The sequence below is a fragment of the Ruditapes philippinarum genome, unplaced genomic scaffold (assembly GCF_026571515.1).
Source record: "Ruditapes philippinarum isolate M1 unplaced genomic scaffold, ASM2657151v2 ctg1348_1_1_1_1, whole genome shotgun sequence".
In the NCBI taxonomy this organism is placed as follows: Eukaryota; Metazoa; Mollusca; class Bivalvia; order Venerida; family Veneridae; genus Ruditapes; species Ruditapes philippinarum.
Genome location: NW_026863537.1, coordinates 1,563 through 73,651, shown reverse-complemented (window position 1 = coordinate 73,651; position 72,089 = coordinate 1,563). Strand labels below are relative to the sequence as shown.

The 72,089-nt window shown below is 31.5% G+C and overlaps 2 protein-coding genes across 2 annotated transcripts; both read left to right on the top strand.

Moving 5' to 3' along the window:
• Window positions 1-45,307: 45,307 nt before the first annotated feature.
• LOC132722384 (piggyBac transposable element-derived protein 4-like) lies at window positions 45,308-48,237 on the top strand. Its single transcript, XM_060706881.1, has one exon. The coding sequence runs from the start codon at window positions 46,787-46,789 to the stop codon at window positions 47,981-47,983; it is 1,197 nt and encodes a 398-aa protein (XP_060562864.1). The 5' UTR covers window positions 45,308-46,786; the 3' UTR covers window positions 47,984-48,237.
• A 5,711-nt stretch (window positions 48,238-53,948) lies between these two features.
• LOC132722382 (sodium-coupled monocarboxylate transporter 1-like) lies at window positions 53,949-55,364 on the top strand. Its single transcript, XM_060706879.1, has one exon. It carries the CDS (start codon window positions 53,949-53,951, stop codon window positions 55,362-55,364), a length of 1,416 nt encoding a protein of 471 aa, XP_060562862.1.
• Window positions 55,365-72,089: the final 16,725 nt, after the last annotated feature.

Genomic DNA, 72,089 nt, shown 5'->3' with positions numbered 1-72,089 from the left:
TTCAATCATCTGCAGGGGCTGATATTGATGTTTCCTAGAAAAATATATCTACATAAATCATAATGTACTTTAATAAAATCATTTGATATACTTTAGAAATTATTAAAATAGTGAAAAGAGTTTAAACATATTTATTCTCCGAAGATATTCAAAACCAACATAAAACAATTATAATATAAGTCAAATAATATATTTCAAGGAAAGGATAAGAGCGAAAGAAAAGTCTTGTCAAATACTGGTTTCAAAGAGTCAACATTCAAAAAAGTAATGACAGATTCTGTTTGTGTACACTCACAAAACAGTGTTGAAGAAATATTTTCTAGAAAAAGAGGATAATTATATTTGTTATACAAAAATAAATACATGCGTTTATGGTCTGTTACCTCGTGTATAGTTTGATTTAGCATTTGAAAAGATTAATGAAAGCTGTTTTGTTTTCTATAAACAATAAATGATTTAAGATGTATTAAAAGTTACCAGTCATTTGCCTGCCCTTATATTACTTGGATATCTGATTGTTATTGTTGACCTGCAACTTGTGGTTTCAATAACAAGGTAGATACTTGTATCATCAGCAAAATGACACAACAAGCTGACGTCTACAACTTCAATAGTCCTGTTACCAGACACAAAGTTTGCTAAATACAATATCGTTATTTAGTTTACAAAGACTGCTTTTGTGACTTCATCGAACGCCTTGCTAATTAGAAAAAAAATACTCGAGTTTCAAGGCCATTATCCAGTGCTTTACAAAGAATATCATAGATGTGAACAAGTGAGTTTATACAAATTTATTTCAGTTTGATTGTATTTGAGGCTATAGGCTTATTGAAACACTCTCAAATCCGTTCCTGAAACCAACCATTACTTAGCAATGAATGTAACTTGTCTTGCTAAAGAAAACAACGGCTTGCCCCTGACAGGGTTTAAACCCACGCGGTCAGCAATCCTTAAATTACTAGTCCGACACTGTAACCACTCGACCACGCCGCCACATAATATATACAAGTTATTAACAGATTGTACTGGGGCTAGTCAAGTGACTAAAAACGTCCTTTAAGATCAATAGTTCAAAGACTTTCTCTATAATGTTAAATAAAGAAATAGGTCTATAATTGCTTGCAAGAGATGCATTACCTGTATTAAAAATGGCTATAACATAGGCCTCTGTCCAAGAGGATTGCCCTTTCAAGTAGATTAAGAGGCATTGAAAAAAATGGTTGTAAATTGGTTGTTGCTCATGGCATTTTTAATTTTGAGTTCATTCATTTAAATTATATTTGAAGATGATAACTGAGCAATTTCTGAATATATATGTGCCAAAATCATTTGAATCTATGGGTAATTTGTTAAATGTTTGCATTGTCATGTCAACTTAAACAACTGTAAGAAAAGTGTTGTTGCTGTTGTCAATTTGCCTTTGTTTTATGAAACTGATCTCACTTAATCATCCAAGAACATATTTCCTTTTTATCCTTTGTCACTTAAATTAATCAATTTGCCTGACAACATACTGGTTTTAGAAATGATAAGCATTTTCCAAGACCAACTCTTCTGACATGTACGAATAATACGAAAACTGCAAAATGAAAAAAAGGTTCCATGTAGGTTCCATGTGATATCAATCATCAATTCTTACAGAATTACAGAAAGCATTTAGCGATTGTTGTTTAGCGTTTAAGAGGTATTACATTTGAAAGGTATCTTTAATAAAGAAATCACTAAGAATTATCTTTTATATGATCTGCTACCGGAAATAATGCCCGGCAAGCAGGTATGTATTCAACCACTGACATGGATATTTATGTGGCTTCTTGGAGAGCATAGTTACTCATTTAGCAAATGTATTATTTATCTATCTTCTGAACTGTATGCCTTTTAGTCTTGACATCGAGTCAAAACGGAAATGCATTTATTAGACTTCTTAATGCTTTTATCAGATTTAATCGAAACAGATGTTTGTTTATCGAGCGGTTAGCTTCGTTAATGATATATAATTGACTTTGATCACTTTAACTAATCTAGACGTTGAATCATCTGTTAATTTGAAACCAAAAGTAAAAAATAATATTTCTATTGCTTGTGCAACCACATAAACATTATTTCCAGATAAACAAAAAGTTGATATAGAAATGTTTTGCACCTCAACATTAAAATATTGTTATTACTAAAAAATGACATGAGTATATTTTTTTCTAATTCAAATACTTCTAAGAATAACAACAAACAATACATAGGTTAAGGTAGTTGTATTTGACAAAATTATTAAAGTTCATTACACTACTCTTAAGAAAACTGCTATCAAATCAGGGATGTCTCGAACTTTAGATCATTTACTTTATCGACTGGAAATATCTAGACCTTTGTATGAAAACTGTAAAGAAACAGAACTAGGTGGGTAAAGGGTATTATGTCATTATCAAAGTTTATTCTGTCAATAACAGACCTCGGGTGACGCTTTAAAACAGACATTTACCTTTTATAGATCAAGTATACATGAATGTAGCGAGACCGAAAGTCGAACGAAAAGATTCAAGTAGCAAAACACATTGCCTCAGAAAACAACTACAACCTATTGTTTCTTTTATCATATACATATAAATTCCAAGACAAATCGATACTTAATATACTGGTATCAGTTATTTCACAAAATAACTGTAGCTGTTAAGAAATACTATTCATGAAGGACGTATATATACATCATTTTTGAAAAATATGTCATCCTCTCAGCAGTATCATTTTTATAACCAAATGCACAGCTAAGACAGGGACCAACGTAGAAATAAAAGTCCGGATTTTCCATATATGGTATCGTATTAACATTACATGGATTTTTCTATCCATTAAGTGCTTTAAGATTTGCTTGTGTTTTAGGACAATATATTAAGTTTAAAATAATACGTTTAAACAACAGAAGTAAACATGTCTTGCATGTAATTGGTTTTACAAGTCAGAGTATTGTTCAAAAGTCCCAGGGTTTTCTTATTCGCAATTGAAGATCTTTATATTCTGTTAGTTGTACTGAAATTTGCCTCTGATATTATTAATTAATGTTATTTTTATTGACAAAATGTCAAGTAAGAGAGAAAACTATAGTAACTCATTATTTCATAATATCATCGTAAATATATGTTTCTTTGTCGTCATGAAGTTCTGTGGCATATTTATGAATTACTATTGTATTTTATATCAGTAATTGCTTCTGCTGTCAAATCATTTTGTTTCAGATTTATTGCAGAAGAATATATGAAAATAGATGTTTTCTATCCTTGAAAAATCTAATTAATGAAACTTTATATACGACATGTATGCTAAATATCATATTACATACACATAAATCACCGTAAAAAGTATCGTATCAAAACATTACGTAATTTTAAAACAATCGATAATCATAACTGCATCGAAATACTTGTGATAAAAAAAGAATTACGCGTTTTGAAAATAAAAACATACCATACAAAATTTACGCGGCATATATTATGTTACAATAATTGTGAATTCTACGAGGTGATTCATGACGTTTCTTGTGTTGATATCTAATTGCTTACAATAAAAATTAAAGAACAAAAAAACATATTAATTTAGTATAGAAAAGTTTAATGAGGTATTTTCAGTAAAGCTTATTAGATCAATTGAAAGTACCAATTCGTTACAATTAAAAAAAATCATACAATTGTTTGGTATATGGATCAATATTTTTCGAAATCATATGATCTTCTTGCACTTAACTGCAAAGTTTTGCAACGAAACAGTCAGCATTTTGATTTTTCGTTCAAATAACGCAATCCCGGAACATTCGATAGCCAATCAATAAGCTTGTTAAGTTTGTCTCGATTATTTATTTAAATAAAGAGTTCCTATTAAGAATATGTTACCAGCGCAGTTATTTTCATGTAATGAACAATGCTCTTCCTGTTTACCAACGCGTTGGAATGCATGGTGCATTATATTAATAACAGCATTTGGACCGTGTGACAGCTTTCCGTCTACGCCGATGCACTGGCTCCCATCAAAGATAGATTAATTGGCGTGGATTTACATCAGTACGGAAGCCAAATACTTGTACCTAAACAAATATTCAATTTAAAGTTTATTTCTTACAAAGTTGTCAAGTGAATTATACGTGGGTTGTTCAAAAAGTAATAGGGCTGATAGCCTTGCATATATTTATATTTCATCCAATTTAGAACAATTTCGTATGTATAGGGATCTTAAAATGTTTTCTACATATTATGCATAAGTTTTTATTTTATTATGATGAACACGCGATTTCTGTTATATTGAATAACCATGGTAACACGCACCAGGCGCAGCACGTAAACATAGTTATTGAAACTAAGTTGTACTTCTAATTAATTCATAATTTATACTCTATTTGTCCATATATTCCACCAACGTATTTATTTATATTTAAGTGATATAATATCTCAATTTGACGTCATTCGGGCATTAAACGGCATAATTATTTAGTTTTGAACAGCTCTGGTCATGGCGGTAAATGTAGAAATACGGCACTCGGTAACAAACAGAAATCAGTGCGATCCTTGATTGTGCCAACAAATTGGCAATATTCTTTCAGATACATACAAAATGATAAAATTAAGAAAGGAAAATTATCCTGCCATTAGGACACTCGTTTTCAGCTGGTACAATTAATTTAAAAACGGCGAATACAAAATCTCTAACAAGAAAGTGTGAGGATGAAAGCGGAAAATTGATGGGAGGTTAGTGACGTCAATTGCAAAAGTGCTGTAAATGGATCGACGGTAAACGGTACGCGGGCTGTCCGCACTTTTTATGTCTGCTTCGGGTATACTTATTCAGTTCTCACCAAGGATTGTATATAAGACGTCTCTTTTTTATTGTATCTCATTAGATATACTTGGTTTAAATAAATTAATATAATTATGAATAACTGTAATGATGAGTAGTATTTTCCCCAAATTTTGTGTAATAAATGATACTTTTCAATTAATAAATACTGTTATTTTAATTTATATAATCACATTTTTAAAAACGTACGATGACATACATGTGAAAATTTATAAAATAAAATGTTCCGATATTTGTTTCTTGTAAAATTATGTACGGAAATTAAAAAATGTGATCAGTAGTTCTGCAGTCCTATTACTTTCTGAACAACCCTCGTATATGTATAAAACAAACATGTTAATTTCTTAGAACATAATGGGTATTTTTCTTGTTCATTAAAATCTCCAGTATGCATGTTTTTAGTTTTGATAAATAAATAAAAAAATGCTGGCACAAAATTTGATAAAATTATGATGGTATAATTTGTACATGCGTACATTTTTAGAATGTGTAGAACGTTTATTTTAATGAAGTCTTTGGACGAGAGTCTACTTCCGTTACTTATTTTTTATAAAGCGTTGTTTTTTTATAATTTGCAGTATGATAATATCATTTAAATGTTTTGTTTTTTATTACTGGTCAGCCGGTGTCCGTGGTTTTATTCATGCGTAATTGAAATCCAACCGTAAATTACTTAAAGGACGCGTTAAAAGGTGGTGGATATTTGATAAGTTATAGTACGCATTCTATAAATAACGCATTGTAAATACAAAAATGAGATGGGAAACAAAGAAATGGTAAAAAAATGTAACTTTTTTTAAGACAAGAAGTAAAGAGGTCCCATCTGACGAGCATGATGCGGAAGCGTGACGTTGTGGGCGGAATCAGATGTATAGTGCATTGTACTAGGTATATTGCAGAGCAATACAGCTGTCTCTAAGGCTGTCTTACTTTGACGAATCAATGTCAGGTAAAGATTTCTGTGAACGTAAACTCTCAATATAAATAGAATGAAGGGCTTTCTTTGTCAAAGATGAATGTAGGTATGTGGGTGGGACATCACCATGCCCTCTCGGAGCAACTGGCTGTGGCAAGCCATTCTATTCACGACCGCAAAAATGTCGCTATTTTCATTACATCGTCAAAATGGAGAGCATGAATATGCTTTCGTCCAGTATTGCCATGATTCCTTGGAGATACGCCATGATCGGTTACATGTGTGCATAAATCTCTCAGAGTAAAGTCTGTTATGTCATATAATGTCATGAAAGCTTGACGTCATATTTTCTCTCCTTCAAAATGATGCAAGTAAGTGGGACGCTTCCTCGGGCCTCTCTTGGTGTCAGCGTCAGATAGGTTTTTCTGTGTTTAAAATAGTCATAATTAATTGTTCTTTTACTTCCTTTAACATATCTCTTATAGATAAATGAAAGTACAATGTTTTTAAAGAACATAACTATCCCAATCAATAAATGGATTTTCATTTTCGTTATCTTTTTAAATATTGTGCGACCATAATTTCATTTCCTACCTCTATTTCGCCGTTTTCGGACTTTGTTATACAAATATCATGGTCAGGTAATGGTGTCTCATTTGTATTTGATAAACCAAAATGATCAATGAACAAATTGTTGATCTCCTAAAATGAAAATAAAAAAGACGTCAAACAATAATTTTAATTATTAATGATTTTAGACCATTACGGCTAAAATGGAGTTTAGGCATTCACGTGTTCCTACTGTGAGTGATACAAGTAATATCTAACACATTACTTATGGTTCCATTCTAATACAAAGTTCATCCTAAATTGGTTCATGTAACATTGAAACATTTCAGTGATCAAGGAAAGAGTATTGAACAAGGAACAAAGACAATCAGTATCAGATAGTATCTGTACAATATCAAAGTAAATGAAGTACTACAAATTGTGCTTTGGTGATTCAAATCAAGTCGTAGAAAAGAAAGAATCAATTAATATTTAATGAAATGGAAGAATATTTGAGGAAATGAAAGGGCATTGAAGTATTCAAACCATACGAAGAAAACGGAAGTTTTTTCTTGCTAATTTCTAATTTGTAATTTTTACTCAGTCTGTTGAATACCGATATGGAAGGGGCATATTTCGTTAAGCATATTGTTTGTTTAATCAAAAACATATATTAGTCAAATGTGGAATCTCTAAGTAAATGCCAAAGTCTAGATAATAATACAATATTACAGTAATAACATAGATTTCATCAATCAGCTCGACACATATAATGCACAAAAGTCACTGATTTCAAGGATCATAAAACACAGCGGTAGCCGAAAGAAAGTCATCAAATAAATTATTATTTTATGTGTTAAATATACGAAATATATGCTTTATTTTAAAAGAGGCGACGAATCGAAGTCCTTACTGAACATAACATTTCAGTTTTGTGCCACGCACATTCAGAGTCAAAGCGAATAAATTTCTATAGACTTTCAGAGTTGGAAATGCCTGAATAATGTTGTTATGTGTCTAGACCATATTTGCTGTCTTATTGTATGCACTTCTATAAATGTCTTCGAAAACAGTCATAATTATAAACTTAAATGCGCTTACGTATATCGTGTACTGCGTGTATAATCTTATATATACGATCAAAACTTGATTTTTATATATCGCATTCATATCGAATATAAAAATTGTGTACTACATGTAAAAAATCATATATGTTCATATTCAGTTAAAACTTGATTTTTATGCTCCCCGAAGGCAAAGCATATAGTCGCCGCTTTGTCCGTCCGTCTGTCCGCTTTCTTTGTCCGGGACATAACTCTGAAACAACAAAAGAAATTATGTAGGTATAGTATTTTGATGAGAGATTATACCATTTTCAATAATAAAAGTTATCTTCTAGGTAAAATTGTATACATTTCAGGTACACAATGTATGAGAAATTTTCATTGGTTAAATATTAATTGATACTATAATAATAATTGTATTTACTTGCACAAGAAAACAACTTCCGGATAGTTATATTTGTGATGATTTCACATATTTTTTATCTGTAAGCATTCATATGTTTTATCATATTAAACGATATAAATAAGATGTGTTTAAGTCGATAAATCTATATTTGTCATTGGAGAGTCATGTATTACACAATTAATCATACAAAAATGTTCTTGCAATAAATTGTACCCAGATATGAAAAACAATGAAAAAGTAAAACATTTTACAATGAAAACAAAATTGCATTACATTTTTGTTACAGCATTATCGCTGGTCATTGTTAGAATCTTATAGATGGCAAATACCGTAAAACACTTTGCTCATATACGAGTCGTATATCTAATTCTCATTACGTGTATGCTATGAAATTGTTTCCGATCCAGATTTTAATTACATGTAACTGCTGAGAATGTTCACCTTTGACAACGTTATGACTGGTCATGTCAGTAGTCACACAATGTTTCAGTTAATGACAATAAAACTTGAATTTGCCCTGTAAAATGTCATATAATAACAAAACAGTCAATTCTTACCGGTTTTAGTGCTATAAGCATTTTGTAATAATTAGGTAGTCAAAACTCATAATAAACAATGATAACAATGATACTGAGCCTGATCATTTCTCACTACTATGTTATTAATATTACTCAGGAACCTATACTGTTGTGACAACATCAAATAAATAGAAATTCATTTATAAAATTTGGGAGCTTAAGTTTCATTAAAAGTTCATATATTTGTTACGGAAAAAATCTTTTGCTAAATTCATTTAATCATAAACTAACTTTCTCTCTATTACAGATAGCAAAACAAATAAGATACAAACGAGCTGTTTACGCACCGAAAGAATGGAGATCTGTAGATGCACACCGCACAAAATGCTAAGTAGACGAATGTCTAGATCTGCGCAGTTGTTCCACGAAATTAAATCTCGGTAAACTTCAGACAGTTGCACGATCCATTCTTTGTATACGAAGATACAAAAACACTGCCTTTCCATTTGAGGAAAATGTAAATAAAAGTGTTTTGCAACAAAGCAAGAAATTTTAAATTGGTCATGAAGTGTAAAGCTGATGAATGTGAATGTTTTTACGTACTTGTTTTTATGACGACTCGCAAAGTAAATCGTGTCAGTCTTATTCAAAATTCTATAAGATTCGGCTGTTATATATGCTAAGTTTAATTATGTGCTGTTTATATTGAAGATAAAGTTTAAAATCGACCATTATCGTGAAGACTAATATGAACTTCGTATATGTACAAATAGATTATGTGAAAATATTTTACATGGAATAAAGTAACTTAAAGGTGTACGTGTGCGAATTGTTTCCAGCGAACATTTTTATCTTAACAGACGTTGAAATGTGAGTGTTTGGTTGTTGTTTGATTTTTCAATACAGCGTATATTAAGTTTTATTGACATATACATGTTAAGTTTATGTGCTGAGACTGCCAAATGAAATTTTATTTGGATTTTAAGCCCTTAAAGTGTCTGTAGTTATCCGATTCATATGATTAAACGTTTCATTTCTAAATAGTTTATAATTTAATTAAATTAGCGAAATAAGTTTTTTACAAAAAATAACGCTTCCATGAGAGGATTGATAATCTTTAAACTCCTTTTTGAGTTTATGATCATATTCTTTTTGTCGTAAATGTGGCTTTTTATTGTTGCATAGATGTCGAGACACGGGACTGACAAAAGAACAAATCTTTATATTTTGATTTATTTATTAATTTTGTTGTCATTCCCTTGATTAGAAAGTATGTGTTTAAGTGTCCGTTCTATTGGATTTTCATTCCTAAGAAGTCTTGAAAGTGCTACTCGATAAACTTATACAGAAATGAATGGAAATCTCTAACTATAATACTTATTAATAATTCACATAGGCTTTAAGCCAATCTGAAATTTACACACTCAGTGGAATGAATTTAAATTGTTTATTTAATTAAGCCAAGTATTGGAACCTTGGGACTGGCAAAATGTTAATAAATGCCTGTATAGAATAATGTAATTTTTTTACCAGCCCGCATAGCTCAATCGGTTGGAGCGCGAGATTTGTAATCTCGAGATTGTGGGTTCGTGGATTCCCGGGCTGGCCAACTAAAATTACTAATCAGTCTTTCGGATGAGACTTTAAATCGAGGTCCCGTATATGAGTGCTTAAACACTTGGCACGTTAAAGAACCAGGAGAAGCTTCTGGAATTGTGGCATCTTTCTGTATCTGACTCTTGCACTATCCTCCAAAAATTTAAAATGACTTATACTCTTCTGGAGGACTCGCCCATATGGGCAACGGGTGGCGAGTATAAATAAACTCAAAAACACACACTAAATGTAAATTTAATAATATGTTTCTAGTAATTAGATAATTTTTAATATTACGGCAACGTTTTCTGTTGCGTATTGAGTTTGTTTAATAATTTTTATGATTTATATCATGGTTAAAAGATAAGTATTAAAATTTTATGGTAGCAACATAAAGTTGAACAGCCGTCATAGAATATAACTGACGAGCGTTAAGTACATTGCATTTGAGCATCATGTAGTAAGTGCTGTCAATGTCAATGCTAGAGGACGACGTTTTGTTTGCGAAGTCTCGACACTTAGTTAGTAAAAGCTGTTCTAGAAAACCAATTTGCATCCAAGATATATCAATGTCGCATGAAGTTCCACTTCAAACAAATTCGTTTTCTGTCAACATTTGTTTTATTGTCGCGTAGTCCTTTTCAGTGGACAAATAAATTAATCATCATATCACATTTATGTTGTGTCTATTCTAATATAAATCCTACGTCTTCGTAGTTATTGCAATAACAGGCTAAATTAGCATATCACGTAGGAGAGATATCTAATATAAGCAGCGATATTGCGGTTAATATTCCAGGAGACTAGTGTAATGAATATGTTTTTTCTCACCGTCGCTAACAACAGCGACAGAAACAGCAATATGTCATCCACGAGGGTTCTGTCACACGAATATACAATCTCAAAAAATGCAATTTGGTCATGCATGCGTTCCTAATCTCGTATAATTGAAATATTTTAGCTGTTGGTAATATTTTACAGACATATACCTAAATATAAACACTTGTTATCAACTTGACAAAGCCTTTTTTAGTAATTTTAACATTGGTGTGCTTTCAGATGAGCTAGATTTAATTGATAAAAAAGAAACGCAATACGGACGGAATTCAGACAAGCGCATGAGATTACTGCTTCCTAATTGTAACTAAGTTTATTGTTTAAAAGAACTTTAATACCTGTTACTTAATATACTAAATCACATGTGAACAATTTGCTATAATGTTATGTTTGAAGTTCAAGAATAGTCCAAATATTATATTAAATACAAAAACAATCTAAAATAAAGGCTGGACATTTCTATAATTTTAAAAATGGAAATGATGGCTTGTTAAATGTTGATTTCTGCTTAAGCCGGTGCTATGGGGCGTGGACGGTAGTTTACATTTGACAGTACCGTTCATGTACAGGCTCAATCAAACCGAGCTTGCAACAATTTCAATTTTGCAGTGTTGGGATTTCTTTAGAAATCCTTATTTTCTCTATTTGGAAATTACATTTTAAAGAACCTAACTTCATGTGAGACTATGAAATTTGCTAATCAAAAATAAATTGGCATGTTCCATCACATTATGTTACATATGGTTAAGTGATACATGACGTCAGATTAAAATGGCTATCTGGAAAGTTTTCAGTTACTTAGTAGTACATGTAAATGTGGGTATTTTTAATCATTAATTCAAAATAAATGTATAATTACAATTAAGTGACTAAGTTATATCTACGTTGTAACAGAAATTTAAAAAATACCCGTTTGACATGAGTAAAATTAGCGACCTATCAATATGTAACAGATTATGTAGTTTAAAATATATTCTTTGATGTCCTGAAAATCATTCTGTAACCAACCAGGTTTAGTAGGAGTATACATGTAAACTGTTTGCCTTTCAAATTAAGGATCAATTAATTTGTCGTCATGTCTTTGTATTTTCCTTTTGTGAAATATGAGAAAATTATGAAGCCGAATCTCTGGAATATGAAAGTGTACGTCAAATCAACAAGTATAGCGAAGGTTTTCGTTTTGTTTTTGTGGCTTCATTGCCTCAAATTTATACATTCCTGGTTCAAGGGTTTTATGTGCTGATGGTCAAGAACGTATGAAGTGTCTCTGTAAGGAAACTGAGTTTTAAAAGCAATTACTGTAATAAGTTTTATAGCAATTAACAATTTGGCAAAATGTTGTTTTAAGTCTTGCTCTCTATACTTTTGTTCAATAAGGGTAATACATTTATATACAATTTAACTATAAACAAACTGATGAAAGCACAGACGCGAACTACATGTAGTAGCAGATAATAACGGTTCCACTGTTTAAGTAGCGTACAACATGTATCGGATGCTGTTTTACAAATTCAAGAGCTTAAATCGTGTGTAATGACTGACGGGTTTCCGTAACAATGCCGACATCGATATTAGATTTAATCATTAGATTGATTTAAATTCTGATAAGATGATAAGATGATCACTATATGTCTCAGACAATTTCATGGACGATGACCTCACATGTCATAATTTCGATGCCTTTCAATATCAGATACATATTAGAACTATATAATTACCTTTCGTTTTTATTTTTATTTTTTAAACTTAAGTTATATTTATTTGCAAGGAGTTCAATTTCACACGGAGTACTTAAATGAGTAACATTTCTTTGGCATTTGCGTTTAAGAAAAACAAAACGAATATGACTTTGCTACCAGGTTCATGAAAAATGATCAGAATATTGTATATTAATAGATAACAAGAAAATAAAGATATACATACATTTGTGTAACATCGCCAGATACATATTGCACGCTTTTGATACTTTAAAGTGTCTGGACTTCCGCATTGTTTTTTTTTTCTAATTGGACATCAGGTTCTTAGAATAACATTGACACGTTTTTTTTACGTTTGAATGTGAGCGTATGTGGTGAATAATTTGCGGATATTAAAATGCCACTTGTTTTGTGCTTTTCAGTAACTAAATACAGAAATGTAATATTGATATTAATTTTAATTGCATAGTCCAGCAAAAGTAGATAAATATTAAAATTTCTTTGCAACATAGAGTAATTTTATTCAAAATATTTATATTTTTAAGAAATTTCCCTCGTGTTAATTTGAGAATCTGAAATATACATTTTGTAATTCATATTGTCATTCACATTCGATTAATATCCCAACATATACATATATACATGTAGAACAGATGGGTAGGAAGCACATTATGTTCTTTATTCGTATTCATTATCTTGAAGCTTTCATTGCTTATTGCTTTGTGCAATTTAACAACATGTAAATGATATTGCCAATAAAGTAGGATTGATATGACATTTTAGATAGAGCACTTTATTACATGCTTTTCGGTGGTTTATAGAAATATATCAGTGAGTTAAAAACTGGTAATTTCACTGTTTCAAACAGTGAAATTATCAATTTGATAATTTCACTGTTTTGAATATTTGAGCCCAGTACGTTGTTTCAGTGAAATGCAAGCGTTCACAGTACTGGAAACCAACTTAATGACGTGACGTCGTAAATGACGTCACGTTGTATTATTATTTGGCGCCCTTTTCATTAAGTACTAACTTAAAATGTCTTTTTAAACGTTTCTTTGCATATAATAAAAAGAAAATTTGTTAAGTTTAATGTAAGATCGAAACATATTTCACCTCGTGAACACCAAAAGTTCATATTTCACTCGTGGCTGCGCCACTCGTGAAATATACCTTTTGGTGCTCACTCGGTGAAATATATTCCGATCTTACACTGAACTAAACAAATATCCTCTATGTCATCATTTTATAATGCTGGTGGGATTAAACAGCTTTGATTCACAAAGCATCTACAGGATATTTACGTGGTGTTAAAAGTAATTGATCATCCAACTCTCATAGAGCGAGCATTCAGGTCATTCAAAGGTATTTAAAGATAAAATGCAACGGAAAAGGCAAAATGTTACAAATCAAGGGTTATGTTTCTTTTCTTTTGTTCCTGTGTATATGATTAATATATAATTTGACATAAATATAAAATTTTGTTTTGATTTGTTTGTGTGCTCTATGTTTATTTGTTCATTTGTAGTGCATACTATTTAGATCACTGATATTGTATTCATTACCATACGCCACCTATTACAGAAAAAACACGAACGTACCACAAGTTGGAATCATAGAACGCTATATTATTAGATATACAAAATACAGTAACATGAATGTCAGGCGCAATTTGATCATATGGTATCGTTAATTACCATGTTATGTAACCGTTAAAGATTACTTTTAGTCGCATGTTGGATAAGTATGTAAATAGAGGATATAATTTTATAATTCTCCATGATTGTAGGCTTTAAATATCATGTACAAAATGGAATGAAAATATGCTGTCATAATATATAAACTAACAGTAGGCTCGGCTTTACTTTGTTGTAAGAGATAATCAAGAAAAGTTCTGATCAAAATCACTGCTGTCACTTAAATTATATATAACATATAAGCAAATTTTCATTTATTGAGGGCTCTAGATAATGTTATTTCAATTGATATTGTTTAATGTGTGTTTATTTATTACAGTAACTGTGTATCATTGAATACTAAAACAAATAGTGCAAAAAAAGTAATGTACATAAAATCTAAATGTTTTTTAATATTAGAACAATAGAGACTATAAACCTGTAATGTTTGATTCAATGTAAACAACAACAAGCCTGTCAATAATGCCGAAGATAATATTAAACTAGAAAGAATCCGTTTTTCAGAATGGCTTTACTATTTAAGAGATTCAGCTGAAGATGCAATGAAAAGAATTACCTTTTAAACCTCTTTCAATTAATACCGTTGCAGCTTTGTCAATGTTTTATATTATTCGTTGAGATTATGGTTAAGTTCATATTTGATAAAGTCATAGACAAAACAACGAATATAAAGCAGTTAAACACCTACATTATTTATATATGATTTTTTTTCTGCTGTTTTTACTAAAATTATTAAACGTTTTATTAAAAGAGGTTATGACCCTACTATTTTAAGACATACTGCATGTTTAGTGTTCAACCCTTTTACAGTTGGACACTACGCTTTCCTCTTTTGATTGCATCTGACGGACCAAGTGGGAGACTCTATGATGGATAGTTCGTAAAGCCCTTTGGGACTGAATTGTCTTAATGTTCGTCTTCTGCCTTGCTTCGTCGGGCCCTTGTAGGTGATTTTCTTGTTGCTCTGTCTTCCTTTAGGACATTGAGTACTTTTGTTATGGTCATTGGGTTTACTTTTATATGTTTCTACATGATCATTTTAGTGTTTTACTTATTTAACCTTTTGTAACCATGACAACTGTTAGAATTTCACTTGGCGGGGATTCATTTTATTTACACTGTCTTGTTTATAGGAACATGGTGGGGCTAAGAGCGAGGTTTGGTGCACCATTAACCGGTTTAAACTCCCCAGCAGTCATTATTATGCTGCTGACCGTTCCAAGGCGGCGCCCCACTGTGTTCCTCAGATGTATGTCTTATGTTGTTTCATACTGTTTTGGTGACACTTTTGCTTGTGTCCCTTGTTGTTTTCTCGTCTACGGTAAGTATCTTCCCCATTGCCTCTAGTTTTTATTTCTTTGATTACTCCCCACCCCCTCCCCCCGGTCTCCTGTCCCCTCCCCTTTGTGGGCCTATTTTTATTTTCTTTAAATTCCTAATCAGTTACAAATTAATTATCATTTAATGATTAACCTGTCCGTGTTCTGTCTTTGCCCTGTCCTGTTTTTGTTCGGGGTCCCCCTGGGCTCCTTGCCATTGGTTCTTGTTGCTGGGTCATGTGGGGGTTGCGTTCATTGAACGCCGCCTTTCCTTGTTGATCTTGTTTATCATATTACATAGTTTAATACTTGGTTGCTACAATCTAGCCTTATATGTTTAGATTTTCAGCTGATATTTTAATGCTGTGAAAAGTCAAAATTTGATAAATTCTTTTAATTAAAATAATTATTCTTTACAAAGTGATTTGTTTAAAGAGCGGAATATCGATCAACGTAAATTCAATCAAGTGCAAGGACAATAACATTGGATTATTTCATTATAAATGCAGATATTAAAATGATGATTATTAGTTCCAGTTTCGTACATAATGCTAATAAAGTCGAGTGTACTGTAAGTTTATGTATTATGAAATCAAATGTTCATTCTTTTTTTTTCACATGATATTTAAAGCCAACAATCATAGAAGATTATAAAATATATCCTCTATTTACATAGTATTCATGGTATTAAACGTGCGTAAAAAGTAATGTATAACAGTTACATTACATTGTTATTAACGCCACCAAGTGATTCGAATTGCATTCGTTAGTTGCAAGAATGCAATTCGAATCACTTGGTGGCGTTAATAACAATGTAATGTAACTGTTATACATTACTTTTTACGCACGTTTAATACCATGAATACTATGTAAATAGAGGATATATTTTATAATCTTCTATGATTGTTGGCTTTAAATATCATGTGAAAAAAAAAGAATGAACATTTGATTTCATAATACATAAACTAACAGTACACTCGACTCTATTTCGTTGTTAGAGATAATCAAGAAATTTCTTCTGATCAGAATTCACAGCTGTCACTTTATAATCAAAATGCAATGATAGCACAATCTTATTTCCCTGTTTAATAGGTTTAAAATGATTTACTCTTTTTCAATATGAATCACACTGAATCCGCTTAAGTTATATGCACATGAACAAAACTTCATTCATTCAGGGCTCTCTTCAATGTTGTTACAATTGTTAAACAAACCTTTTTGTGATTGTATAATGCGTGTTTTTTCGTTACTGTGTATCATTCAAATACTGAAACAAGTACACCAGAGTTATGTTAATAAAATCTAAATGTTTTGTAACATTAGAACAATAGAGACCATAAACTTGTTATGTTTGAAACAATGTAAACAACAACGAGCCGAAAATAATATTTATCTTGCAAGAAACCGTTTTTTAGATTGGCTTTAATATTTAACGGATTCAGCTGAAGATGCAATAAAAAGAATTATCTTTTAATACTCTTTTAATCAATGCCGTAGCAGATTTGGCAATGTTCTATATTCTACGCACGTTTAATTACAATAAATCTGCAGTAACTGTTATGAACCTTTGCAATTTAAACCTTCTCCTCTTTGTGACATGAATTTTACTTATATAAGCTTATACTGATGCTAAATGTTTTCAAATTTATCAGGCCAGACTCCCCCCAAAAAACAAAACTCTTGAATCTGTTTTATATCAGTATCTCTTATAGCTTCCTGCAACCTTCGATTACAAACAGTATGATCAATCTACCCTCTTTATTTATTTCTATTACTTCATCAAAGATACTCTTCATGGCAAGTTCGATTTTTTTTTGTATCTGATAGAAGCGGTATGCAAGATACATGTGCTACAAAATAGCTTTGAAAAGACTCAATTTAACAAGAGCAATTAGTGATAACAATGCAGAATAAATATTTGAAATAAGACAGACTAGATATTTATTTGCTGGAGAACAACAATTAACAATACGCTTGCCATAGTCACGATAATACAACGTTGTTATTTGAACAATCATGATAAAAGAAGTCACAGAAATTTAACATTTACAATGTGGTTATGATCAATACTTAATATCATATATCTTGTACTAATAAAACTTAAAAACTTTGTAAATACTTTATGTAAAAGGAGTTATACGGTATGTATGATAGGATGTGTTTCAGATTCAAAGTTGATATCAAAATATCAAATAGAAAAAAAGTTTGCTTTTCTTTCTTATCAACATATCCATATTACTAGGAAACTCAATTCGATAAAAGACAATGTGTCAGCATGTTTAACTACTGCACTTTCTAATGAAATTTACTTCGTGTTACATTTTAATTCAATTTAGGAAGATATACATACAAAATCATCATCTGTTACTGTATGTTTAATTATATCAACTCTCTTTACTTATTACACTAGATAAACAAAACTAAATTAATGCTCTGTAAGAGTCAAAATTTCTTTATTGTAATACATGTGAAACTGATGTATAAATGAACAATAGCATCTTAAATAAAAAAAATTGTCTTTTATCAAAAACTATTTATTTAAGCAACCTGAACCTTTAGCTGTTGCACTCTTAACTTATCATAGTCAAGGTCTAAGACAATTTACTATCTCATATGCATAATGTACGTCTGTCAACTCATCCTTGTGTTTACTGTCAATATCTTTATTCACTCCATCGCACGAGTTATTATTATTCAATAGGGCATATCAACAAAATACACTTATAATGCAATATAATAACACAATAATGCTCTCAAATATTTAGATTACCAATTCAAATTTCGATGACAAGGTTGTGAACTGTCTGTTAGAAAAATATTTTTACCCTGCGTTAAAGACATTGTAATCAGGATTTGTCGTCAATAATCTATTAAGCTTAAATACCTTGTTTCTTTTTCTGCTTCATTCAGTCAGACACTCAGACAAGGGTTTATCTTGAGAGAGTTTTAAGTGGCTTAGAAGAGACTATTTATACAGGTCAGTGAAAATGTATAACTTCTAAATTCTACGTATCTACATTTATACAAAACTTTCTCTCCATCTTCATAATACCCAAGCGTTAATGTCGTTGCTTTCTTGTTATTTTATTATTGATGAAGAAATTATAATAATGACAATAGCTTTAAAAGTCAAAATATATTTTCATGAGAGTTATACCTGTAATATGCGGAATGTTTATCCAATACAAAATATAATGAAAATAAAGATAAGGATAATTATTTTATACAGAATTAATTTTAGTTCGATTGTGCAGAAAGCTATTAGCTTATACAGTGTGGCCATACCACGTGACTTTGACGTCATTTTCGGCATCATTTCCAAGACAAATGTTGCTCGATTCGGAAAAGAAAATAGCTGTAAATATTTTATTTCTGTACCAATTTCTTTGGGATATGCACCAGTCTACGGGGAAAAATATAAGCTTTCCACAGAATATTGGATTTTCGTCAGTTTATCAGCCGTTTTATCAAACACTTTGCATAACCTTGGAAGTTGCTTGTATTAGAGCGGGCTTCAGTTGCAAGCTATTTCGTTTTCTGGCGTTATCTGGTCTACGTCATGATTAAAAAGTCAGGTTTACATCAACCGGGAGTACGGAAGGCAAAACTCTACCTAAATATGTTCATATTTTTATTATAAATGACGTAAATCTTAAATTTTTCTTCAATTGTCAATTCTGGCACCAGTTCCAAGTCGAAAAAAAGGACTACAGTTTAAAGCAGATTTTAGAATCCGTTGCAAATGCAAAGCAACATGCCTACCGTTCTCTTTCTATAATTATGTTAACCATGAAAAACAATTTATTTACTATACGATTTACATAAACACAAATGAATGTTTAAATGATTTTTACTCGCAGTGCTATTAGTGATTTTAAAAGTCGTAAACTTGTTGTCTGTATTTGTAAAGAAATTGATTTGCTCTTTAATCATTGTTTTTTCACGGAAATAATTATGAAAAATCTATTTGTGTCATGTAGCAATACTAAACGTGGAATTGAAAACAGAAACCCTAAATATTGCCCAAAACGGCAAAATTGAAAATTTTGCAGGCTCGGATTAACTTAGCTAGCCTATCCAATGAACGTGCACATTCAGGATCACTTCGATTTGTATGCTGTGAAAAGGGTTACGCCTCAACGCGGCAATTTTAAAGTCAAAGGTTTTTCTTTTGTAAAGAGTTATTTATACGTATAACCACATAGATATATATATATATATAAAGAACCTGTAGCAATGTTTTGGTATGATAGATTTAGCTTTTTAACACAGTGGCACTCGTTGATAAAAAATATTTTTACATCCTGTTTTCATACCCACGGTAACCGTTTTTCGTGAACTGGATATAACTTCGTTCACTTAAGAACACTATTAAACAAACTTTTAAACACTATCTATTATGTAATTGCATTTATTTCTGTTGATAAACTGCATATCTGACAAATTTAGTTAAGTATATCAGTCAACTCAGCTTTATCAGAGAGCTCACCAATATACATTGTAAAGAGAGGAAGGGAACGGAATATTTATGGTTTGAAAACATTTAAATCGAGTAGAACTTTTTAATAATAATGTCTCTTTCAACCGAATAAAAACGATAGGGCTATTTGGGACTATTTCTTATCGATGTAGTCATTGGCTTTAAATGCATGGATTATTGCACACGGCATGACCTGCAGATGTCCTCAACAGGCTTTTTGTAGCATTTTAAGATTTAAAAAAGAACCACACATTAAAATCTAAAACATGATAAACATGACGCATATACTTTATAAGTGAATTATCTGATATGTAAATAAAGATGTAAGTCATTTGACAGTTGAAGGATAAAAATTGAATATACTCTTCAAATGTAATCGTAATTTTACTAAGCTTATGTTAGCTATCAATTATTCAATGGACGCATCAGTGGCATATGGACCCCAGTCATAGATCTTGCCGATGTTGCTATTACAGATGTTAATGTAAATATTTGTATAATTATTGATAATCATTGTTATTTACGTCTTTTTGAATGTTTTGTTTCAAGAAATTTGACTGTGATCGATGGCTGTTGGTTTGTAAAATCATTTATCTGTTTACTATTTTCTACTTTATTTATTCCACATGGCGTCCATTCTCGTTCTTATTCATGGCTATTTTAGGTCTTTTTTATGAATAGAGAATCACAAGTAATGCAACTAAGTAACAATACTATCAGATTTACACGGCAAAATTCCAAGTTCAAGTTGTGATTTCGTTTATCAAACTCTAGAAATTTATTATACAACAATTCCAGAAAAATATATACCTTTTAAAAGTCTCTCTTTTGAAGACAGAAGAACCTATTCGTCACATTCACGAGTGTCAGTGTTTGTCAGTTACTCTTTACAAAAATAAACTGAAAAATACCTTTAGCTTTACAACACTCGCGTTAAAGTGTAACCCTTTCCACAGCATACACAAGTGTTTTTGTTTTTTATTTTAACTCTTCCTCTCACTGAGAGCACATATATTTCTTATCAATTTCGCCATTGTGAAATAGAATAAAGCACATTTTTCTACATAGGATAAAATGAGCAATACTTTTAACATCTTCAAAACGAAACCAAAATATTATTTTCCGACAGGACTAAATCTACGTGACTTGACGTGCACTTTTGCGATACAAGTAAGTGTTATTGCTTTTAGGAACAATCAGTTTTTTCACCATGTGAAAGATCAACAATGAAAAACTAAATTGTAGAAAGAGAACGGTAGGCATGTTGCTTTGCATTTGCAACGGATTCTAAAATCTGCTTTAAACTGTAGTCCTTTTTTCGACTTGGAACTGGTGCCAGAATTGACAATTGAAGAAAAATTTAAGATTTATGTCATTCATAATAAAAATATGAACATATTTAGGTAGAGTTTTGCCTTCCGTACTCCCGGTTGATGTAAACCTGACTTTTTAATCATGACGTAGACCAGATAAAGCCAGAAAACGAAATAGCTTGCAACTGAAGCCCGCTCTAATACAAGTAACTTCCAAGGTTATGCAAAGTGTTTGATAAAACGGCTTATAAACTGACAAAGATCCAATATTCTGTGGAAAGCTTATATTTTCCCCCGTAGACTGGTGCATATCCTAAAGAAATTGGTACAGAAATAAAATATTTACGGCTATTTTCTTTTTCGAATCGAGCAACATTTTTCTTGGAAATGATGTCGAAAATGACGTCAATGTCACGTGGTATGGCCACACTGTTATAGACACACTCTCGAATCCGTTTATGGAGCTAAACCAGTACTGAGCATTGCCTGCTCAAGGCAAAACAATGGCTTTGATGTCGTTTGAATCAACCCACTTGGCGAGTGATTGAAAATCGTATCTATTGTATCTAATATCAAAATACTCAGGCTAATTTGTTAAGCATCGCAATTTAAAACAACAGATGAATAACGCTCTGACTAGTAAATCAAATGTAGTTTATCCGCCGCCTACTGCTTTTGTGGTTTCGTTTGTCTCTTAAATGGATAACCTTTAGCACCATAAATAAAACACATGACTGTTACACAATTCAGATTTAAAAAAAGAAAGAAGAAAAAACATAATATCAAATGTAACAAAGCTATTGTATTAAATGATAATGTTCATTCAGAGTACTGAAGGACTAGAATAGAACTTTGTAAGACAAATGATGTTTGGCAACTGTCTCAGATTTTCCTGTCTGATCCCTTTGATAACTTTGCCCATCACAGTTTTGATTAACATTCCCGCAGCAAAATTAGATCGATCATATTAGTAGAATTTATAAAACCAAAGTTGTGTCTGTAACGTAATCTGAGGCTGGAGTTATTTGTCTATCCCTTTTAACATCAATCAATCATGTCCAAACACGGACTTATATGACTTCGTATGATCTACTGACTTGTTTGTCGATGTCAAATGCAAATATGTATCTTAATTTGTTTACATTTTGTGCTTACAGGAAATCAATCCTCTAATGTCAAAGTCATAGCAGTCATAACAGACGATCCCTTTAAACAAAGTCGTTAGCAGTTTTAACTGACGCGCTTGACGTAATCGGGGATGTGTTCTTAAAATATATTAGCTTGACTAACGCCAAGTTTGTTCGAAAATCAGCAGGGTCAAAATATGATAAACAAGATCAACAAGGAAAGGCGGCGTTCAATGAACGGAACACTGAACGCGTCAAGTCGACCTTCCGAGGAAAAATCTTGCTGTTTCCTAGAAAAAGATATTTCTAGATATCATAATGAACTTCAATAAAATCATATATTTAAATGAGAGGAATAGAATGGAAAGAATAGTCTCATAAAAATTTTCTCCATTAGTCTATTTGTCAAGTGTATCGAGTTTTCATTATTTTGAAAAAAACGGAAATATAAATATGAAATAAGATGTGAAAAGAAGAAACAAAATAACAGTCAATAAGGATTTTATTTATTTCCGCCCATTGTTTTCTCGTTTAGGCCAAAAGCGTTCTTTTACTTGGGGACCATACGCCGCTTTTCATGGAATGGCACTACTGTGTCACATTGTAGAGTTCCATGATAGCCGCCGTAGGAACACATCTGCGGATGTTTCTAAATTCAAATTTTCACCATTTTCGTGTCAAATGTTGAATTCTGCTTAAGCCGGTGCTAGAGGGTGTTGACGGTAACTTGCACTTTCCAGTCCCGTCCATGAACATGTTCAATCAAACCTAGCCTGCAGCATTTTCAATTTTGTCGTGTTGAACTTTCTAAAGGGATTCTGTTTCACTCTATTTTTAGTAAAAAACAAAGTAAAAAAATAAGCAAACCAGATAGTAGGATATAAATAGATAAAAAAGATAAATTGTCTCAACACTTGTCAGAGAAATCGTCTTGTTTTTAGGATGTATGTATGAACGTGCTTGAATATAAAAGCATTATCAATGTCTGAGATGTTTGGGTTGCCAAATAGTAGAATGTTAAGTGTAACGTTGAAGTTATTTTGACTTAGTATAAAAGCGTCGACTATAAAAAAGTAATGGAAGTTAGATTATATTTGTCCGCATTCACAAAACAGTGTTGAAGAAATATTTTTAAGAAAAAGAGGATATATTTGTAATACAAAAAAAATACATGTGTTTATGATCAGTTACCTCAGGTATTGTTTGGTTTAGCAGTTGAAGAGGTTAATGATAGCTGTTTCGTTTTCTAGAAACAAAAAAAAAATTTAAATGTATTAAAGTTTACGAGTATTTGTCTGCCCTTATATTACTTGGATATCTGATTGTAATTGTTTGGCTGCAATTGGTGGTTTCAGTAACAAGGTAGAGACTTGTATCATCAGCAAAAAATTGTTAAATGAAACACATGACTGTTACAAAATAAGACTAAAACATAATTTGACATGTAACAAAGCTATTGTATTAAATGATAATATTCTTTCAGAGTACTAAAGGACTAGAATAGAACTTTGTAAGGCAAATGATGTTTGGCAACTGTCTCAGATTTTCCTTTCTGATCCCTTTGATAATAATTGCCAATGACAGTATCTTGGAATGTATCATTTATAACACTTAAAAAGCAGAGGGCCTTTAGAAACACTGACTAAAATGACTCCAAAAGAAGACAAGAATAAAGATCAACAAGGCAAATACAACGTTCACAGGACGCAGATTTGCGATTAGTTAAAACAACATGCTGACGTCAACAATTTAAATATTCCTGTTACAAATACACCATAGTAATTAGGTTTACAAAAAATGCTTTTGTGACTTTATCGCACGCCTTGCTAATTAGAAAAAAAAACTATTACTCGAGTTTCAAGGGCATTACCGAGAGCTTAACAAAGAGTATCATAGATATATACAAGTGAGTTTATACAAAATTTCAGTTTGATTGTATTTGAAGCTATAGGCTTATTGAAACACTCTCAAATCCGTTCCTGGAATCAACCATTACTAAGCAATGAATGTAACGTTTCCTGCTCAAGAAAACAACGGCTTGCCCCTGACAGGGTTTACACCCACGCGTTCAGCAATCCTTAAATTACTTATCCGACGCTTTCACCACTCGGCCACGCCGCAACATAATATATACAAGTTGATTAACAGATTGCGCTGGGGTGAGAAGTTCTATTTATGTTAAAGTGTTAAAAAAACGTCCTTAAAGATCAGCCGTTCTATATTGTTTAATAAAGAAATAGGTTTATAATTACTGGCAAGAGATGCATCACCTGTGTTGAAAATGGCTGTAATATAGGCTTCTTTCCAAGAGGATGGCCCTATCAAATAGATAAGAGGCATTGAAAAGATTGATTATAAAAAATTTTCTCATGGCATTTTCTATATTGAGTTTATTCGTTCATCTATTTTTAAAAATAGGATCGTTTAACTGAGCACTTTCTGAATATACATGTACCAAAATCATTTGAATCTATTGGTAATTTGTTATATGTTTGCATTATCATGTCCACTTAAATTACTGTAAGACAAGTGTTGTTGATGTTGTCAATTTGCCTCTGTTATATAAAACAGATCTACCTTAATCATCCAAGAATATATTTCCTTTTTAACCTTGGTCACTGAAATAAACCAATTTGCATGACAACATACTGGTTGGTTTCAGAAATGATAAGCATTTTTCAAGACCAGCTCTTCTGACATGTATGAATAATATAGTTACGATAACTGCAAAATGAAAATAAAGATCTACTATATACATGTAGCTGTTAAATGTGATATCAAGAATCAGTTCTTACAGTTGGATGTAAATTACTAAAAGCATTCAGCGATTGTTGTTTAGCGTTGAAGAGGTATGCCACTTGCCATTTGAAAGTTATCTTTAATTAGAACATCATTAAGAATTATCTTTTATATGATCTGCCACGGGAAACTATGCCTGACAAGTAGGTAGGTTTTCAACCACTGACACGGATATTTATGTGGCTTCTAGGAATGCATACTCATTTAGCAGGCGTATTTTATCTAACTTCTAAACTGAGTGCCTTTTGTCTTGACATCTTGTCAAAACGGAAATCTATTAGTTAGACTTCTTAATGATTTTGTCAGATTCAATTGAAACAGATGTTTAACTAGCGGTGAGTTTCGTTAATGATATGAAGTAGACTTTGATCACACTAAGTCAGCTAGACATTGGATCATCTGTAAATGTGAAACAAAAATTAAAATTAATATTCCCACATGCTGGTGCAATCACATACATTATTTCCAGATAAACAAAAGTTTGATATAAACATATTTTGCATCTCAACATTAAGATATTGTAATTACTTAATAGTGACATAAGTATATCAATTGTTTTTAATTCAAATACTTCTAAGACTATCAATAAACAATATGTAGGTGTTTGTACTATAAAAGAGGTTGTACTTGACAAAATTATTATTGTTCATTAAACAACTCTTAAGAAGACTGCTTTGAAATCAGGGCTGTCTCGAAATATAGAAAATTTACTTAATCGACTGAAATATCTGGAGCTGTGCTAGAACTGTAAAAAAATTGTAAGAAAACAGAACTAGGTGGGTAGAAAAGGTTTAACGTTTCTTTATTCTGTCATTATCTAAGTTTATTTTGTCCATTACAAACCTCGAGTGACGCTTTAAAACAGGCATTTTTTGCTAGGATCAGCGAGACCGAAGGTCGTACGAAATATTAATTTTCACACGATTTAAGTAGCAAATTGCATTGCCTAAAACGGCAACTACAACATACTGTTTCTTTTATCATATACCTATAAATCCTGCGACAAATTTTGGTTTGTTTGTTTGATTTTACGCCTTTTCTCAACAGTATTTCATTCATATAGGCTGGTAGTTTCCTAACCATCGTTCCTGCACAGTTACACCAGTACCAGACTACCTTCCTCCGCGCTTAACTACCAAAGCATCTCCCGGGGATCGAACCCACGCCAATGGATAACTGGATTAGAAGTTATCGACTCTAACCCCTCTACCACGGAGACGGTCCTAAGACAAATAGATACTTAATATACTAGTCTTGTATTAGTTATTTCACAAAAAATATAGCTATTAAGAAACAATATTAATGAAGAACGTGTAAATACATCATTTTTGAAAAATATATCATCCCCTCAGCATTATTATTTTTCATTTCAAGATTTGCTTGAGTTTGAGGGAAATGTTATTAATATATTTAGTTTGAAATAATACGTTTTAACAAAAGAAGTAAACATTACTTGCATGTAATTGGTTTTACATGTCAGAGTATTGATTAAACGTTCCAGGGGTTTTCTAAGTCGCAATTGATGATCTTTATATTCTGTTTGTTGTACTGGAATGCCTCTGATATTATTAATAAATGTTATTTTTATTGACAAATTGTCAAGTTAGAGATAAATCTATGGTAACTCATTATTTCATGATATCATTGTAGACATATAATATTTCTTTGTCGTCATTTGGATCATTGTCATATTTATGAATTACTATTTTTATATCAGTAATTGCTTCTGCTGTCAAATCATATTTGCTCTTCTTTCAGATTTATGGCAGAAGAATATATAAAAATAGATATTTTGTATCCTTGATAAATCTAACTAATGGAACTTTATAAATACTAGTAAATATAATAGCACATTATTTTCCCAAAAACATAAAATACTGTGGAAAATATCAAAACATTGCTTTCTTTTTTAAAACAGAGTCGATATTTATAACGGTAGAAAATACATGAGTTTAAAACCATCACGCCTTTTGAAACTTAAAACATATCATACAAAGTATATACGTGACATATATTATGTAACAATATTTTTGAATTCTAAAAGGTGATTTATGACCGTGATTTGTCTTCAAATTGACATATGCTTACATTCCAAATTAAAGAACAGAAAAAAAACATATTTATTTCGTATAATAATGTTTAATGCGGTCTTCTTGGTAACGTTTATCAGATCTATTTTGATTACCGATTAGGTACAATTTAAAAAAAAAATCAAACGATTGTTTGGTTTAAAGATCGATATTTTTAGAAATCTCTTGATCTTCTTGTACAGTTATTTTTAAATTGACTGCAAAGTTTTGCAATTATATCTGCAACGAAATAATCAGTATTTTATTGTTTAATTTACTCAATCCCGGAACATTCGATAGTTATTTTAAAAAGAAAGATTATTTATATGAGCAATTGTACAGTAACAGTTAACGAAGTAAATAATTTAAAGGTACATATATTTTAAAGAGCAAAATGACATTTGTACAACTTTGAATATAAGTCTATTTAGTATTTCAGAATTTGTCATTATTTCCTTTATTTTTCATACCTTAAACAGGTATATTTTAGCTTAGGAAGCAAAATGGAACCTAAAATGTTTAATTGAATGAAATCAAATCGGGCATATTGAATTTTAAAAAGCTTTAATGAATTGAATATGGACATTTTCGTATTGATTCTTTCTTGAAATCTTTAATATTTTGGGTAGGGGTAACGCTTCTTTTCCATAATTTTATTTTTCCCTTCTACACCTTTTGATCTTTTTTTTGTTACTTTTTTTATTTCATCTCAAAATTTCTTGACCGTTTATTATTTATCCAGCAAGACGTGTATTTTCTACGACAACCATCATTAAAATCTATCATTTCTTTACTTTGAGTAATTCAATTGTCTTAGTCCAAGATAGCTATTTTAAGAATATATTGTCCCTAATTTGAGTACTTTGTCAAGTTGATGTGACTTCCCGCCATCAATTTAGATTACGTTTTCCGTTTCTTTTAGCAAAGACAATCGATCACCCATTTAGACGGGGACATCTCTTGAGATGACATCCATTGCTTTATACGAACGAGTTATTTTGGAAATAATTGCAGGTCAAAGTGTAATGATTAGTAAAAATATATGGGATAAAGTTATAAATGAGGTCCATACTGGACATTAAGGAAAAAATGATATGTCATAAAAAATCTGACCCTAAATTTGCATTTATTTATCTAAAAAATATTGGTTATCTAGTTTCCTTATCTTTTTCTCTCAATCAATCACTGACAATATTACTTCATCAAATGACATAACATTTTAAAATACTTTATCCATCCTTAAAACAGTCTACGGATTAATGAAATTAGTTGAACTTGTCCTTATGGAATAGTATTACTTCCATCATTCGATGCATTCATATGCCTGTAAATGTGGTCATTCTTTTTAATAGTTGTTTTTATCTCATGATCCTATAAGTTCAGTTGTCTGCAAAGTGTGATACGCCTTTGGCTAAAGAGTTTGTTGTCGCCATATATCATATATAACAATCTGCTTATGATTTATTATACTTATTTAATTTTCTATTATCTGTTGAAACATAAAGGACAGAAAAAAAACATTGGCTAAAACATCGAAGAATGCTATGAAATATTGTTTGTATTTGTGCAGCTTTAAATCTATCGTTAATGCTGCCAATGTCTTTTTGTTTTGTTACATATCCATTATATCAAAGACTGTATTGACTTGCATCCCAAAGGCAACTCTATGTTAATTTCAGATGTAAAATTTATTAATATAAAGCCGTGTCTACATCAATCTGAAAATAGGACTTGATTATTATCTTATTAATTGATTATTTCCTTCAATATTTACGCATCAATGTCGTGTCAAATAAGTATTCCTGAAATTGGACTTAATCTATATAAGGGAATTTGATATTACTGAGCTTGTGTGACGATAGTTATCATCAAAACCAATCACAACATTATTAATCCACATTTGCAAACAATAAGAAGTTGTATGGTTAAACAAGAAAGGCTTTTATTGTATGTTTAAGTGTTCGTGACAAAACTGTACGGTACAGAAAGCAATTTCAAAGGACAATACATAACATTTAGCACTAATCTATTTCGCCACATATTGCTTTATGACTATATGACTGTATGAAACAAAGCAGCGACTGAAAAAGTACAATATAATATAAACAAGCAATTATCATAGTATTGCAAGCAATCCATAAGTCCCCTACCGGTAAGAGCCCAAGCAACGTTCTGAAGGGCCATTGGCCATTCACTAAGGTTCCTATTTTAAGTAAATTTGTTGAAAAAGTTCTTTAAAGGTGATCACAGGAAACAGTTTTTATGTACAGACAGACAGACTGAAGGACACTCTAAAGTTATTTTTTAAACATCCCTGTTATCAAAATATAACATTTTTAAAATCCTATCATGATTGAAGAAGATGGAGTAAAAATTAACAATTTCTCAAAAAAAAGTCTAAGTTCAAAAGGGGCTGGAAATAGTTTTGCTAGAGTATTGAACACTCACAAATGTTGAGTGACATTATAAGAAACATTTATATGAAGTTTGAAGTAGATACATTCAGAAAAAGAAGTTATTAAAAAAAACAATGTTTTTTTCATGAAAATTTTAAGTTCAAGGGAGGTAATTCTGATAAATTTTGTGCTAGAGTTGTAAACCTTGTCACGTATGATGTGGTTGCTGACAAGCAACTTATATTTAAAGCTTGAAGAAAATACCTGAAGAAATAAAGAACTTATAGTGAAAAAACTTAAAAACTAGAATCAGAAATCTTGAAATTCAGTCTATTTGTTGCCATAGCAACCAGAATTTTCAACATAGGAAGATAAAAAAGGATGTGCATAATTTCCATACTGCCATCTACCCATATGTCAAGTTTCATAAAAATATTTTCAGTAATTTTTGCATGATCACTGGATCCAGGTTATGTGTAAAATTTGCCATATTTTCAGTCTATTTGTTGCCATAGCAACCAGAATTTTCAACATAGGAAGAAAAGAAAAAGACGTGCATAATCTCCATACTGCCATCTATCCATATATCAAGTTTCATTAAAATATTTTCAGTACTTTTTGCGTTATCGCGGGATCCAGTTTTGTGGACGGACGGACTGACGGACGGACAGACGGACGGACGGACTGACGGACGGACAGACAGACGGACAGACGGACGGAGGGTAAACCTAAAGTCCCCTCCGGTAAACCGGTAGGGGACTAAAAAAAATATGTTTATCTTTAAAAAAATACTTTCCTTTAAAACTGTTAATGAGAGAAATCAGTACGCATTCAGGAATGGAAATTGGCACGAAACAGATCTCCTAGGAATTATGTACATTTTGTCTGGACTTTAACAAGAAATGGATTATCTTATTTGAATCATTCATGCAGAAGCCTTGAAAAGGATGACGTTTGTTTCTATTAGTAAAATCACTGAGAAAGGACGCATAATACCCTACAGGCTGCATAAATTTATGCAATATAAATCGAATAGAATTATAGCAAATAGCGGCAGCCACAGTATTACGTATTTTTCAATCATTTAAATATTTTCTTTTCAAATTTTTCAACAGAGTCTTGTGATCCTTTAAATGAAAAATGTAACATTTTGTTTTTTAGTCCCACCGGCAAAGTGACTATCAAGCTTTACTGCTGAAGTTTCCCTTCGGACATTATTTCAGACACGAATCGTGACGGGATTGTAAAGCACAGCGGTGTTGGCAAGTGGGTTTGAAGCCAGCATTTTACATGAAAACATATAACTGACTTTCGCATAAAACATTTTAACATTCTTGCAAAACGAAGAGTCATTTATAACGGAATGGAGTGACCAAAACGATATATAAGATTTCGCATTGAAATCCGAATGGAGGGATGAAAAAGCTTTTGAAAAGTTTTAGATTTATTGTAAGATTGATATTTTATGTTAAGACATAACAAGTATTACGATTGTTAATCACCCCGCAAGTTTTAACCCATTACGCGATATACACGCCTTTTAACGCCTTTTCACCCCCCCCCCTTTTGTTGTCTCTAATGGTGAAAAAATGCCTTAATTAGTCCCCCAACGCTTGTTTTTGTTTGAGAAATGGCGCGGCCCCCCAACCAAAAGATACATCAGGGGGTTGCCAGAAGGGGGATGTGCCCCCTTCTGTTTGGGGGGTTTGAAGGGGGGTGGAGTCCCCGAGTCCCCCTCATCGCCAAAAAAAATTTGGACTTGTGAGAGGCTACAATAGACCCAAGATTGCTCATAAGATAACGTGTAACCAATGCTGAAAAGCATTTGACTCTATCTCAATCCATTGGTAAGTTGCAGCACTTTGAAATCAATTTTGATTGAAAAAATCAACGCAAAATAGTGATTTTTGGCAATTTTGAGATGTCCCCTCGTTGCCATGGTAACAGAAAATTTAAGCCTGAGCATGTTGTTTCAAGGGCAATGGTCCAGTCAACAGTTGTACCAAGTTGATTAGTGTTGAAGCAGTTTTTATAGTATTATAGTAATTTGAACCTGTAACGGGAGACTTTTCAATGAAAACAGCCATTTTTCACAAAATGCTTATGAAGTAATGGGTTAATGAATAAATTCCAAAAAATCTACAAAACAACAATTTTTTTTCAAATGTATATGACTGGCTATGTTTAAACATGGAAAAACTCGATTTTGGGTAATTTCAAGTATTTTCATCATTTTCTGTTAACCCATTACGCGATATACACGCCTTTTAACGCCTTTTTAACCCCCCTTTTTTGTTGTCTCTAATGGTGAAAAAATGCCTTATTTAGGCCCCCAACGCTTGTTTTTGTTTGAGAAATGTTGTTAAAAAGTCACCACATTTTCGGCGCGGCCCACCAACCAAAAGATACATCAGTGGGTTGCCAGAAGGGGGATGCGCCAAGAAAATTTTGGACTTGTGAGAGGCTATAAATGACCCCAGATTGATCATAAGGTAACGTGTAACCAACGCTGAAAAGCATTTAACTCTATCTCAATCCATTGAGAAGTTGCAGCACTTTGAAATCAATTTTGATTGAAAAAATCAACGCAAAATAGTGATTTTTGGCAATTTTGTGATGTCCCCTTGTTGCCAAGGTAACAGAAAATTTAAGCCTGAGCATGTTGTTTCAAGGGCAATGGTCCAGTCAACATTTGTGCCAAGTTTGATTAGTGTTGAAGCAGTTTTTATAGTATTATAGCAATTTGAACTTGTAACGGGAGACTTTTCAATGAAACAGCCATTTTTCACAAAATGCTCATGAAGTAATGGGTTAATCAATATTTTCAATTTTACTAAGTTAATAAAATAATCAGCTAACAAAAACTTTAATTTCCAAAAAAAAAAATATTGTATATATTTTGTAAATGATAAAGTATTCTCTTCAATGCCAAATTTAGTTATAATAGTTGACTGTATAATAATTTATCATTTTTCAGTTATGGGAAAAACATTATGCACAATTTTTTAAGATTTACACAACCACGATTGTTTTATAGAAGAACTTTATATGATTGTAAACTAAAGAATATTTCCCTATGACAAAAAAACAAGTGGGCAAGTTAATTGGTTTGTGGGTTTTTTTCAAACACTATGTACTGATTTTGCTAAATGTGTTAATAAATAAATTAAATTTTAAAAAAATCGAAACATTTTCTCATCCTTTGCATTCTGTCTAATGTACTAAATATTGGTGGAGAAAAACGTTAGAAACAAATTATTCTTGCTGATTGAATAGTGCATTTGTGGTTACACATTGGTCTCTGTTCAACAGCGGAGAATATATTACCGTTTCTTTATTCTGCTACAATCGATCAAATTTCATGACAAGAATGGGAGAATGAGGAATGACAATCTGAAAAGCGCAGTTATATTTTTAGAAACCTGTCGATTTGTGATTTTCTTATTAATTCAAATGAATTCCAGTTCATAAGTATCTTAAAAGCAAAATAAACAGGCATGTAATCAATTTTAAATAAAAACTTGAATTTCATTGATTAAAATCTAATCGTTATTTTGAATCCTTTGAATAATTAAGTGTAATTTTGATGTTAACATGAAGTTAACACAAGTTTTAAGCTTAAGTTATGTTTTCACTGATGTATATAAGTAAAGAAATTAATTTTGTGAACGTCGAATTGGGTAGAAATATCAGAAATCATGAAAATAAATCAACTAACAGTTTTCAAATGTTTAAAACACAAAGTAATAGTGAATGCATTTGCAATTTAAATAATTATGCTTTAATCATTATGGAAACCTATGACACATGGCAAGTCATTTTGTAATTATCCACACATTCTTTCTTAAAGAATCACTTACTATAAAATGTTTTCTTTTTGCAAAGGATATTCACAACATTTTTGTCATTCGCATATTATAAAAGTTGTTATCTAATAGAGTCATTTGTTTTAACTTCTTTGTTTTACGGATATACATGTCAAAAACACTCCTAAAAACATATGGTTCTTTCTAAAAACAAAATTTTTTTCACCTCAAAATTTGGTTCATGTAATTTTGAAACATTTTCAGTGATAAAGGAAAGAGTTTTTAAACCCAAGAAAAAGAAAATCTTTATAGTTAGTTTTTACAATATCAAATTTAATTTAAAATTTTACAAACAAATTTTTTGTTTTTGGTGATTTTAATAAAGTCATAAAAAAGAAAGAATCAATAAATTTTTTTTTTGAAATGGAAGAACATTTGGGGAAAAATTTTAAAAGGGGCAGGGGGAATTTTGAAATTTTAAACCTTTACCGAAAAAACGGAATTTTTCTACTAATTTCAAATTTTTTCCCCATCTTTTAAAAAACAAAATTAAATTTTTTAAAAGGGCATTTTTTTTTAAGCTTTTGGTTTTTTTTAATCAAACCCATCCCTTAGCCCAAATTTGGAATCTCTAAGAAATGTAAAATTCTAGATAATAATAAAATTTTTTTTAAACAGTATAAAATAGTTTCCCATAAAATACCCTCGGCACATAAAAAGGGCAAAAAAAGTCACAAATTTCCCAAAGGATCATAAAAACAGGGTAGCCGGAAAGAAAATCATCAACAAATTAAAATTTTTAGGCGAAAAAGTATATAGAAATATAGTCTTTTAAAGCAAGTTTAACTTATTTAAAAGAGTCGGACGGAATTTCTTATGTAAACATAACATTTTCAAGTTTTTTATGCCTCGCACCATTCCTAGAGTCATAGGCGAATAAATTTCTATAGACGTTTAAGAGTTGGAACATGCCTAGATTATATGTGTGCTATGTGTATAGAACCCTAATTGTAATCGCACCCCTTTTATCTAAAAATTGTCTTCGAAAACGACTCAATAATTAAATCAGACTGAAAAGGCGCTTACTATTATCGCCAAATAAATTGTGTACTGCGTGTATAATTTTTAGTATGTATGCAAGTACCGATCAACAAACTTGAATTCTTTTGTTATCAGATTATTTTCGAATATGAAAAACGTGTGTAATAAGTGTAAAAAATTATATACAATATTTTATTTTCACATCGGGTTAAAAAACTTGAATTTTTACTGCAAACCCGAAGGCTGAGCAATATAGTCGCCGCTTTGTCCGTCCTTCGTCTGCCGCTTCTCTTGTCCGGGAAAATAACTGTAAACAACAAAAACAAATTCCTGTAGATAATTTAAAATTGATGGGAAATAGTGTGAAAGTGCAAAAAATAACAGTAATTTTCCCCTTGCCAAAATTCGGATTTATTGCCCTTTGTTTTTTTTTAAATTTTGAATTTCCCCCGGGGAAACATAATCTGAAAGTTTAAAAAATTTAAAACATGAACCTTTATAGGTGATGACCTCATTAGTTGAAGTACATGAAAAAAACCGAAACTCTCATAGCCGATTATGAAGTATTCCCCTTTTTTCATTTTTGCTTTGAATTTGGACATAATTTTTAAAATATAAATATATCAACATGAAACTTTGTATGTTGATATATCTCAATAAATAAAAGTGCAGAGTGAAATAACCGTAACTCTACCTTCCTTGCTTTTGGAGTTTTTGCCCTTTGTTCATTTTCACACTTTGAACTTTGTCCGGGACATAACCCTGAAACGATAAGAGATATAAACATGAAACTTTGTAATACTAAATCACATAGAACGTATCAAAAATATATTTATACGACTATCCAAATGATACATTTCCATTGTTGTATCAATTTTTGAAATACTTCTAGAAATATTTTCATTGTAGGCCAATCCGCTTTAAATGGCAACGATATTATAATATATTTTACTTGTTGCCGGTATATACCAGAGATGAAGACCTAGGAAGGCGACTTCGCCTTCCAAAAATGTTCGGTAATTAACACTTACTTCTATTATGGTAAGAGATTACACCATTTTCAAAAATGAAAGTTATCTTTTAGGTAAACTTGTATATATTTAAGGTACACAATGTACGAGAATAAGAAGTTTCATTACTTAATTATTAACTTATAATATTTATTTACTTGCACAGGAAAACAGCTTCCAAACAGTTATATTTGTGAAGATTTCACACATTTTTTTTTTGTAAACGTTTATATGTGTTATCATTAAAGTTACATTTAATAAATTTCATAAAAAACTAAATAGCGACATTTCATTAATAAATTGGGTTTTATATCGACTCCAGGTCTTATTTCGGTGTCCAAACAACCAAAATGAGTTTTATTAGCATGAAAATAGGTAACCTGATATGGCGAAATGGGAAGTACAATTTCTGTTTGCATGAAAAACTCCGCCTTCGGATCATCCGTACATCAATATTAAATCAACAAACATGACTATTAGTGGCAGTCCTAATTTAACGGTATATTTCCGCATTGTAACGGATGTTTTCATACAAATTTAATCTTTTTACGAGATGATTACTTTTACTGAACCCCAGGTTTAGTGCACCGTGAAGCTTAAACGGTAAAACTGTGTTTGCACAAGAAAATATCACATTTGTTGTGTTCCGGATAGCAACTATAAAACTGTGACGTAGCGCATACACGAGCTCATTATAGTCTTCATTTGCATGTTAAAATTCGTATACGAACTTTAGTGTTACCGTGGGGTTTCCTGTTTAAAATCCTAATTTATGAACAATATTGGATGGGATTTACAACAATACTATTAAACAGGTTAATGAAACTGTAGAATGTTTGATTTTTAGGCCGACGGCAAAATATTTTTACATATTTATTTAATGTAACTTTAAACGATATTAAAAAATTTTGTTTAACTCGATAGTTGTATACTTGTCACTTGAAGGTCATGTATTACACAATTCAACACACACAAATGCTCTTGCAATAAGATGTTACAGTATCAAGATATGAAAAACAATAAAAAAAAATAAAAAATTTACAATGGTAACAAACTTGCATTACATTTTTGTTACAGCATTATTGCTATCGATAGTCATTGTTACAGTTTTATGTCAAATGTCGTAAACCACTTTGCTCATATACATGCATATCTAATTCTCATTACTTGCATGCTACGAAATGTCACATAACAAAACAGTCAATTCAAACCGATTACAGTGCTTTAAGTATTCTGTAATAATTATGTAGTCAAAACTCTTATAATCAATGCTTACATTGAAACCGAGCCTGATCATTTCACATCACTATGTTATTAATACTACTCAGGAACCTATATTGCTGTAACAACGTCAAATTAATAGAAATTCACTAATAAAATCAGGGAGCTCAAGTTCCATTAAAAGTTCATATATTCGTAATGGTAAAAATCATTTGCTGAATTTTATTTTATAATATCCTAACTTTTTCTCTATTACAGGTAGCAAAACAAATAAGATACAAGCGAGGTTTTAACGTACCCGTAAAAAGGCTGCGAAGAAAAGAACATCTGTGCACACACCCAAAAATGCTAGGACGACGAATGTCTGTTTAGATCTGCGCAATTGTTCCAAGATATTAAATCTCGGTAAACTACAGACAGTTGTACAGTCCATTATTTGTATACGGAGATAAGAAAACATTGTCTTTTCATTCCAGGAAAATGTAAATAAAATGTTTTGCAACAAAGCAAGAAATTTAAAATTGGTCATGAAATGTAGAGCTGATGATTGTGAATGTTTTTATGTACTTGTTTTTATGAGGACTCGCAAAGTAAATCGTGTCAGTCTTATTCAAAATCATATAAGATCTTTATTTATTTTTTTATTTATTTTGCTGTTGCGATTCTCTTGATAAGAAAAAAAATCTGGAAACAAAGTCATCCCTCGGAAGCATTAATCACAACATAATAACATAAGAATTGCAGACTCGGTTTGATTGAGTCTGTACATGAGGGATAATGAATAAGTGCAACATCCCTCACGCCCCCTAGCACCGGCTTGAGCGGTACTCAATTCTCAACACTTTATAGTGTTGGCATCAATGATCCCGAAGGACCAGAAAATATAACAACACTGAAGTGAAGTACGGGGCAACTTTTTACGGCTGCCACACGGCACTTGACACCTGCTGTTGTGAAGTACAAAATTCTGGAAACAAATTGATCCCTCGGAAGCATTAATCACAACATAATAACATAAGAATTGCAGACTCGGTTTGATTGAGTCTGTACATGAGGGATAATGAATAAGTGCAACATCCCTCATGGCCCCTAGCACCGGCTTGAGCGGTACTCAATTCTCAACACATTTATGTATATGTTTAATTGTCCGTTCTATTAGATTTGTTATTTCTAACAAATCTGGAAATTGCTACTAGATAAACAATTACAGAAATGAATGAAAATCTCAAGCTATATTACTTATTAACTATTCACATAGGCTTTAAGCCAATCTAAAATTAACACACTCAATGGAATGAATTTACATCCTTGATTTAATTAAGCCAAGTATTGAAACCTATGGAAGGGCAAGATGTTGATAAATGCCTGTGTAGGATGATACAAATTGAATAAAATGTTACTAGATATTTAATAATTTATATTATCACGCCAAAGTTTTTATTGCGCATTGAGTTTGTTTAAATTTGTTTATGATTAATGTCATATTTAAATAATTAAATATTGAAATTTATATGGAGGCAATAGAAATATGAAAACTGTCATAGAAGATAACTTAGCTGTGATAATAAACTTGTAATCGCCAAGCGTTCTGTACTTTTCAGTCACGCATCTTAAAATAAGAGCTGTCAATGTCAATGCAATTGGTAAAGGTTTTGTTGTAAGTAGAAAAGCAACTTACATCCAAGATGTATCAATGTCACATAAAGTTCCACTTAAAACAAACTCGTTTTCTGTCAACATTTGTTTTTGTCGCGCAGTCATTTTCAGTGGACAAATAAATTAATCACCATATCGCATTATTGTTGTCTCTATTCTAATATAAGTCCCACGACTTCGTAGTTACTGCAATAACAGGCTAAATTAGCATATCACGTAGGAGTGATATGTGGTATAAGCAACGATATTGCGGTTAATATTCCAGCAGACTAGTGTAATGAATATGTTTTACTCACCGCAGCGAATAACAGCGACAAAACTCAATAATATGTCACCTACGAGGTGTCGCACAAATATACAGATTCAAAAAAATGCATTTTAGTCATGCATACATGTACGTTCCTAATCTTTTATTATATTCTAGGTATTGGTAAAATACAGACATATACCTAAATACAAATATTTGTAATCATTAAACAGTTTTTCGGGATAATAATATACTCTATGCAACTTATCAAAAACATTTTTTTACTTATTTTAACATTGGTGTGCTTTCAGATGAGCATGACTGTAAGAACACGAAATATGGACAAAATTCGCACAGAAACTTCCTTCTAGTAACTAAGTTTATTGTTTTAAAGTTATCAAAGCTTTCAAACGTTTTACTTTTACAAAATCGCATGTGACATGGGTTGTTGAACGATTTGCTATAACGTACATTATTTTTGAAGTTCAATGATAGTATAAATAGCATATTAAATGCGAGACGAATTTAAGAAAATGGCCGGAAAATTTCTATAGTTTTAATAATTGAAATGGTGGCAAGTTAGCTACCATAAAGTAACTTCATTTATTGTTCTTTATTGAGGCTGTAGAATTTTCAAGTCGTAAATCAAGTGACATGTTCTGTCACATAATGTCTCAAATGGTTGAGTACTACATGACGCAACATTAAAATGACAACCATGTAAATTTTTTAGTTACTTTTTTTAGTAAATATGGGTATTTTCAATCATTCATTAAAAATAAATGTATAATCCAAATTTTAGGATTGAGTAATATCCACGTTGTAACAGAAATATAAAAATACTCGTTTGACATGTTGTATATACAGTTGTGTATATTGTTGAGTAAATAAGCGACCGATTTTCATGTATCATGGCATAAAAGGAGGAAAACAAAATTGTTTTGCCTGATTAATTTATTTTACAAGAAGGTCAGAGAGGATATAAGATACAACAAAGATACATTTTATCTATTTTTGTCTCAAGTTTATGAACTCTTACTAATAAAGAATAACAAATATGTAATCTGATATGTTGCAGAAGATGTTTTTTTTTTCATTTGCTTCTCTTTTTTTTTTTGGGGGGGGGGGGGGTGTAAATATATAAAGAGTGTACATAAGAGCACATTTACCCAAGTACAGTTATAAATTTCATGTTTATGAAACTAAATATATTATTCAAGATCCACACTTTTCATAATCTATAAAATAAAAAAATCACCATGTGTTCTAATATCTTACTGAAGATCAATTGATGTACACAAATAATTCTTGTATTACAATGTAATGTTTTATTACAAAAGTAGTGAATCTGTTAAGTAACAAGAGGGCCAAGATGGCCCTAGATCGCTCACCTGACCAATCAAACCTATACGAACAATTACCTATACAAGCATTCTGACCAAGTTTCATGACAGGTGAGTCAAAAATGTGACCACTAGAATGTTAAAAAGGATTATCAATATTTGAGCAGTGTGACCAAGTTTTGGCCATGATAGGTAACCTATATTCGAACATGATCTAGAAATCATCAAAACAAACTTTCAGACCAATTTCCGGGATATTTTGATTCAAACAGTAGCCACTAGAGTTTTAAAAAAATGTTTCTATTTTTAGCTCCTGTGACCTAGTTTTTCATCCGAGGTAACCAATGTTGAAACTCATCCATACAATTACCTAGACAAGCATCCTGGTGATAAGTGTGTCAAAAATGTGACCACTAGAGTGTTAACAAGGTTTATCCATATTTAGGCGGTGTGACCTAGTTTTTTTTATCCTAACAAATGTTCGAACTTGACCTAGAAATCATCAAAACAAACTTTCAGACCAATTTACATGATATTTGGATCAAAGTAGCCAATAGAGTGCTAACAAGATTTTATATTTTTAGCTCCTGTGACCTTGTTTTTCATCCGAGATAACCCATGTTCGAAAATATCTAAGCAATTACCTGGACAAGCATACTGACCAAGTTTGATGAAAATTGAGTCAAAAATGTGACAACTAGAGTGTTAACAATGTTTTTTCATATTTTGGCGGTGTGACCTAAATTTTGACCCAAGGTGACCCATATTCAAACTTGACCAAGAAAACATCAAAACAAGAGTGTTAACAAGGTTTATCCATATTTAGGCGGTGTGACCTAGTTTTTTTATCCGGACACGTGTTCGAACTTGACATAGAAATCATCAAAACAAACTTTCAGACCACTTTTTAGGATAATTGGATCAAAACAGTAGCCACTAGGGTGTTAGAAAGATGTTTCTATTTTTAGCTTCAGTAACCTAGTTTTTCATTCCAGATGACCCATGTTCAAACTCATCTAAGCAATTACCTAGACAAGCATCCAGACCAAGTTTGATGATAATTGAGTCAAAAATGTGACCTAGATAAACATTCTGACAAAGTTTGATGATGATGATTAATCAAAAATGTGACCGCTTGAGTGTTAACGAAAAAATGTGGACGGACGACAGACGACGGACATTCAACGATCCTAAAAGCTTAACCTGAGCTAGCTCAGGTGAGCTAAAAATATTCAATATGATAACGTCTTGATTGATTCTCAATTGTTTACAATGATAAACAAAAAATTAAATTACGCTGTATCATCTTTGTTTGAAAATGAAACATCTTAAGAGTGTCCATAGCTGTGATGAAATTGCAAAGTAAACGCGAAGTTGGAGATTTTAGTACTGATATTTTGTAAAAAGAAAATAATTGTAATCTCTATAATTGTTAATTTTAGACGGATGTGTATAATGATTTTTTTCAACGGAATATATTTTTGTATATAAGTCACTGTCTTGGATAACTAGTGATTGATCATTTTGTAGGCAAATACAAAGGCAATTTATTTCTCATTTGATATCAGGCAAACTCAATTATTGTGGGGATAGAAAGTCGTTATTTTATTGTGTCTAGAATTCTTAAATGATGATAGGTTTAGTTATTGTACTGATGTGATTTAGTATCGCCCTAAGACATTGTAGGCTGTAGACTGCCTAGATACATTTATCTAAACACTAAACACTCGTAAGTTCAATGAACGTCGCCTTCTCCAAAAATACACTAGTTCTTGCTGTTCATAAAAAACGATCAAGACCAGAATCAGTCAACTCATGTTGTTTTGTTTTGTTGGTATTGCTATTTGTAGACACAATTATTTGAGCCAGTGACATTATGCACATCCAAGGGTATATATTTTTATGGTTAGTAAAGAAGTGAGAGTCAAAATATATCTATAGTTTGTCATGATTCGTTCCAATGTTATTATTTATTTCCCATGAACGATTCAAAATGCATATGGCTTAATGATTTTTCTGTTTATATCCATTTAAATGTACCGATAATCTTTTAATTTTTAAAAGAAGATAAGGACGGTTTGTTTTTTATTTAAGAAATATTTATGTTTTTATCCTAAATATTTTCCAGTATCAACTATTGGTCAATCACAATTACACCGGCCAGTCTTTTGAAATACATAGTTAATTAAGCTCAACTTGTCAATGGAAAAAGAGCATAATGTCATTTTTATGTCTTTATCCAACGTAATTTGTTTATTATAATCAGATTATTAACAAAATTGATTAATAAAGATAACAATGCTTTTTGTAATGATAAAGTCAATTTTAAAACCATTTTCAGTTCAATAACAAAATATGGAAGACTTTTTAAGAAGCCTTTTTAATACCAATCGTGCAAAATGTTAAAGGTTTCATAATTTAATGGTACTATCTTGTCCCTTTTTGGGTCAACAAAGAGGATATCCAAGTTTTTTTCCTATACATATAAGAATTATTTTTATCGAGTGGAATGAAAATAAATATTTCATGAGTGGTGGTATTCATTTATTGACAAAAACTTTAATGTTCTGTTTTTATGTACACTCTCGTTTTGACATTACAATTTGAAAGACTTCGTATTGGTTGAATTTAGAAGGAAACAGTCTGGTAATAAACCAGTTAATATACGAAAAATATGCTTCACTGCAGTGAGAAATATTTCTTTATTATAGTAGTGTAAATACAGAAAATGAAAATAAGCGTTTTATTTCATCTGTATTACTTAATATTTAATTTATAAGTATATAATATTATAATTGTAAATTATGGCGATGTTTAGTACAAAAAATGAATTATTATCTTAATTCCGAACGCCCCCCCCCCGTTCAATATATTTCTGATTTAGATAGAAACGCTTCAGTTGATCAAAACTAACTTTGTATCAAAACTTTTTAATGGGTTGTACCGAGGGTTTAATGTTTCATGTTTAAAATGTACTACATGTAGTTCTTTTGATTATCAAAAATTATAAGTTACATGAACATGTATTTCTGTAAACATTCATCTGGCACAATGTATATAGACACCGATTTTACAACAATTTCGATTTCCCTGCTATGGCCGTTTTGTAAGGTTGTCTGTATCATCTGAAGTCATATGTAAAGTCTGGCTGATGTTCCTTCTGTTTTAACCAACATCAAAATCAAATGGTTTATAAGTTTAATTCAGTCTGTGTCTCAGTTTTAGCCAACTTCAAAATTGAATGGAATATAATAATAAGTTCGTCCTTAATCTTTTTCAACAAAGGGAGAAAACTACGAATGTGGACATTCGCATTAAGATCAAACAAGCCATATAATATAAACGTTTGGAAGTCCGTCCATTCGCCACACTTTCATTGTAATTGAAGTTCCAATATTTGAAACTTTATCAATGGATAAATATCGATTCGGAAAAACAACATACTTATATGATTTTAGAGTTATTGCCTTTTTTGTGTTTTATGGTTAATATTTGTCCAGACTATAGCATAAATAATACAGAAAGCTTTGTTAGGAAATTTACTGATGGATAGATCGCTTTGGAAAAAAAGTTTTTTCTAATTACCATATTTCGATTTTTCAAAATATTATTGACTGTATTTTTTTTCATTTTTTATTTATTTATGATATTTATTTCTCAGGAATATAGTCTATAGGTTTCGTAGGTAATGATTTGAAAGTTTAAGAATGAACAGGTTATGTACATGAGATGTCCATAACTTCATTTCAAATTGACATTAAAACATTTTTCTGTTGTGCTTTTCATGCTTAATTTTTAGAGAGGGAAATATCTCACAACTCACAGTATTGAACATATCAATTGAAAAATTCACAGATAGAGATTGGAATGTTTGTAAATTATAACTTACCTATGCATAATGTAAGAGTTATTGACCATTATAATTTTGCATATTTTTTGCCAGGGCATAAGTTCAATTATTTTAGGTATCAATTTGAAACTTTACAAATAGATGCAAATAGAAACAAAACGATTCTTCGTTACCGCGCTTCCTCCAAAATGAAATATATCTATCTATGAAGTTAGAAGTTGATACCAAAATGAAAAACAGGAACGATTATCATTTCACATAATACACGACATGTCATCTCAGATGCAAGTAGTCATTGTTTGGTGTATCTTGAAATGAAATGGCTATACAATTAAACTATTTTGCAAGATAGATCTACTAGATGTAATCAATAAGTCATTTCGTTCCTCTTGGCTGTTAAATCTTTCTACTAAAAGAGCAGAATGCTTCATTTCTGTGATGACATTTTCTAAAATTAATGTTTTATTTAACTGTGTAATCTTTATAATTTTTTAACTGCAGAATTAGTCTGTTATTGCAAACAATAGAACACCCTAGAATTCAGTTAATCAATTTGAAACAAAGGATAATTTGAATTATACAGATAATTTTGTTTGCCTCAGGAATAAACAAAATGTTTCATTTATTTATTTATTTATTCATCATTCTTGCATTTATTGTTCAAACTTGTTGTTTTTTCAACCACTTAAATAACCTTTTGTCAGAATATATTACCCTTAGATGATTAAATGATGAGTGACATATCAAACGTTTTGGGTAGTAATCGAAATTGATTATTTAATATATTTGTAAATATTGGTAAAGACATAAAAAAAGCAACCGAAATGGTCTTATTTTCAAATAGATCACATATAATACATGTATGTAGTACACTTCCCAGTCTAATTCAAGTCACGGAAATTGATTGATTGCAGCGCAATAAAGAAACGTAAATATTTTCTCCATTGTTGACAAGAGACCGGTTCCTGATTACAAATGCAATATACAATCAGCGAGATGATGTATCATTTACTCGTTTTGCACAATTTAACAAGACACAGCTCGATAAATTCAGTACGTTTTATACGGAAAGAAATTAAGATTTTGTATTGAAATACGAAAATTATGTGTTATAAAAGTAAAAATGGCTATTGTGATTTTCAACAAAATTTTGTGTACAAAATATCTTTCAATTTGCATTGCCCCGTTTTTCAATGAGTTCAAAATAACGACAGTTGCTTTGAGTTTAAAGAGTCTCCGAAAGTATATACGTCAATCAAATTAGATTTTGACGTATTTCAGTGTATGTGACAAACACTTCCTTCTCTATTAAGGGTTTTAAGTTTCCTACATTTTGCTAATACTGAACCAATGGACCTTATACAACATGTTTTGTTATTATTATTCAACCGTTGGTTACTGTACTTTCACAAGCAACCCCATATGTTATTTGTTCAAGACGAAAGAGAATATAAAAGCAATTGAAAGTTCATCAGTCATGAAAATCATAAATTATGTTGTTTTTCTTGCTTAACCCATTGCTTCATATACACGCCGAATCACGCCTTCTATAGGCGATCGATATAAACGACTTTTAACGCCGTTGTAGGTAGCTGCATATACACGCCGTTTAACGCCTTATACGATTTCCCTGTACACGCTTTTTAACGCCGTCAAATTAAAACGCAAATTTCCATTTCATTATTGAATTAAATGACATCGGAAGACTGATATTGTAAACATTAAATATTGCCAAGGTCATTTCCGTTTTCAGAAAATGGTGTTACTATAATAAGATTTTCGGGAAAATCTATTTATAAATTCATGTCGAGCTAAAAATAATCACGCGCGGTACATATAAAATTCGCCGACTATCGGTCTTTTTGCCTGGAGCTGAAGGTTAAGTTATATATGTTTTTTATTTGAAATACCTTTAAATATTTAGCCAGTTTTATTTACAATCAGAAATTATCGACTATATCTTTCTTTTAATATCATAAATTAAATGAAAAGCGCTAATTTAATGACCGTCAACCGTGTGAAAAATATAGACAAGTGTGAAATGTTTTGATAATTGGCGATTAATTTTGACTGATCTAAGGGGGTTTCTCAGCATGAAACTCAATTATTTCCGGGGGTTAAAGGTGTTTGAAAGGGTAATAAAATCTTGATTGGTCCCTTGGTGTCTAGGAACGGTAGGTTCTTGGGGTTCTTGACTTATATTGCGTAATACGTTACGTAATTTATGACCTGTGATGATTTATGTTGTTTTAGCAAGGGACCCAGTCGGTATATCACCAGGGGTGACATATGGACCTGTCAATCACTTTAATTTGAATATAATTAAAAATTAATAATCCAATCAAATTGTTGTTCTTGATATATGTCTTTTAACTTGTTTGTAATTAGAAATGGATTAACGACACTCCTCCCCTTTTTAATTGTTGTTAGATATGATTAGTCGTTCAATTTTAGGTAATTATCCAATCAATTGCTTATCCTTTTAATTTTATTCAAACAATAGATATTTTTTTCAGTTCGCTTGAGAACACCAACGCTTGTAGTAATAATTACAATTTTGGCAATAATTAAAACACTTTACAATGGCCGATTCTGACTCTGATTCTGGTTCTTCTTTTTATGGATTCTCAGAAGATGAGCTAGATTTTCCTAGCTTAGATTCTTCTAGTGAGGAATCTATAGCTGGCAGTGATGATGATGATGATGATAATGCTGACAATATTAGACCCTGGTCTAATAATTTCCATCAACCAAGGGTGGGTTGATATTATGATAAAATAAAATAATATTAAAACAAAAAAAAACAAAAAAAAAAAAACGTGAAATAAATAAAAATACACTCATATTTATATCTAAAACAGCACTTTTTTTTATAAAATAAGAGGTCATGTGAAATATTTTCATATCAATTGACATTTAAAAAAATAACTTTGCAATAATTTTCTTCTTTTTATTTACAGATTCAGCAGTTCACAGAACAACCTGGACCCAACATGCCTGACCACATTGACTCTGCCTCTGCTCTGCCCATTGAGTTCTTTCTGCTACTGTTTCCAGTTGAGCTGATATGCCTTATCACTCGACTGACGAATGAGTATGCAGTTTGGCGGATGAGTCAGCTTGGAGCCCGGTTTGATGACCTATGGGAGGAGGTTACTGTCCATGAAATGAGGGCATTTCTTGGGATAAACATCTTGATGGGAATCAACCAGCTTCCAGAAGCCAAGATGTACTGGTCAACAGATCCACTGATTGGCAACACAGCCGTTTCGAAGATAATGACTATCAACCGATTTCAGCAAATCATGAAGTACCTCCATGTATCAGATAGGACAACTGAACCGACTCGAGACCAGCCTGGGTTTGACAAGCTTTTCAAGGTCCGTCCTGTTTTAGATTCTTTGTCAGATACCTTTAGACGTTACTTCACTCTGCACCGGGAAGTCTCCATCGATGAAGCCATGGTAGCCTTTGCTGGCCGCTTATCCTACAGACAGTACATGCCTGCCAAGCCAGTGAAGAGAGGTATAAAGGTTTGGATGCTCTGCGATGCACAGTCTGCTTATCTTTCACGATTTGATATCTACCTTGGGCGCCAGGAAAACAGAACAGAACATGGTTTGGGACACAACGTGGTGATGAAATTGTCAGACCACCTCAGGCACTCCTTTAGATGGTTGTTTTTTGACAATTTTTTTACTGGGGTTGAGCTGATGCAGCGTCTTCTTGATGTTGGACTTTATGCCTGTGGAACGGTTCGCACCAACAGAAAGGGGTTTCCACAAGAGTTGAAGAAGCCATCTGATGTCAGGAACAGGGGCGACTTCAAGGTCCTTCAGAAGAGGAACTCAAACCTAACTGCTAGTGTTTGGAGAGACAAGAAGCCAGTTCATCACCTTTCAACACTGAGTGATCCTCGGATGATATTACCAGTGCAGAGACAAGTAGGTCCCAGACTTATGAATTTACAGCAGCCACATTCAGTCAGCCAGTACAACAAGTTTATGGGTGGAGTTGACCTTCAGGACCAGTTTAGAAGTACTTACCCAGTTGGCAGAAATGGAAAGAAGTCTTGGCGGTACATCTTCTGGTTCTTGCTAAATAGTGCGATTGTTAACGCCTGGATTTTGTACAGTGATTTCTCCACACGAACAACCAAGAAAAGGTACATGCTCTTGACTTCAGGCTAGAGCTGATCCAGGACCTTGTTGGAGGTTACAACAAGCGGAAGCGCAGTCAACCCGAGAAGCCTTTCCTCGGACAGCTTGTTGAAGTCGAAAACATCGAAGGACATATTTTATCTAGACTTCCTGGAAAGAAGCGTACGTGTAAGTTTCACGCCCGGAACCTGAAGGAGAGACGAGAGTCTGTCTATGGCTGCACTGTATGCAATGTTCACCTGTGTAGGGATGGCTGCCATGCCCGATACTACAACCAAGGATGATTTCACTTTATTTAATAAGTTATAATGAATAAAAAACACTAAAAAAATCTTAGCAGTGAACTTAAGTCTTGACATTTGTGATTGATATTTAACCTGTGAACTTTGTTTTTTTTCTTGGCATCATATTCAACATTTTAGCATGAATGAAAAATAATGTGCATGGACAAAAGTGAGGGAGGGGGTGGGGTGGGCCATGATAAGAGCGCCTCCTCGTGGTGTGGCCTGGATGTGGCTGGATAATTGTCTCTTTAAAATATTTCTAAATTTCAAATTATTATATTACTTTTGCTTAAATTTTGGTTTAGAATATAGACTTTTAAAAAATTAAAATACACATTATCCAGCCATAACTAAATGCTCTTCAAATTATTAATGTGTATATATATTTTCCTGTGCATATCAGTTTTTTTTTATTTCAGCAAATATTCTTTTATTTCTCAGATTTTGTTTGAATTTATTAAACTTTATTATTCCTGTACAAAATATTGTATGAAATTGAAGTAATATTATAATAAATATAGAATAAATATAGTTTAAACAATTAAAAGATTATAAATAAAGACTCCTTCATCTTCATCTTCTTATATCTTTCCTGATATTTTACCTACAATATTAAAAAATATATCATCAGACAGCAAATTTAAATCTGCACAAACAATTTATTTACACTTTGGTGATTAAAACAATATTTGTAATGTCATTTACATTTCTTAATACCATTACAGAAGCTCCACTGAAGTTCAAAAGTCTAAGTTGTACCACGAAACGCCATGTATTTTTATACTGAAATAAAGTAGTATTTATGAAACTCCACTCAGATCAAAGAAACTATTCAAGCTGTAAGTGCCGAGCGGCAAGTAAATTACATTTGTCAATGTCAATATTGCCAACATCCAAGTGCTTTGTTTCTTTTCTTTGTAGCTTATTGATTAAAATAGCAACAAAAACAGACAAATGCTACCTATGAGTTAACTACCAGTCCTTTCTAAAATTGTTTTTACGTTTCTTATGTGGGATTCCTAAAGATCTTCATTTAATGTGTGCCGTTTTCTTAACACAAACAGTTAACACAAATATGGATCATCCAGTTCATATTTTAATCATCGGAGGGGTACTTGTTGATATATTGAAGAAGCCAGGTATTGCAGCATCAGAAATTAAATATAGATATCAAGTTTATGCTGATAATTGAATTTTTTGTAACATGGGATACCATGATAGTTGAATTTAATAAGTTTGAGTTAATTAAAGGACAGGGATATTCGCAGTCAATGGAAGAATACGAATTTCGTTCTTGTAAGATACACGTTCTTTAACTGTAAAATTGTGAAAAGTTATTTGACGTGATATGGCTACTGAATGTCGTCCATTAAAAACCTTATTGTGATTAGCATATTAGTAACATAGCACAGGACATTTTGGAAATTGTATACAAAAGAAGAAAATGACGGATATATTTTCTTTGTCGAATTTAAGCGATATATAGTCACATTTTGTATTTCTTTATTTCGCACACGGGTAATAAAGTCGGCGTACAAAAGCGCGAATAAAACATCAAAACAAATTTATTCTCATTTATTCACATTTGTATTCTAATGTGATAATAAAGAATTTCTCGTTCAAATATAATATCAAGTTTTGTTAAATGTTTTATGAAGCGAGTCTGTAGCGAACTTTGTACCATCATTTTTCTTCAAATCGTTACGTAATATACAATCATAATTTATGGGAACGAACGTGAGATCCTGTATAAATGTATTTCATATTATTATGATTTGCCATAAATATAAAATGCAAAGATGCATAGAATTTTTAAACTTTAATTCCTATTTTGTTAATATGTACTTGTTAATGTTCAAAATCGACATTTCCATTAGATATTTAATGTAGATCTCACAATATCGACAGTTTATTTTGTATCAGTTTTATTTCTGTAAGGCTAATCATCCTCAAATGAGTTAACAAAACAATTAAAATATACAATTTTTTTCTAACCCAACAAGTTTTATGGCATCATATTATTCAAACTTATTTACTCACGATATGAAATAATCATATATTTTAATAGCCCATTGATTATCCCTCATATGTTTAAACCGAGCTTGATATATTTTCAATTGGTGCATGCTGAATGACCTCTTGGCTTATAGTTGTCACTGTTCTAATATGTATCGACGAAATACATGCAAAGTAAGTAAATTTCAGTTGTGATTGTGTAGATATGTAGATGATTATTATTAATAATTGATGACTAATACATGGTACATGTATATGGTATATACTGTATGATCAACTAATCACAATTTTGTCAATATACATGTATAGCGAACGTATTACCACACTGTCTAACGTAAAGAAAATTGCGGACAAAAAATTTCTAAGATTGTTTTAACCTATTTTGCAAATTAAATAAAAATGATCTTTTAAACTTTAAGTTTTACAAGTTTTTCAAATACGTTGTACTTCATTTCGAAGTATCTTTCTTCTTAGTTTAATGCATAAAAATTGTATTATAAATAGGGTTTGGGAAATTTAGTTCAGGATTATGAAGTTCAAAGTGCTACAATTAACCATCTGATGTAAACAGGCTGTCACATACTTACAATAAACATAAGTATATCCTCATTCAAATATGAATCTGTCATGTTCTTATTTTCATGAAAGTGGCATTCATACTATGAATGAAAAAGAAAAGCTAATGCGAAAATTGCAAATGGAATAACAACGCAAATGACTGTTAAGGTTAGATATCGTCATGAGTTTCAAATTCCATGCATCATAACAAATATGACATTAATTGTATTTTATTTTAGATTTTATAATTTAGAAAATGAATGTTATCTTTGATGACATTTTCCATTTTGTTTATGCTATTAAACTCATCTTGCATATTCAGTAGGTCATGAAGTCAAAAACTATTTTCCTTAACCTTAATAACATGTATCAGCAGAACTGTAGTGTATGTAGTAAAACAATTGTCTACGTGAAAATCATTTATACATGTATATTGCCTTTATATAAAAAAATACTGACATGTTTATTATATGCTAATCTGCCTATATCTGTATCGCTCTACCTCCTTCAGATATGTCTTAAATTTATTTTTTAATAACAAGATTTTATAGATTTTGTTACAGTACTAGCATATTTCGTAAAGTTTTATTCTTCATATGTGTCTTCCATTTTACTGTTTTAAACTTTGTCATCACGTGGTTTTGATATCCTCTGGTCACTTTACAAGCATAAGAGTTTAGTGTTTAATAAACAGTTGTCGTTCATTTTTATCACACAAAACGATCTCTATAATAATTTGACATTGTAGTTATACAAGTGGTTTAGCATTATTGTAACATTCTGGACAAGTTTCTATACATCTTTCCTCAATGGAAACCAGTGAATTCACACTCACTTTTTGTGTCATCCTTGGTATATTCATTCATGTCCTGGTAATATTTACACTTTATCACTTGTCCTAAGGTCCTATTTAAAAGTCATAATTAGATTTTTATAATGATTGTTATTTGTTGATGTTTTATTCATAACAAAAATTATGTGATATGGTTTCTTGTTTTGTGCAGTACTATGAAATGGCATGTATATACTGTATATATTGAAATTAATTATTATTATTGTAACGAATTAATAAATCGCTCTTATACACTAGTATCAAAACATTATCACTGACATTATATGGTACGCGTCAATAATAACTAGTCGAATCAAGACGTAAACATGACAAAATTATTTTAACTTATCTGCAATTTTCATCAATACACTTTACTTTTAATAGCTTAAAAGATAAAGATAATACTTCGCCCATGTACACATGCTCTTTATATATGAGCGTATTATTATTATCTTTATTCAAAGCGTTTACTTAGTCATACATTTAAAATAAAAGAATTATCAATATCTTTCATTCTCATATATTGATAAACTCAACTAAATTATTTAATTTTTTTTTCTATATTTTATGTCCAATATAAAAGTCGCAACTATGTGTAACCGCAACTATAATTTGAAAATGTCTCATACCTTTATAAAACAGTTTGTAATTATATATTTGAGAAAAAAGGGACGACGCTGGTAATCTATAATACTATAGTTCTTTACTATGAGACAGACATATCATGGTTCAAAACTGTTATTTTGTTTCAATGCCTGTCGAGAAATTCACTCTAAAATGAGTTTGTCTTTTGATTTTTAAATGAAACACGAAACAGAAAGAGCATCGAAACACGAGGCTTTTTGATTTGTACGAGGGGGCGTATCCCCCGAGTATTATTTAGATTGCCGAGTGCTTTGTTTGAATCATTGTCAAACATAAAAACATTTGTATCATAGTCAAACATGAAAACTCGTTCCTTGTTGTCACAAATGAGTATCCAATGATCGAGCATCTGAATATGATATTTCTGTCGCTTTCCCTTACACTGCCTTCACAATATGTAAACCCCAGCAAAAATGAACCAATCAATGGGCATGCTCTGGAGTGCGGTAAACTAATACCTGCACTACAGTTAACGCAATGTGCATGTATATGAATATGATTTAACTCCGACACATTTTCAACAGAAAGGTCCCGAAACCATGATACAAAGTTGTTTATTGCATGTTTATGACATAGATATCACTGTTTATTTTAAGAATAAAACGAAATAATATTCAAGAACACTTACAAGTTGACAAGGTTTTGACAGTTGAGTTATTGTTACTCTTACTTCAATAATGTTACTGTTAGATTTAGTTGAAATTTTTAGATCGTCACAATATTTGTTCGGGGTTAAAAAATAAGTTACATATAGGGTTGTGAGCAACGGTAAAACCATTTTATTCTGCTACTGTCTAGCTAATCAGCTGGATAAAGCTATGCCAGATAATCTTTTCTATCTCCAGTCATAACGTCATATGGTTAGCAGCAAATCAAAACTACGCTGTTTTATCACGAAACCATTTAAAAAATCCAAAGATATGATCAAAGCACGATAGATCTCGACAAGATATACTTTCTCGCTCACCGGATAAACTGTCTCCATCTTGACATCAACAATCCTCTTAAAAATTCTCTTTATATTAATTCATATGATTTTCTTTAGAATACACTTTTCACGCTAGATAACTGTGCAGTATGATTTTAGTTTACTATTTTATTTTACCTAAAAATATTAACGCTTGTTACACAAACATTTAACCTTCAAGCTTACAAAACGCGCTCGGTCGAGGACATTCGTATTATTTATTTTATCATGTACATCAATACATATAACATTTGCAGCAAGCAAAATATCAAAATTTAGGAAAGAAATATGTTTGGAATAACGGATTATATCATTTTCTTTTTAACAATATTAATTGCATTGTGTATTGGAATATTTTTCGCTATTTGGGAAAGAAAACGAAATACAACCGTTGATTATTTTCTTGCAGGTCGGAAATCTAGCACTTTACCAGCTGCACTTTCCTTTGTTGTAAGTTTTCAATCCTCATTGGTAGTTATAGGACTTCCTGCAGAATGCTATGTATATGGAACCGGACTAGCATATTATGCCATTGCTATAACTGTTGCATACATTTTTGCAGCAGTGTTTGTTGTTCCAGTAATGTATCCATTAAAACTGGTAAGTGTTTATGAATACTTCAACCTACGATATGGAAACAATGTTCTACGTTATATGGCACTTGGTTCAGGCATCATATATACATTATTTTATATGGCATCAGTTACAGTGGGCACTTGTGTAGCTCTACAGGTTGTTTTGGGTATTCCACCATGGGGAACTATTTTGATATATACTGTTGTGACAGCCATATATACATCTATCGGAGGTATTAAGGCTGTTATTTGGACGGACGTTTTCCAACTGATAATCATGACCGCTGGAATGATTGCTATTTTAGTGAAATCATCTATAGACGTTGGTGGTTTAGAAAACGTTTATAAGTTTGCCAAAGATAGATTTGATACAACAGATTTTAACGCTGATCCAACTATAAGATATCAATTCTGGAGCGTGTCTATTGGAACAATAACTCAAATGCTTTATATGACTATGACCCAGCCATCTATGCAAAGAATATATTCTGTACGAAATATGAACCAGGCACGTGCATTATTTGTTATAGCAACACCATTTTATGTTACCATTACTGTAATCGGAGTACTCGAAGGTGCATTCCTGTTTGCTTACTTTTCTGAGAAAGGTTGTGACATTCTCGAAGCTGGAATAATTGACAATGTCAATGCTATCGTACCATTTGCTGTACTGGAATTATTCCGTAACCAACCAGGTTTGGCAGGGTTGTTTACAGCCTGCCTTTCTAGTGCAGGATTAAGTACCTTGTCGTCGTGTCTAAGTAGTTTATCTGCTATTACATATGAGGACGTCATAAAGGTAAATTTCAGAGAAATGAAACCTTATCAATCAACAAGAATAGCAAAGGTTTTCGTATTGTTTTATGGATCCATTGTGATGGGGCTTTCCTTCTCGATGTTACACATTCCGGGTTCCGTATCAGCTGTCTTTCAGGGTTTTATGGGCTGTATGGACGGTCCCGTCTGTGCTCTATTTCTTTTATCGCTAATGTGCCGTAGAGTAACAACAACAGGTATTTCTATTGGACTTTTATGTGGATGTGCATTGGTATTTTGGCTAATAATGGGAAGTAATTTTTCTGACGTTCCGCCGTATCCATACCTTGCACATGGTCCAACTGACGAATGTTCTGTATACGGCAACAGTACAGATGCAAGGATAGAAAATACACTGGAATATTATTATAGTAACGTTTCTACAATGTCTTTGACTGATGTTCCGTTTTCAACGGCATCTGCTTCCTCGCCTGCACCTATGGAAACTGTTGGTTCTTCATCACTACTCCATACAATATACAGTATTACATATATACTGTTTTCTTTCATTGGCTTCTGTACGACAATCTGTGTAGGTTTAGCTGCAAGTCTTTGCACTAAGCGGCAAGACACGATTGATGAAAGATGCTTGTTGTCGTTTAGAAAACACGTGCTCAATAGTTTATTTACTGGAAGTCATGCAGGTTGTGAAAATAATGGCAAACGTAAAGATTGTCATGAAGATGTGAATTTTCTCTCAACGGAAACTGAGCTTTGAAGACCACCTTAAGTATGCCTAATGTGTTACGTTTCATAAGACTGTCGTTTAATATTATATACTATAGACTGTAATTTTGCAGTATAGACTGTTGTTTGGTTAGTACTGCTTTTTTGTTCGTTGACAACGACGGACTGCTTTTCATAATAATCTTTACCGAGTAAGTGAAACATTTTCTTTAAAAGATATACATTAACTGACTTTTGCCGAACAAATGAATTAAATAAAAGAGATTGACATTATTGACCGAGTTGAAAAAAATTATATTATGCGAGCCCTTGGCGAGCATAATATTGTTATATTCAACGAATTCAATAAATTAAGTATTGAATCTACACATATATATTATTTTGATTGATCACATATCTAAAATAAGATCGGTTTACAGTTAAGAAAAATAATTTTTCGTTGACGTACCTATAGTGCAATGTTAACATCACCGCGCTTTAATGCTATCTTTGTATAACGCTAATGCCGTCACGTCATATTGTTATTACACTATAGTGTAAGATCTATTTTTATTAAATGGTTTTATTAGACTCCTACGCCATGGTTTACATGATAAATACTTTAATGTGATAGGCCTTATCTAAAAGGTCTATTTCGCTGATCGGTATTTCCAAGTCAAAATACAAAAGCTTGGTGTGCCAAATACTATAAGTATTCTTTTGGTACTATTTCTCTCATTATAGACATAAAAATCATAATTATTATCTTTACTTGTGTAGGATTGTTGCTTCCAGTTTGGTTTTAATTATGTTTACCTATTAATAAGGGAATGCAGCATAATTAGTTGCTTGATTTAGGCATTAAGATGTTTTAAAATTGTTAAATGCTATTATGTATGTTCACTTATAAAACATAACGTAATATTTCGTTTTCTAGCCTTGAATTTCATATACAACCAGTGTTCTTAACAGTACAATAACTCCAACTGCTCTTGGATCAGTTGTTTTCTTAAGTATGTCGTTTTATTGTCTTATTCTCATTTTTGTTTTGTTTTGGTTTTTAAGTACATACACACAATTGTGATGTGTCTTGCATTAGATTGGAAAAAGGTGATTTTCAAATACATATTTTCGATGTAAGACAGATATATATGATTGTATGATGTATGGTTTATATTATTAGTATATTATCATTTAGATTATAATATTAATATACAATAAATATTACCAGGACCTTATATGCCGTTTGTGATTTTTTCAATCTCATATAATAAACGATTAGTTCCTGCGGGCTGGAGCGTGCACAATATTGAGATACAATTTTCTTAAGGCAAGGCGAGTCTTGGTTTAGAGGTCTAGGTCTGAACGCCAAATATTATTAATTTATTAAAGACGCCATGATCTGACTTATGCCCCTTTTGAGGACAAAAAAAGTATCAGGTTTGTTTTTGTATTGTTTGGTTTTACGGCGCACCATCACAATTTTGGTCATATGGGGCTGAAGACAGGAAAGCTGAATTTGGCTTACCTTGGGTGTTACAAACTAAAAGCAAAACCAGAGGTAAAAACCACCTTACCTGCTGGAGCTAAGAGATGCAGAGATTCCAGTTATTATATAGTCGCCTGTACGCAGGGATAAACCGTGAGTGCGATACTTATGACTCAACCATAAAAGACACTCTTTAGTGTAAACCTGATAATAAACGACACTAAAATCGATTTAATTGCAGAAAGAGTTAATACCTCTTGTAAGTACTAAATTAGTTTTATATAATATGAAAATGTTTTAAGGTATGACCCCCTAGTACATTACCTTCGCTTTGAAAAGTATTCAAATAGGCTAAATACTGTCAACTACATGTTTATCAAAACTAACGATCGAGGGTTCAACGCCCTGAGGTGTCAAAAAAAAGATGTTTTATTTTAATCATATAACCATTATTATAGGTATTTATTGGCTGAATAATGCTACATTTAATAACAAATATGGTTACTGATATTTCCTAAGTCTATTTGAATCAAAACAAAACGATAAAATTATTTAATATTTGACAAGATCAACAAATATACTTTTGTAAAAAAATTGAAAAACTTAAAAAACATTCAATTATCATAGTAATACAAGCAATCCCTAAGTCCCCTACCGGTTAGAACCCCAGCAACATTCTGAAGGGCCATTGGCCATTCACTTATGTTTCTATTTTAAGTAAATTTGTTGAAAAAGTTCTTTTAAAGTGATCACAGGATATAGTTTTATGTACAGACAGACGGACTGAAGGACACTCTAAAAATATTTTTTAGTCATCCCTGTTATCAAAATATAACATTTTTGAAAGCAAAATTCTTAAAAAGGAAATAACTCTTGAAATAAAGATGCAAGACGTCATACATGATGTGAGTGTAAGACCAATTAGTAATGAAGGTGTTGATAATGAATGTTTATTTTGAATTTGAAGTAAAAGAAAGTTAAAAGAATGAATAAGAAAAATTCAAAGTTTAAGGAGATAATCAGGAAATATGGATGCTAGTTTTATAAACCTTGTCATATTATTATGATGTGGGAGTTTGAAGAAAATCCTATTATGATTGAAGAAGTTGGAGTTTCTCGAAAAAAGTCTTAGTTCAAAAGGGGCATAATTCTGGAAATAGTCTTGCTAGAGTATCCTGAAAACAACTGTTACAAAAAAATCAAGATACTATGAAATACTTTAGATATTTTATTCCAAAAATTTAGTTCAAGTGCAGCTTAAATTCAAACGATTTAAGAACTCCTTTTAGTTTAACAATTAAGCTACAATATGTTCCAATCTACTACTAGTACTGCTTCTAGATCTCTCTGGGTATGTATTAAGTGTTTCATGATGGTGTTTGAATACTTCTTTGGCTCTGCAAATAAAATAAGAAGTTAGTAGTTAAAAGTGACTTGGTCAATCTCAAATAATATAAATAATTAATCACTTAAGTGATTTGTTTTATCTTAAAATGCTTATCTCTAAGACTTACATAATAAAACAGCATTGAAATTAAGATACAGCTGAAGTTTCATATTGACAACAAATTATGTACATAAAACAACAAAATCTTTTTAAAAGAAGCTATTTAGAAGTCTCACCTATGATTGGTAATAAAAAACTGCTCCCTATCAGTTACTTCCAGCATTTTCCCAAGATAAATTCATTCCGGGCTCTAGCTAAGACCATTGTGTATAGCACCCTGAAAACAACTGTTACAAATATGTAAATTATATTAATAATGTTACAATATATTCTGAAAATATCCTATTATTAAGACAAGATAAATATCCAGAAGTTGAAATAATTAAACTTTGTAAAGAAATAATAAATATATTATTATTAGAATTTCAATTCAACAAACTGACAATCCTTTCCATGTTAAATGCATGGTATACAAGCTCGAGCTGCAATACTCTAGAATATAAAATAGATTTAGCATTCCCTATAAATTCAGGGTTATTAAACTTAAAATTTAACAATCAACTTTGTTATTTAACCCCAAGAACAGTTTAATCAATATTTGTTTTGATAATACAATAGATATTATGTATTTTCAAACTAATTCACACTTGATTTTACTATAACTAAGATATAAATACAGCTAGATTGACAAATCGTCTTGGGGCGTAAATTATATGGGCCGAACAACAATTCATTAGCTTATAGGTAACTATTATATGAAAAATAAATTTCAAAAAGGCATCATTGTAAAATCATAAATTGCCAATGAAATCAGTAACTTCGCGTAAGGCCTACCATAAGGTATTTCTGTTTTAGTCGATTACAGTTGTCATTTTTTATATTTTGCAAATATGGAAGGTTCCAGCTCGAAAATTGTTTGTTATAGATGTAGGAAACATTTCATTTACGGATAGGTCTCAATTAATGACCACATAAACAGACTACTCGGCAAAAGGACCTTATAATGTTGAGGTAAATGTTTTCCAACATTATCCACAAACAATATCAGAACTAGAACCTTCCATATCTGCAAACTATGAAAAAAGACAACTGTAATTGTGCTTAAACTGAAATCGACCTCCTTCTTATATTTGAGACTTTTATTTTAATTTCTGCGATTAATTCATCATATCGAAACTTCATTTAATATATTCACGAGAGTATGTATTCTGCTACCCATAGGGGCTTAATTCTATCCTGTACCTTTTGGCGGTATTTTTAATATTATTCAAAATTCTATGAAAGTTTAAGGCTAAATGCATCAGGCATGATTTTGTTCAATAAAGATCTAGGCTATAACCTGCATAGATATTGCTTGCACATAAAATATTACGTGGGAGTTATCAACTATAAAAGTAAGTGTGTCCTTTATCAAAATCATTTTTCTCTCATGTATTGGAATAGAAAATGACCAGTCAACATTTAACATGCTTATATTTACATTTTCAGATAAAGAAATTCTATGAACCTTTTCTTTTCTATTGCTAACTCGACGTAGTTTAATCAAATTCATAAATAAATACAAATTTTGCGTGACTGTTACCCGCAAAATAATTATCCACATTCAAAATTTCTTGAATTCAATTTTTGAGTGTTTGTAAAAGCTATGAGCACAGGGGTGAAAATAAGGTATAGGCGGCAACATTTTTTTATTCTGCGTAGGCTGCAACAGGTCTCGTATGTAAGTTAAAGGGATATGATAAAAATTTACCTGAAAAACACATGTTAAGCGAGGTTTTAAGGCCGCCATATTGTCTGAAAAACCAGTAGATTTGTGCAACATCCATGTGCTCCGCTTTTAATACTTTAAAGTGTCTTTACTTCCGCCATAGATTTTAACAATTTTTGACAGCATGAAATATGATATTACCGAACCAACGTTGCAAAAGAGTGACAGCATATCTTTATGCACTTTTATTAAAAGAACAATCACGAACAATAAAACTGCTCTGCAGTGATGAACCTTCACATTTCTTTACCTTCTCCTATCTGCGACATCAATTTAACTTAATATATAAACTTAAACTAATGCTAAATGTGTTCATATTTAACCAGACAGACCCAACCCCTCCTGAACAACTTGAATCTGTTGTATTGTCGTATGTTCTATAGTCTTTTATAACGTTCGATTACTAACAGAATAATCAATTTCCTCTTATTATTTACTTCTATCACAATATCAAACATACTCTTCATGTCAATATCATTTTTTTTTTGTAACTGATAGAAGCTTTTGTAGGTTTCAATTCGAGAAAAGGAATTACTGATAACAGTGCAGAATAATAATTTGAAATAAGACAATGAAGATATTTATTTGCCGGAGAACAACAGTTTACAATACATTTGACATGATGACAATAACACAACGTTTTTTATTTGAACAATCATGATAATAGAAGTAATAAATAATAAAATTAAATGTTTTCTATGTGGTTATGATCAATACTTAATATCATATTTCATATACTTATAACACTTGAAAATATTGTAAATACTTTATATAACAAGAGTAATGCCTCCGATAGAATGTGTTTCAGTTTCAAAGTTAATAGTAAATATGAATAAGTTTGCTTTCTTTCGCATCAACATACCAATTTTAAGAAATTCAATTCGATTTAAGTCGGTGTGTCAACATGTTATACTTGACACGCTAATGAAATTAACTTCATGTAACATTTTAATTTGTTTAACATACAGACGTCCAATCGAATAAATACACGTTAACTTACTTTAATATTGGTGACTCAGCATTGAATCACACATGTATCGTGAAGTTCAGTTAGCCAAATGAGATACTTTATTGAACTCAATTTTGATAAATACAATTCGACAAAAAGTAAACACTGATAAAAATTAGTACGTTTAATATCTAAAATGAAACACAGATGTAACTTATCCATCAGTTATTTTATCTCTTGATAAAACAGTAAACTTGACATTGTGCAAACAAAAATGATCGGTAATAGAAATACTTAATGCGCAATAAATATCCCACTGGACTATTATCTCTGTTCAGGTAAATTTCTGAGGAGATGTTGACTTATTTGAGATTTTAGTACTTAGTATTTCCAAAGCAACATATCAACTGTTCACGATGCTTCTGCGTAAATGGCTTGATCCTATACAAGTTTAAAGATCATATTTGTGCACATTATATTTAATCAATAAATTACATGCATTCATTTCTTTTTGGAAAATTTGACTTAGAATTTATAGAAAATAAATTTCTAATTACCTCCCTTCATTTACATGAAATGTTAAATTGGGTAATATCTTTATAAATAATGCTTATTGGAACTTACAATATTGAAAAAAAATTAATTTGAGCATCATATTTATGAAGTAAAACCATGCAAAAATTGTGTCATAGGATCTTTAACAAATAACAATAATCATTAACTATATAATCTAATGTACATTATGTGTATGATGTGTATAAGACCAACACTTTTAATATAAATGAAATATGACAAAATGCATCTGTTACAGTATACTATAATTATGCAAACTCTCCTTATTTATTACATTAGATTAAATAAATTAAATTAATTTACTGTAAAAGTTAAATCATCTATATCGTAATACATGGGAAAGTGATGTAGAAATGAAACTATTCAGTTGCTTTCATTTGATAACTTAAGAAATCTTTTTCCAATTTGTTTAAAAAAAATGTATATTTGTACAATAAGCCTAATGATATGAACAAAGAATGGTATATGTATGTTACTTACTGGAAAACAGAAAACCAAAAATGTAATACATGTGTTTTAATGTATTGAGTTTTCATTGAACTCTGTCGAATACATCTGAATCTCGTGTTGCCATTTTCAAATAACAATTTCTCGTATTAAGTCCTTACTTTTATCAACAAAATACACTTCACTTAATTAAAAATACTCTCAAATATTTAAATTACCAATTAAATTTTCGACGATAGGTTCACATAGACACCAATTGTATATTGTCTGTTAAAAATATTTTTACCCTGCGTTAAGGACTTTGTAGTCAATAATCTATCAAGCTTAAATATCTTGTTTCTTTTCCTGCTTCATTCCTACATTTATACAAAACGTTCTCTCTGTCTTCATAATATCCACCCTAAAATGGCATGTCTTTCTTGTTATTTTATAATTTATGGAAAATTGATAATAATTACACTGACTTTAAAAGTTTGACCATATTTTAAAGAGTTATATTTGTAATGAGCGGAATGTTTATCCAATGAAAATAAAGATCACGATGATTACTGTATACATCATTAAGTTTTGTTCGGTTGTGTAGAAAGCTATCGGCTAATAGACACGCTCCGGAATCCGTTTCAGGAGCAAACCAGTACTGAGCATTGGCTGTAAGATTACTTGAACAAGGATACAAAGGCTTGTTCTTGATGTGGCTTTAATCAACCCATGCGACGAGCGATCCTGAATAGTCCGCGCGTTTACCACTTGGTCATGTCGCCACACAACAATGATTCAAGAAATTCTAAAAAAGATATTATCTGGTAAAATACTTTATGAATCATTGTTGTTTGTATTGTGGACATACAGTGAAATTAAATATGTACAAGCTTTCTAAAGAGATTATATGCAGACATAATTCGAATAAATAGAAATTGACGAAAATCGTATCTACCATAAGTAATATCAAAATACTGTGGAGTGTTTAAGCATGATAATTAACAAACAACAATCGATAAGAAAACGCTCTGCCTAGTCAACCAAATGTTTGTCAGCCGCCTACTGCCCTCGTTGTCAAATCCATTCACCAAAATCCCAAACCGGTGTTAAAAAGAAGGTAAACGCAGCTGAGGCCGTTATTATGTCTTAATGAATAACATTTAGCAACATAATAATAATTATAATAATAATGATTGTTACACAATTTAAATAAAATGAGAAAAAAAAAGAAATGCATTTATGCTTTTGTAACAAATGATCATACTCTTTTAGAGTAATAGAGAACTAGAATAAAACAAATCGTAAGACAAATAATGTTTGGCAACTGTCACAAATTTTGCTTTCTGATCCCTTTGATAACATTTGCCCATCACAGTATTGATTTACGTTCCTGTGGTAACATAAGATTGATCATATTAGTAGAATTTATAAAACCCAAAGTCATGTCTATAACGTAATCTGAGGCTGGAGTTATTTGTTCATCCCCTTTAACATCAATCAATCATGTCCAAACACGGACTTTATATGACTTCATATTATCTACTTACATGTTTGTCGATGTCAAATGCAAATACATGTATGTAACTATCTTAATTAGTTTACATTTTGTGCTGACAGGAAATCAATCCTCTAATATCAAAGTCATAACAGTCATAACAGCCGATCCCTTTAAACAAAGTCGTTATAAGTGTTAACTGACACGTTTGATGTAATCGGGAATGTGTTTTGCTCGGTCAGGTGGCTAACGCAGCAAATCTCTTGACAAGTATGTTCGAAATCAACAGGAGAAAGTCGATTTCCTTGAGAAAAAAATCTTGCTGTTCCCTTTAACAGATATCTATAGATAACATAAGATATTTCAATAAAAATATTATATGAAATGTGATTTGATGAAAAAGGAAATACTTGTTTCAAATATCTACTATGCTCATCTTTTAGTAAAATCACAGAAATTTATTGAAAACTATGAATTTATTACTGAAAATGTCTAAATGGATAAAAGAATGACTAAACTATGTATGGGAAGCTGCGTTCCCTATTACTTTTTCTTGCTCTTTTTTATGACACTATATATTCATATTGTGACAATCTATAGTGTGTAGAATTTCAACAATAACATGTATACTTTGTCACAAATGTGTGAGACGGTGTATCAATTATCAATGTTTTCTTATATTGAATTTGAATATAGTGTATCTTTAAAAACAAGTACGTATACGTTTGTAACATCTTATAAAACATTAAAACAATAAGCGAATATAATGTTATCAAATTTAAGTTCAATGCTTTTGAAAAGCAGCCTTTACAGTACTCAATAAAAGCATATACTTTCAGTATTCCTTTTTATACGCCCGTTTCAAAAACGGGACGTATTATGGGAACGCCCCTGGCGGGCGGGCGGTCGGGCGGCGTCCAATTTTGTCCAGAACATATTTCCTACACACATGGGGGGATTTTAACGAAACTTCATAGAAATGTTCAAGACTATGAGAAGCTGTGTCGCGCACATGAACCAGGTCTCTATGTCAAATGTCAAGGTCACACTTAGAGTCCATTGAAAAACGCTTGTCTGGAGCAAAACTTTACATGCAAAGAGGGATTTCAATATAATTTGGCACAAATGTTCACCATTGTGAGGCAGAGTGTCGCGTGCAAAATTCAGGTCCCTGCGGCCAAGTTGAAGGTCACAGATAGAGGTCAAAGTTGAGGTAAAAATATGAAGATGTGTAAAGGGACCATTTAGTCATCATTTATTGAGGGATTGTAACACAAATGGTCATTATCATGACTACAGCTGTGACATATGTAATTTATGTCAATATATGCAAGGTCAAGGTCACTGAAGATGATGAAATATCCATGTTTTGTCTGGAGCATATCTCCTACATGCATGGAGGAATTTTAATGTTACTTTTTAGAATTGTTCACCGCCACAAGACGTAGTACCCTGCACATGAACCAGGTCTCTAGGTCAAAGGTCAAGGTCACACTTAGATCTCTTTGAAAAACTCTTGTCCGAAGCAAAACTTCTACATGCATCGAGGGATTTTAATATAACTTGGCACAGATGTTCATCATTGTGAGGCTGTGTGTCGTGCATAAAATTCAGGTCACTGCGACCAAAGTCAAGGTCACACATAGAGGTAAAGTTCCAGATAAAAATACAAAAATATGTATAGGGACAATTTAGTCATCATCTATTAATGGATTGTAACACAAATGGTCGCTATCATGACACCTGGTGTGACACATGATATTTAGGTCAATATATGCAAAGACAAGGTCACTGTAGATGATGAAATATCCATATTTTTTCTGGAGCATATTTTGTACATGCATAGACAGAATTAACTATTTCTTTGTAGAAATGTCACCATCATGAGTCATAGTGTTCTGTAGAGGAACAGTAGATCTAACGTCAAAGTCTTACCTAGAAATAGATCTAAGGTCAAAGTCTTACCTAGAGCTCAGATGAAAAAAAATGTCCAGAGCACATCAAAAAAAAAATGCTTTAGATTTGCAAAATTCAGAACCCTCTATTATTTCATGTACTTTAGACATAGTGTTTATTCATGCCTAGAATTTTGATCACAGGTACATAAAATAATCCTCTTTCTTGGTCTTGAGTATGTTCTAAAGAATGTAACATTTATTTACACATGTTTCATTCATTGGTCAAGATTCTTAACTGTGATAACTCTGGTGTTCTGTAGACTTGGTATTTGTTCATAAAGAGACTTCCGTTTCCAAGTTTAAGAGACAAAAAAACAATTCTAAGTCGGACGAGGAGTACGACGCTCCCGTACGGATAACGGGTACGGGATTTTAACCTGGATGCCTCACGCGGAATTTTCGTTGACTGTCGTTATATTTTATGCAGGGGAGATAATAGCGATACAAAACACGTGGAATCGCAGTTTCCGAAGATTTGAAGGATTATAAAAGCTGAACGTAATATTTCAGCATAGTCAGGACGCCATAAGCACCTGTTGCTATCACAGCATTCCGGGAATATCATCATTAATCAATAAACAGGTCAGTCTTCTTAATTAATAAAGTGGGTGGGGAATAGTTATTTTCGTTTTTCTTTTTCTCGAAATTGTGTATTTCTTTCAGCGAGTTTTAATGACGCAGTGGAATAATTTACTAACAATTAAAGCTGTGGTGGAGAAAAATAGTAATTGGTCACGTACAAGGAAAAAAAAAGATAGTAATTTCAAATATTTTCTGTTACGTAGGTCTAGTGCATCAAGATGACAAATTGTTAAAATTGTTCATTTAGATACTTTCATTAAAGATAGATAATATCACAGACACAGTGTTAAAAGCTTGCACAGTCCATTTCTAATTTTCTTCACAGTAACTTCCAATTCAATTTCATTATTTTACAGTACCATTCCAGATAACAGAAAATATTTACATATGAAAATAGATAAAGTGACCCCACCCACTTTGAAATATAGAGAGCTATCTTAAAGAAGTCAGCATGTGTTTGACAATGATATTTCTGTGTCAGACATTCATTTAAAACATTACAACAGGTGGTTTAAATTCATTTAATGTCTGTATATAATATGCATATTATATGTCTGTATATGCATATTATCTGTCTGTATAATGATCCAATCCGTGAAATATTTTTGAAACTACTTGTCCGAATTACCAAATTTAAATGATTTCCCTATATACATCAGTAACTTTTTACAAAATTTGCTTGTCTGAAACAGTAATTACATGCCCCGGGTAACCGGACAAGTGCTAATTTCGCAGATACATATGTGCAGATATATGCTTATACAGTAAACTCATCATTAAACATGTTGTATATTTTGCTACTATATATTTTGTCATTAAATCTAAAAAGATGTGATTTCCTTAGTAACTACTGCATTTGGAGTTTTCTGATTTTGATACTGGACTACATCTGAGCAAAATATAATAACATTAAAGAAATGTGGCTGTTATAGCTTAAGATGATTGCATTATAATTTATAAAGTTAATAATTTCATTTTGAGGCAAAGGTGTGAGATATAAAATGTTTATACTTTCTTTTTATTCCTGAATAACTAATGGTTTTCAACATTTTATGCATACACGCATCAATTTAATTTTTACTGGCAATGCAAATTTGAAATCTTTACATAATGGACTTATTCTCAATTTTCTTTGAACAAAAGAATGGTGTTTTCCGTGTCTGAAAATGGCCAAGATGGTGCCAATGCAGTTGGAAATCTGTCAGGTACTATTCTATATTCTTTGGGTGTTGTGTACAGTATGCTGTGGGTATAAGGGCACACTTAGGATAATACCAAACAGAATGGTGTTTTTAAAACTTACCGGTAATAGAAATTTCCTATTAATATATTACAAATATTTCATGCACCATTCCTTTTGGTTTTGTCCCATTAGCATTACGTCTAGCTTCAGTGTATCTTGCTCCAGTCTCTTCATTTGTTTTGTACTTGCTGTTCTAGTTGTTGAAATACAAAAATATACTCACCTGTAACCTTTAATGCTATTCACTTTACTTTGGTAGTGTGTGCAACAGACTAATTTACTGTAGCATGTTTATTGTCATGGATTTAGTGTGATATAATATATATTCTAAGGTGGCTAAATGGTAATGGGTTTATTTTGTAAGGCAATTACCTTGTAGTATTAACTGTGTACATGAAGTTACTGTAAAATCAGATAAAATGGAGAAATGGTATCAATATTCTTTACTACAGTAATGTCCGCTTTTACTGATACCACTTGTAACAATATATAGGGCAAAATGTCTGCTGTCGTCCTTGCTTGCCAAACATGGGTTTATCGATACCATTACTTAATTTAGAAAGTCCGAGATGCTTAATACATATAAAATTTGCCTCAAACAGATTGTTTTTACTTGTTTACAATTGCAGGCAGTAATAATTTTGATAATCTTTACGAAACTACAACACTTTTTTAGGTTATATAGTCAAATCTTTCCTTCCTGCTCTCACTTGAATAGTTTCATTCCACAAAAAAAGCAATAACATTAATGGTCTTAAATTATGGAAGAGTAACTTTTAATCATGATGTTAAATTTATGGAATAATTTGTATATAGCTGAACTGCCTCGATAGTCTTACACTTGCAATTTAAACATTTTAAACGATCAAGTTTACTTGTAATCTTTTGTATCTGATTTTGCAGTAAGTCTGCATTTTTATATCTTCCTTTTAGGTTTATGTATTGTCTATGGTCTATTTATCATGTAGTATTTGCTTCTAAATGTAGCTAGTAAGAATCTGCTTTGACCTGTGATGAAGCTTGTATCCATAAGGAATTTGCTATAATTTACACATTTCTCTTTAGGTCTTACCTTATATAGATGTCTGTAGAACTCACTCTCTCGTTGCATTGTTTTCACATAATAATAGACCCTTCTCAAATTATATGCATACCTGGAATTCCAGAACCAGAACGAGGTTTAAATGGCACGAATGTAAACACACTGACCACTCTTATCTCACTACCGAGTATATAGCCACGATGTTGGTTGTTAATAAAGAAAAGTTCTAATTATCATTTTTGTGTGCCTATGTGCTATTCTAATGGTAAATATGATTTACCATATTCCAAAGGATAAAGATTAAAAAAACAACAAATAATGGATGACCAACTTTCTAAGATAAGAAGGGATAAAGGGTCATTGTTAAAGGTAAGCACCTAAAAATAATATTTTGTAAACTTTGACCACTATTATGAACAGAAAAATATTTTTGTAAAAATACAGATTTTGTAAATTTAGAATAAAATAATAGGAGAACTGCTTGCTTTTAATCTAACAGTTATAACAATTAAAACTTGTAAATTGTAAATTATTATCAGTTCAAATATATGTTACAAACAGAGGATTGAAGCTGACTAAAAGTTACCGTATCATTCCTTACTTTAAATATATGGTATATTTTAGGGTCAATGCATCTACTGTGATGTGTTCCAAACATTTTAAACTGATGATTACAACTGGACTCCCCTTAAAAATGGTTCTATTCCATCTGTGTTTAATTGGGTTGAACAAACAACTCCAATTAAGAAGGCCACTTATAAGAAAAATTCTTTCACCAAAGAAAATGCTCATTGATAGGCAATTTTTTGATAAGGTCACTGATTTAACTCCCATATTCATCATTTCATTTAAATACATACAATATAATGCTTATTTATGTTTAATAAATGTGTTTGCTTACAGAAAAAAAAATCATTTAAATTCTCACTCAGATACTGAATAAATAATATGGTAAAATATATATCTTTCTGTTTCAGCATTGTCTATAATGAAGATGAAGAAGATAATGCAACAAGTACCAATTGCCAACCATCTACATCTTATGGGTCTACAGAAACACAGGAAGAAAATGATATTGATAAGGCTTCATGAGGCTTGAACTGGGGGAGACCAAAAAGATGTAAAGACCCTGCAACTCTTTGCAACAATTACAAAGGAACATGCACACGTTTTCATTTGTGTCATTGTTACATGGATGCATGTCAGATGTTGAGATCTAATTGAACTTTTGGAAACTGGTGATGATGTGATGGGTGATAAAGGGTTTACATTAAGGAAGATACTTTCAGACAGGGAAGTGTCATTGAACATTTCAGCATTTGTACAAAAGACAAATTTACACTAGAAAATGAGAGAGAGAATGATCAGCAATAATCAAAAACCAAAAGAATTAAATAAAGAGTATCATCTGTTTCACACATCTATTTCATTTCTGTCAACCAGGTATGGACATTAGCATGTACACTACCTAATTTTAATGAACCCATAGTGCAATCATGGACAAAATGTAATAGTCAGTATTATATTGTTTTTATATGTTTATATAAATTGGTTTTCAATAAAAAAGGATAATAAAAAGCAATATAATATTAGAAAGTATTAAAGTCTTTATTAAAATTTTGAAATAAATAAGAAAATTCATTCTTTCTCTGTTATCTATGGCATTTCCCTTAATTATATTGCGCAAGCAGTATCTGCTGGTAGTACTGGAAGTACAAATTAAAATTCATAAAGTACATGTATACATAGAATTTGGCTAGGCATTAGTTTATTTCAGATACTATGGTAACTGAGTCAATACATGTTTGATATAATCCACCCAATACACATCTGATAAAGATTTTCCACAGGTCATTAGGGGCTTATCTGTAAGATTCAATTTGCAATTACCTTTATGTTGGTATCAAGAATCCATAAATAACAGAACACCTAAGATTATATAATACAAGACACCACAGATTTATATCTATAAACCTTATATTATGTTCGGAAATATGTTTATGACAGCAAAATTGAAACCGAAAGTAAAAAAAAAACTCTTCTCTTACTCACCTCTTAAACCATAAATGGATACCTCACAAATATAATTGAATTCTTTATAGAGGGATTACCTTTGTTTTGTTTAATATATAACTCTACAAATGAGAAATTAATGTTAGAAACCAAAGATAAGTCAATTTCATTGTATACACAGCTTATACTGGCTTATCAGCTTGCCAGTTATGCCTCGTTCTGGTTCTTGTTCTAAAAATAGCTGTAGAATATTAAGAATGGTCTATACCTCTAATCATTTGCAATTCTATACATACTGTGATGACAAACACCATGTTTCCCGTCTTTTACTGTTGCATGATAATTTGTGGCATTGTACAATAGGACCTTAACACCTTGGTAGCTTATATTATTATATTTTCAAACTTGTAGATCAAGTATGAATAAGTCTGAGGAAACTCCTGAAAAGAAAGACGTGCATGCATCCAGCATACAAACCATGTCATCATCTCTGCAGCAAAACCCATTTTCATTATCCCAGACCATGCTTGCTCCATGGTATTGTCTACTATTAAACTTTATAGTGCACTTAAATAACTTGCCTGGTCTTCATTTACCAATGTTTCTACTGTGGTCAAATTAACTTTTGCCTGTCATACATCTCATAAGTCCATATTTTTAAAGTATATCTAACCAACCAGATATTGATACAATTCTAGTAGCTGTTTACTTATCAATAAACTGCGACATGTATGCTTGTTCTGCAACATTGAATGTTTATTTACACAATTTTCACAATATATTGTGGTGTACTATGCCTTGGCACATAACACACTAACTCCATAGTAGATAAATGTTATAATTTCAGGTGAGCTCTGACATAACTCCTCAAAAGAGGAACATGTATGTCTCAAGCTTACAGAGCCCCCCAACATCTGCTCATAAAATGACATTTTCATTATCACCCATCCAAAGTCCATCACAATGTGATCAAGGGGAAAGTCCATCTCCAGCTAAAATGTCAAAACAGAACAAAAAACTCAGCCTTGAGGAATTCACAAACAACTTGCACACTTTCAACAATGACCTGGATACAACGCTGAAGGCTACACTGTATTCTTTGATGTGTGGAGAAATTGAAACTGCAAAGGAAGATGTCAAGAGAATCAGGAGGAGATTAGCAGCTTTCTTAAATCAGTCAACTTTCATCCTATCTGATATTCAACTGAAACAAGCTGCACTGAATCAGAAAGTCTCAAGCCTTGAGGCTTATAATCTACACTTACATAGAGAAAACAATACTCTGAGGGAACAAGTGAATAGGTTGAAGAAAGAGTGTGAGTTCAAGGACTTGTCAACAAACATGTTTGATGATGATATGGATGGAAGTGATGCAAAAGGAAATCAGTCACAGGAAAACAGCTCTCCTCGTGACATAGATGAAACAGAAGACAGAAAGTCTATTGACTACACAGCCACTCAGATTGCAGACAGTAACTGATACTCTCATGAGAAGAATGACACTGAAAACTTTATAAATATGCATAATACTTAACTAGTTTACATTGTCGTTAAATGACTTGCATTAACAGTGAGATAACACTTAATGCCCCTTGTGTTCCTTTTATACATTTAGATACATTAGTATCCTTTCCTTTATTTCTTTGAATTAGTTCACATTGATGTTAAAGGACATTCACATTTACAACGGGATAGCAGTTAATATTGCTTGCATTCCTTTTATAGAGTTAGATACATTAGTATGGTTACTTTCTTTTGATAATTTGCATTTATAGTGGGATAACAATTTATA

What these genes read in the sequence shown, in the direction of transcription:
- LOC132722384 (XM_060706881.1), top strand. Translation starts at nt 46,787, where the DNA reads ATGCCTGACCACATTGACTCTGCCTCTGCTCTGCCCATTGAGTTCTTT.
- LOC132722382 (XM_060706879.1), top strand. Translation starts at nt 53,949, where the DNA reads ATGGCATCAGTTACAGTGGGCACTTGTGTAGCTCTACAGGTTGTTTTG.